Below are 68084 nucleotides of genomic sequence, written 5' to 3'. Positions count from 1 at the left end.
AAGGTGCAGGTCTCTGGCACCTGCCTGGAGGGTAAGAGGGGACATGGCAGGTGGCAACCACAACAGACTGGACCCTTTCCTTGCCTTCAGCCCCCTGGCCTGACAGATGGGACACGGCCTGGGGGTGGCATCTGAGCCCAGGCAGTGAGCTCACAGGGGCCTCATTGCCAAAGCACCTCTCCACACACTCCAGGGGAATGGCATCAGAAACAGCTGAATCAGTTCCTCCGCCTCTGCTGGTGGCGTCTCACATTCAGGGCTCCAGTGTGGTGACCCATGGTCCATGGTAGCAGTGGTTGCCATCTTGCCTGCTGGACCACCCTCCCCCAGAATCCCATGGCATCCACACCAGCACCTTACATCCACACCTTACACCTTACATGGCCCATCTCTCAACAGCTGTCAGAAATGCTAACAGTTCTTGAGAAGGGAGGACCAGCTGGCCACAGCTGGCCATGGCTGGCCATGACTCACGGCTGGCTATGGCTAACCATGGCTGGGCCTGGCTGGCCACGGCTCACGGCTGACCACAGCTCATGGCTGGCCACGGCTCACGGCTGACCACAGCTCATGGCTGGCCACGGCTCACGGCTGGCTATGGCTAACCACGGCTGGCCCTGGCTGGCCACAGCTCACGGCTGGCCATGGCTCACGGCTGGCCCTGGCTGGCCACGGCTGGCCACAGCTCGCCCTTTTCTACTTCAGAACGGACAGCCTTGGCCTCCCAGCATGCCATGCTCCTTCTGTCTCGAATCCCTGATGAATGACACTGTGCAGCCCTAGACGGCTCTGCCTTTCTTCTATGTGTCTCCAGCAGCTTTCTCACACAAGGACTTTCTGAAACTTTGAACAATTGATGTGAATCAGGTGGCTCTCGGCTCCGTCACTCGAAGGGGCTTTCTCTCCGAGGGGGGCCTGTGGGTGCTGGGCAAATGCTGGAGCCACGCTGAGGTCACTGGTACAGTCTGGATGTGCACAGGGCTTCGTTCCAGAGTGGACTCTGTCCTCTCCAGTGGGAGGCCGGGTGGAACTGAAGGGTTTTCCAAGTTCAAGACACCCATGGCGTTCCTTGCCAGGGTGAACTGTCCAGCGCTCCACAAGGCTCGCCCCACAGCTGCCCACACCTGTGGGAGTTCGTCCCTGAGCAGCAGGGCAGGAGTCACGCACGCAGGCCAGGCCGCACTTTCTGCTCCGGAATGGCTTTTCCCTGTGCACCCTCTGGTGCTACGTGAGGGCAGACCTCTGGCTGAAGGCCCTGCCACAGTCGGCACAGTGGTAGGGCTTCTCTCCAGTGTGGGTGCGCTGGTGCAGGGTGAACTGCGAGCTCTGGCTGAAGGCCTTGCCGCACTGCCTGCATCTGTGGGGCCTCTCCCCCGTGTGGACCCTCTGGTGCCGTGTCAACTGGGGACTCTGGCTGAAGCCCCTTCCATGCTCGCCACACTTGTAAGGCTTCTCTCCCGTGTGGATGACTCGGTGCTGAATGAGAGAGGAGCTCCGACTGAAGGCCTTCCACACTCGTCACACCAAAAAGGCCTTTCTCCAGTGTGAATTCTCCGATGGAGCAGGAGGTGACACTGGAGCCAAAATTCTTCCCACACTCACCGCATTTGAAGGGCTTATGCCCCATGTGCACGTCCGGTGCAGAGCAAGGCCGGAGCCGTGCCTGAAGCCTCGGCCGCACTGAGCGCACGTGTAAGGCTTCTCCCCCGAGTGCCGCCGCTCATGCTTCCTCAGCTTGGAATTATACTTGAAGGTTTTGCTGCAAGTGTCACATTTAAAGACTCTCTCTCCTCTTTTATTTCTTTGAAGTCTAACAATTTTTATTTAAATTCAAGTTCTTATCAACTGCGCCACCCTCCTGGGTCCTCTCTGCTGGAGATCTCCCCCTGCAAGTCACAGACTTTTCTCTAAAAACTCCTTTGTGAACAGGGAGTTTCCTCAAACTCTCCCCAGTGCAATCGCCCACGCGTGTTGCCAGTGCGGCCCCGTGGGCCCCAGGCTCCTGAAGCTGACCGCTGCACCAGTCAGTCCTTGAGAAGCCTATGGATACGCATTCTGGGGGTTTTAATTCTTCAGATGGTCTCTGGTTTACAACTGACAGCTTCTTCTTGGTCCCAATTTCAGAGTCTGTTACATAAAAACATGAATGAATTAAAAACAAAACCAGGATAATTCGGCAATGTGTTAAAGTTCCCATGGGGCCTGGCACAGTGGCTAACTCCTCACACACATGCCCTGGAATCCCATATGGATGCCAGTTCATGTCCTGGCAGCTCTACTTCCCATCCAGCTCCCTGCTTGTGGCCTGGGAAAGCAGTTGAGGACGGCCCAAAGCCTTGGGACCCTGAACCCACGTGGGAGACCCAGAGGAGGCTCCTGATTCCTGGCTTCGGATCAGCTCAGCTCTAGCCATTGTGGCCATTTGGGGAGTTAACCAGGGCACAGATCTTTCTCTCTGTTTCTACTTCTCTCTGTAAATTTGTCTATCCAATAAAATAATAACTAAATTTTAAAAAAAGTTCCCATTGGGCACAGTGTGATGGTTCAGCATGAGGGTTATGTCTGAATCCCATAGGATTAGGCCTGTATCCCATGTAAGGGGTTATGTCCATTTCTCTCTCTTTTTAAAAGATTTATTTATTTTTATTACAGATAGGAGGAGAGACAGGGAGGAAGATCTTCCGTCTGATGATTCACTCCCCAAGTGGCCACCACGGCTGGTGCTGCGCCGATCTGAAGCCGGGAGCCAGGAGCCAGGAGCCAGGAACCTCCTCCAGGTCTCCCACACAGGTGCAGGATCCCAGGACTTTGGGCCGTCCTTGACTGCTTTCCCAGGCCACAAGCAGAGAGCTGGGTGGGAAGTGGGGCCACCGGGATTAGAACAGACACCCATACGGGATCCTGGCACATGCAAGATGAGGACTTTTGCTGCTCGGCTACCGCACCGGGCCCCAGCTGCTTTACTTCTAATTCAACTTCCTGCTAATAGACTATGGGAAGCAGGAGAATACAGATGAAGTGCTTAGGGAATGAACCAGCAAATGGAAGGTTTTTCTCTCTGCCTTTCAAGAAAATGCCAATGGGGCCCGGCACGATGGCGCAGTGGTTAATGTCCTCGCCTTGCACGCCCGGGATCCTATATGGGCGCCGGTTCTAATCCCGGCAGCCCCGCTTCTCTTCCAGCTCCCTGCCTGTGGCCCGGGAAAGCAGTCGAGGACGACCCAAAGCTTTGGGAGCCTGCACCCGTGTGGGAGACCCGGAAGAGGCTCCTGGCTTCGGATCGGCATAGCACCGGCCGTTGCGCTCACTTGGGGAGTGAATCATCGGACGGAAGATCTTCCTCTCTGTCTCTCCTCTCTGTATATCCGCCTTTCCAATAAAAAAATAAAATAAATCTAAAAAAAATAAAGGTAATGCCAATCAACGTTAGACACATTCAAGATTATCAGGTATCAAAACTGGAAATTAAAAGCAACTGCTGGTTTTTTTTCCCACTTACCAAACTGGCAAATGAATCCATACAATATTTAGTGTCAGGCAGAGTCTAGAGAAGACCATGGCAGTCTCCAAGTTCATCTTGTATTTAGGAAGACAGAGAGTAAATTAAGAAATAAGTGAATACACAGATTACACTAACGAAAGCTGGAAATGGTCTGAAAACGCATCCTGGTCTCCAGGGAGAAGCCTGCAGTGGCTGGAAACAGGAGGAAAGACCAGCACTGGCAGGTATGCAGGGCTGGACGTGAGCTCCAACAGAACCCAGCTGGGGGCCCACCATCTCCGTGGCAGAAGTTTAAGTGGGGAGAGCCAGGCAGCAGACGGGGCAGTGGATAGAGCAGACAGAACTAGATTTCATGCTCAACAGAAAGAACAGGAAACCGCAGCAATAAAAACGGAAGGAGAAGTCACTAGCATGCGCCACAGGAGGCCCCCGGCACGGTGCGCAGGGAAAAGTGGTGCTGTGTACCAAAGAATGAGTGTGTCACACGCTCCTCGCCCCCAAAAGTGCCCCCAGAGCCACAGACCGACCCTGTGAAGCCACTGGGAGCTCTGTTAGCTGTGGGGAAGCAAGAGTCCAAACATTCAAAACACAGAAACCGTTGAAACCCATCAGAGCAGCACCTTTCCGCCAGCGCAGCTATAAAAGTAGAGGGGGTATGAGCCAGGGAAAGCCTAAGCTACATGCTGAAAAACCAGGTTCCAAAATTAGATGTATATCATTAAACCAGCTTTTACTAAAAAAAAAAAAAATTTAAGATAGAGACTATTTTCTTCCTAAATGTTTGGTTTAAGTTGATGAAACCATCTGGGCTCAGCATTCTCCTAAAAAAAAAAGATGATTAAATTACCAAGTGTGTTTTTCTGATGCTCAAAGGACAAAGCTATTCTCACGTCATCTTTGGTGAACCATGTTTTCTATCTTCATGTTCGCAATCTTTGCATAAATATGTTCCAATATCTATCCATTAGTCTAGAGTGCTTGTGTTGATATCTGCTTTTGTTCCTTCTCTCTTTTATCCCTTGTTAAAGATTCATTTTCATTTATTATTTGGAAGGCAAAGTGATCAAGAAAGGGAGGGAGATGGATCTTCCATCCTCTGGTTCAACAGACAGGGCTGAACTTGGCTGAAGCCAAGGGACGGCAGTCACCCAAGCCCTTGGGCCGTCTTCTGCCACCGTGCAGCTGGAGCACGGCCATGCAACGGTTAGGGCACGGGCGCTCCCGGCAGCTTCACCAACGCCTGCCACTTTGTTAACTGAAGATAAACGATGCTTGGAGCCAGTGTTGGGGCACAGCAAGTTGAGTCACCTGCATCTAGGGCTGCAGCCCCCTTCAAGTGCTGGCTGCTCTGCTCCCAGAGCAGCTCATGCTGACACTCCCAGAAGGCAGTGGGAGACAGTCCAAGTGCCAGGGCCTCTGCACTCGGGAGACCCGGATGGAGTTCTGGGGTCCTGCTTTGTTCTGGCTCAGCCTGGCTGTGCTGCCATCCGGGGAGTGAACCAGATGGCACCCTCTCTCCATCACACTGCCTTTCAGATAAATTTTTAAAAATAAAAACATGAGTGTCCTTTGAGCATTGAGAATTGGTAAATAAAGCAATACCCAAAGGAGCCACATCAGGGCAGGTGAACACCCAAACTCCTCGAGTCGCAAAAGCAGCAAACAAAAGAAACCAATAAGATTCTCTCAAAGCAAACACCTTCAAGACAAAACCACAAAATGGGAGGAAATATCAGCAAGTTATAATGAAACAAGGAATTAACAGTCGGAACATAAAAGGGACTCAAAACTTTCAAGCAAAAAAAAAAAAAAAATCCTAAATAATGTAACTGTAAAATGGTCAGTAGGCCTAAACTGTTATTTCTCAAAGACATACACGTGGCCAACACACATGTCAAAAAATGGTCAAGGGCCTGGCACAGTAGCCTAACAGCTAAAGTCCTCACCTTGCATGCGTCAGGATCACATATGGGCACCAGTCCTAATCCCGGTGGCCCCGCTTCCCGTCCAGCTCCCTGCTTGTGACCTGGAAAAGCAGTCAAGGACGGCCCAAAGCCTTGGGACCCTGCACCTGTGTGGGAGACCAGGAAGAGGTTCCTGGATCCTGGCTTTGGATTGGCTCAGCACTGGCCATGGTGGCCACTTGAGGAGTGAATCATCAGATGGAAGATCCTCCTCCTCTCTGTATATCTGACTTTCCAATAAAAATAAATAAATCATTTTTAAAATGGTCAAAATCACTAAACATCAGGAAAAATCAAACCAAAGCAAATTGAACCACAAAGAAACGGCAGCTCAGAAAGTGAGAGAGCTGGAGGTGTGTTGTGAGGCAGCCCTTGCACACTGCTGGTATGACTGCCACACACAGCAAGCGGAATGACAGCGTGACCCTGCCTTCCAAGTGGGAGCCCACAGAGGGGAAACACCTGTGTGCCCACACTACCAACAGCTAAGCAATGGGAACAGGTAGAGAAAACGCGGCACAGCAAACACATAATGGGATACTATCCAGCCGTAAAACAGTCGAAATTTTGTCATCTGTAGTAACATGGATGGAACTGGGAGTCGTCGTGTTAAGTGTAATAAACCAAGCAGAGATGGGCGTGGTAAGACGTCACTCATTAGAAACCTTCAAAAGCTGACCTTGTTTCTTTGGAGATCCCTCCAACCGAACTGCTGACCTCAGAACCCCAACCACGAACAGACTATGTCAGCCAGTGGCTTCTGAAGAGATTGGCAGCAATTCAGAACTGCGGAACTAACAAAACTGCATGAGCAGGACCCTCAGAGCACGCCCCAAGCTGGGGAACTGGGGTGGGTGGGAGGCTGGGTGGGGCTTCTCCCTTTATCTCTTCGCTTATCCTGGACACAGAAAAAAATATATATACTGATGTGGAAGCAATGGTCTTACCCACTTTCCTGTAGCCCTTGACCCTTTGTGCCATAATCAACTATGTAAGGGTTACCAAAATAAGAGAATTAAAAAACAAGACAAAACTGAGCTTGACCAGATGGAAGCTGACAATGTTAGGTTGTCACGAGAGGCGGGGAGGGCAGGGCAGCACACACAGGCTAACAGTACAGGTTACAGTTAGGAGACAGAAGCTGTGCTGGGCTAGGTCATTGAGTTACTACAGATTACATATAGATACATAATAAAATATAGAACTTCACCACAAGGAAATGCTACGTTTGAACATTTACCCTGATTAGACATTATGCAGTGTATAATAAATATAATACAATAAATATAATATACAGAAACAAAGTATCCATTTATATGCCTTTTTTTTTAAGATTCGTTTATTTTTATTGGAAAGTCAGATATACAGAGAGGCAGAGAGACAGGGTAAGATCTTCCATCCGACGATTCACTCCCCAAGTGTCTGCAACGGCCAGTGCTGCGCCAATCTGAAGCCAGGAGCCCAGAGCCTCTTCCAGGTCTCCCACATGGGTGCAGGGTCCCAAGGCTTTGGGCCGTCCTCGACTGCTTTTCCAGACCACAAGCAGGGAGCTGGATGGGAAGTGGAGCTGCCGGGATTAGAACCGGTGCCCATATGGGATCCCAGTGTGTTCAAGGCGAGGACTTTAGCTGCTAGGCCACCTTGTTGGGCCCATATATGCCTTTTTTATATATTAAAAATTTCAAATGGAAGAAAATGCAAACAACAGAGCTGCTAATCAGTCTACTGGCTGAACATCAGACCTAAAGAGCTAGAGTAGGCAGCAGGAGAAAGATCAGTTACAGAGGGTCCAGCATGGTGGCCTAGCAGCGAGTATCCTCCTCTTGAATGCCCCGGGATCCCATATAGGCACTGGTTCTCATCCTGGCTGCTCCACTTCCCCTCCAGCTCCCTGCTTGTGGCCTGGGAAAGCAGTCAAGGATGGCCCAAAGCCTTGGGACCCTGCACCTGTGTGGGAGACCCGGAAAAAGCTCCTGACTCCTGGTTTAGGATTGGCGCAGCACCAGCTGTTGCGCTCACTTAGGGAGTGAATCATCAGACAGAAGATCTTCCTCTCTATCTCTCATCCTCTCTGTATATCTGACTTTCTAAAAATAAATATATAAATACATTTTAAGAAAAAAAAAGATGTGATATTAACACCTAATGAATATTAACACCATTGCTTTCATTACTAATCTTAAAAAATAATCAGTTACAGAAAAACTGATTCAGCCAACTCCTCGTCAAAACCAGGGGCCCTGGAAGAGTGAAGCCACGTGCAGAATAAAAGCAATTTCAAGCCACTGGGGGCAAGTGTGGCAGCCTCCCAGATCAAGCCACTGCGTGCAATCCCAGCTTCCCACAGAGACACTGGCTTGAGTCCCGGCTGTTCCACTTCCGATCCAGCTGCCTGCTAATGTGCCTGGGGAGCAGCAGACACTGGCCCAGGTCCTCGGCCCCTACACCCATGTGGGAAATCTGAACGGAGTTCGCACTGCTGGCTTGGGCTGGCTCAGCCCTGGCTGTTGCAGCCTTTTGGGCAGTGAACCAGTGAGTGGAAGATCTGTTTGTCCATAACCGTGATTTTAACAAAATAGATCATTTTTTTTTTTAATGAAAGAAGTAAAACCAGAGAACTGACATAGTGGAGATCACAGGGATGCTACAGTTTTTTGGGTTGGAGGAAGTTATCAGGATACAGTGAATGCAGCCAGGGGTGGACACTTTCCACAGCAGTGGAGATGCTAGCAGGAGGGCAACGCCGGCAGCAGAGCCTGGGTTTTAGTCCTGCCAGGACGCCAGGTGCCAGGTCAAGTCGGCTTCATCTTTCAAAGCTGTTCTGGACCCACGTGGTTTTGTACAGACAGCAGGTGCATAGCCTCTCCCAGGACTTGATTCTCCCCTGCAGTGGCCCATGCCACACAGACATGGCTGCATGGCCATTCCTACCTGTGCCTACAGTCACGGTTCACGCATGGCTATGTGCATCCCTGGGCTTGACCAGAGCCCAGACAGAGAGCCCCTCCGGGATCACCCGCAGCAGTTCCCCGCCCGGGGCCTCTCCTCTGCCAGCCCATCTCCACATTCTGCCTTTTCCGGGGTCCGACATTTTAGTTTCTTCTTAGCAATGTGCTCTTGGTCTTTGCCTGTCCCTTTGACCTCACGCCTCATTTGTTCCAGCCATGGACAGCATCCCACTGTCTGGGCTGCCAGTTTTACTCACCCACTCATCCGAAGGACAAGGCAGTTGCTTCCAAGTTTGGAGAAGTATGAAAACATCTGATAAACATCTGCCTGCAGGCTTTGTGGACAATGTTAATTCACGTTGGTAAATACTAGCGTACAATCAGTGAGTGAGTCAGTCAAGGCTTGTCTGCTAAGCTTTCCGGCAGCTGCTCACACCCTTCCCTCCACGGGGGCTTCAATGGATTGGCCAGTCTAAAGGTGTGCAGCTCACTGCTTTTTAAACTCATTTGTAATTTGAAAAGTAGATTTACAAAGAGGACAGACACCATCTGCTGGCTCACTTTCCAAATGGAGGTGACAATCGGAATGGAGACAGTGATTCCAGGAGCTCCGTCTGCGTCACCCACACAGGTGCTGGGTGCAAAGGCCTGAGCCCTCCCCCACTGCTCGCCCAGGCCACACAGGGAGCAGGACTCAAGCTGTAGCAGTCAGGATTGGAACCAGTGCCCACGAGACGCACCTGCTACAATGTGGAGGATTAGCCTGTTGGCCAGCGGTGACCTGGCTCACTGTTCCTTGATTCTGTAATTTCTTACTGGCACACCATGTCAACTTCCACTCGCCCACTTGTCATCCATGTGTCTTCTCCACTCGGGTGTTCGTTTAGGCCTTTTCTTACTTTTTAATCAGACTGTTCATTTTCTTATGATTGAATTTAAGATCCTATATATATGTGTGTACCTATGTATGTGTGCATATGTATATATATATGTGTGTGTGTGTAAAGGTATGTGTTTATATGTATATATGGATATGTGTGTACATATGGATATCTATCTACATATATGAAGGAATTTATCAGGTGTGTTCTTTGAATTTTCTCCCATCAGGCTGTCATTCTGCTTTCTTGATATTGCCTTCTTTTGCCCCCTAGTTGACCAAAATAGCCAGGTCTGACCCAAGGTTAAGTCCTGGTCTCCCACATGGGAAGCAGAGGTCCAAATCCATCTGCGGGCTCCCCAGGCACAAACTGGAACCTCCACGTCCGAGTCTGGCCTCAGTGCCCTAACCCAATGCAGCAAACGCCGACACTGGCTGTTGTTTTGGAATAGATTTCAGTTTATCTGTTTCTTACTTGAGTTTTTTACGGGCTGTGTCTTTCAAGAGATTGGTCCATTTCATCTAAGTGTGGACACAGTTTTTCCCTATATTGCTGTGTTTGCAAGAAATCTCTGTAGTTCATTTCTGTAGTTCAAATCTCTCTCATTCATTTCTGTTACTAATATGATGTCCTTACTATTTTTGGCTTAGCATGGTTAGAGGCGAGTAAGTTTTATTGTTTTTTTTTTTTAATCTAGTTTCTTCACTAATTTGTTTTCAATTTCATTGGTTTCTACTCTAATTGTTATGTTTTTTTAACATATATTTTTTATTGGAAAGTCAGCTATACAGAGAGGATGAGAGACAGAGGAATCCGATGATTCACTCCCCAGGCAGCCACAATGGCTGGAGCTCAGCTGGTCCAAAGCCAGGAGCTTCATCCAGGTCTCCCACACGGGTGCACGATCCCAAGGATTTAGGCCGTCCTCAACTGCTTTCCCAGGCCACAGGCAGTGAGCTGGATGGGAAGTGGAGCCGCCAGGATTAGAACCAGTGCCCACATGGGATCCGAGCACGCTCAAAGTGAGGGCTCTAGCTGCTAAGCTACTGCACCAGGCCCCCAAATTGTTTACTATTTCTTTGCTTTTACTTACCTCAGACTTAATTTGCTCTTCTTTTCCCAACACTCAAGCTTAGAATATTTCTAGCTCTCCTAATCGCCTATCTAATGCTGCAAGTTTCTCAGAGCACTGCCCTCCCAGCATTTCACACAGCTGAGTGCTTGTATTTTCATTAAGTTCTAAATACTTGAAATGTTCCCTTCAGACTCCTCTGATCCACGCATTAATAATATGTTGATTATCCTCCAAGTATTCGGGAGGATCTTCCAGACATTTTTCTGTTCCTAATTTCTATTTCAATGTCATTATAGTCTGAGAGCAGATACAGTACACTTGCTATTCTTTCAGACGTTACAGTGTTTCATAGTTCAGAACAGATGTATCACACACGCACTGAACAAAGTATCCCTTGTTGTCCAGAAGCAGAGAGACACAGTCACTGGGGCTGGCACCGAGTCCAACTACATCCTCCCTGCTGTCATTGCTGTTCCTTTCTGACGCAGAGGTGACAGGGTCTCCACTTAATAAGAATCCACTTGTCCTTACAGTTCTCACATGTCTGTCTCTTTAGGCACACACGCACCTCAAGGACTGCGACCCTGCCCTGAGCTGCAGATCCTTCTACGAGCCCTTGATGGCCGATAACCTTCCCTGAAGTCAGCTGACAGCGAAGTGACCCTTCGCAGTCTGTCCTCACTTTGAACCTGTGTTGTGAGTTGAGCTTTGTGACTGGAGTCACTCTGACAGTGTCATTCAGTGTGCACCCAAGTGTTCGGACCATGGGCACGAGACGCTGTTGGATTAAATCACAGTTCTGCATTGTTTACCTACTTACCACCCTCCTTTTCTTTGTATTTCTCTTCCATACTTTTCTTGCCTTTGAAATTTCAGTTGAGCAATATGTATGATTCCATTTACTTCCTTTCCTAGTGCATAAGTCAGACTTAGATTTTCAGCCTTTACTGCTTACAACCCAGTGTACAACTAATCCAGGTCCACTTTTAAATAACGCTATCTCTAGCCCTTGTCCAGGGCACCAAAGTGCTCCCGAAGCTGTTTCTCATTTCTACCGTATTTCTTGTTATCTGTAGCATTTCATTATGTTTGTTTACATGATAAACAAATTAATCAGTTTTTAATCCCTGGTCTGATAAATCTAACCCTAATACTCCTACCATATCTAACTGGTTCTGATGTTTGTTCAGTTTCTTCAAATTTGATTTTTTGCTCCATATTTATGTCTCATAATTTTTTCTCTCAAAAGGCAATGCTCCTTCAGTTCTTGACACCGTGTTCAGATGCAGGGGTGGGGTCTCAGTTTCTCCCAGGTCTGTGCCTGGAGTGTGAACGCCACACCTTGAGGTGCGACGCAGCAGCTCTCGGGCAGCTCAGGGAAACTGCGCAAACCGCGCAGGTTAGGTGCCAACAAGAGAGTGACTCCAGAGGGAGACCCTGGCAACAAACACAGTGCTCCGCCTTCCTGCAGGATTATTCCCGTGCCCTTCCCCTGCCACAGGAAGGAGGCATTCTTTGAGAATCACTTAGCGGTCGTGGTAGAATCCTTGGAAGTCAAACTCACACAGCTGTAGACCATCAGACAGCCCCCGGAGCTTACAGCTCAGTGCTGTCCACACTGGGCAACGTGTCACCTCAGGCTTTCCTGCCGATCCCCAGCGAGCTCCCTGCGTGGGTTCTGTTCACAGGCCCACGCCCCAGCGAGCTCCCTGCAAGGGTTCTGCTCGCAGGCGCAGATGCTCTACACACACGCCCTTCTGTATGCAGCGGTTGCCCCAGGAACTTAATTCTGTGAAAGGTCAGCACTGTTGATTTTTCAGTTGGTTCAACTTTTACGTTGTAGTCAGGACACAATGGCAACCTCTAAGCTCCTTACATGCAGAAAAAACTTTTGGCTCTTTATTCTTTTAATTGTTTTAAATTATATTCAGACGGTATTCAACTTACCCCGGCTGACAATGGTGCAGGAGTGGTACACATCAACAGAAACCATACTTCAGGTTTGGATTCTGGTCTCTTCCAGCTTCCAAAGTGATGCACCCTCCTGATGACAACAGCAGCAAGCCCAGATCCAGGGAACAACCAACACTCCCTGTTCAGTGGCACAATGTGTTCAACACGCTTTCAACTTGTGATGGAATTATCAGGATGTAGCCCACTGTAACTTGAGGAGCACATATAACTGTAAAATTAAACTATCCTTTTGTGTGTGTGGTTTAAAGATGTATTCACAGACCCAGTGTGATGGCTCAGTGTCTAAACCTCACCTTGTATTTGCTGGGACCTATATGGGCACAGGTTTGTGTTATGGCAGCCCCACTTCCCATCCAGCTCCCCGCTTGTGGCCTGGGAAAGCTGTCAAGGATGGCCCAAAGCCTTGGGACCCTGTGTCTGCATGGGAACCTGGAAGAGGCTCTGGGCTCTGGATCAGCTCAGCTCTGGCCATTGCAGCCACATGGGGAGAGAACCAGTGGGCAGAAGATCTTTCTTTGTCTCTTTCCTTCTCTGTAAATCTGCCTTTCCAATGAAAATAAATCGTAAAACACACACACATGCTGGGGTCCGCGCGGTAGGTGTGGATGGCACGAAGGTGTGAAGAGAATAGCTCCCCTGCTTGGCAGGGCCCAGGGGAGCTTCCAGCTGTTTGGCAGGGCCCGGTATATTTCTCTCTGACCACACTGACGCTGTTTCACCCCCTGGCTGCATGGACACGCAAGCACCCCACTAAGAATTCTGTAATCTATTGAGGCATTGTTTGCCACTGATGTGAGCTTGAAAGTTAATGTCACTGATAATGTCTTGGTGAGTGGGCCTTTGACAATTTACACACAGGAGCACAATTAAGCCCATGTCATTTTTGGACACCTTATTGTGTGCTAACTATTGCCTCAGAACCTGGCCCAGACATACAGCACACCCTCTGGGAAGGGGCTTGATATATGTCTTAAATATTAATGCAAGTGATGGGAGTAAGAGCTGAAACTGCTATGGCAATAAATATAGTTATTGTTATCTCAAAGGTTAGTTTGTCTTTGCAATTTTTTGGAGCCTAGAGAATGTAATTGTTTTAGCTGCTTTTATAATTTTTAGCTAGAGGAATTAACGATGTTTTATTAACAAAAAATGCTTTTGATTATTGCTTTATTGTTTATGGGGTTGTAGGAGTCTATAGTTGTAGGGAGATTTCACATTTGAAGTTTCTGTTTTAGATTTTAGGTTTTTTCCCTTGTAACTTATTTGCCCATTAAATGATGGGTAAATTGTAGAAATAGAAATGTGGTGGGCAGGTACTACTGATTAGCAGGTAATCGCATGTGCCTTGGCCTTGGAGTCCTGGCTGTCGCTCCATGGCTGCTGTTGTAGAATAAACAATAGCTTGCTTTGAAGAATATGAATACAGTATTTTGCAAAATTATCTTTAGGGGCACCTGCTTAGCCTTGAAGTGCAGACAGAGTGACCAAATATCTGTACATGCCCCTTAATTTTGAAAAGAAAAAATAAAATAGTTGCTTGTGCAGAAGCTTGTGAGGTGTTTCAAATAAATAAAAAGGACAGTTTTTTCTTGAGCTGTTGTGAGAACGCACCAAGTGTCTGTGTCTGTGTCTTTCTTCATCGCCGACTCCACGCACCCTTCCCGAGCTCCGAACTCAGCTGGAGCTGGACTCCGGCGCACACACACACACACACACACACACACACACACACACACACACTCTTGGAGTATACACAAAATTGGAGGGTAGAACACCCTCAGCCAACCATGTGGTAACTTACTGCAGAAGTTAGATGATACACAGATGACGTGAAAAGTTAGGGTACCTACTGCTGCTGGCTCCAGCAGTTGGCAGTCAAATGAAGGCATGCCCTGAAATGGAACCCTACAAGGCTGAGACAGGAGGAAAGAAGAGCTGGAGAACAAGGCCAGAGAGCAGCTGCTGTCAAAAGGCACGAGTGTTGGGCCCGGCGTGGTAACCTAGTGGCTGAAGTCCTTGCATTGCATGCACCAGGATCACATATAACCAGGGTGCCAGTTCTAATCCCACAGCCCCTCTTCCCATCCAGCTTCCTATTTGTGGCCTGACAAAGCAGTGCAGGATGATCCAAAGCCTTGGGACTCTGCACCCATGTGGGACCAGGAAGAAGCTCCTGGCTCCCATCTGACCCAGACCCAGCTATTTCAACCATTTGGGGAGTAGGGGTTGTGGGAAAAAACCTGTCTCCCCCTTTGTAACTCTGCTTTCCAAATAAAAATAAATCTTGTTTTAAAAGGCCAATACATACATTCTACTTAAAAAACTGGTGCCTGGCGCAATAGCCTAGCAACCAAAGTTCTCGCCTTGAACACACTGGGATCCCATATGCACACCAGTTCTAATCCTGGAGGCCCCTCTGCCCAACCAGCTCCCTGTTCGTGCCTTGGAAAAGCAGTCGAGGATGGCCCAAAGCCTTGGGACCCTGCACCCATGTGGGAGACGCAGAAGAGGCTCCTGGCTCCTGATCAGCACAGCTCCGGTCGTTGTGGTCACTTGGGGAGGGAATCAACAGATGGAAGATCTTCCTCTCTTGTCTCTCCTCCTCATTGTGTATCTGACTTCCCAATAAAAATTACAAAAATCTTAAAAAAAAAAAACTTGAAAGGATATGACCAGGAAAACCACTCCAGTGTCAGGCTGTTCTAGAAGAAGCCACGGATCCCTGTCCCTCGGATTCCTGTCCCTCAGATCCCTGTCCCTGGATCCCTATCCCTGGATCCCTGACCCTGGATCCCTGTCCCTCTTGCAGCCGAGCCAGGCCTGGGAGCCTCTGGGGGGGTTCTCCACCCACGCTCACCCGTTCAGCAGCTTCCAAAGACCTCTGGTTCCTCAGCTCTCATGCGATCTGGGAACCACAGTTCCTCCCCTTGCTCCAGCTGGGAGATCAGCTCAGGCTTTGGCACTGGGAATCCTGTGGAAGGTAAGAGCCTCGAGTGAGCTAGGACTGCAAGCTGCCCCAGCTGGACTTCCACGCCAAATGAGAAGTGCCCTATATCCATGTACCGGTATCATCAGGGGCTGAGAGCCCCTACCCTGGAGACACCCATGGGGCTACAGCAACAGAGAATGAAGTCCTCAGATGGGGGACACAGGGAGTCTCCAGGGAATGCACAAAGCCCAGGCTGGCCTCTGGGAACAAGGAGCATTCTAAGAACCACAGCAGCCCCCCAATCTGAGAGCTCCCCGCAAAGCGTCACCTAGAGAGGCCACGTTCCGTAATTTTCCAGCATCACGTGTCTGTTGTTGGGGGCCGAGCTGCTACTGCTCTGCCGGAGAGAAATACACAGCCACATCCTGGAAGGTCAGGGGCATCTCCGGGTGCACCTCCTTCGCGGCGACGCCTCTCCGGGAGCGCCTCCTCCCGGAGGTACAGCGCTGCCCAGGGCCGCTCCAAACTGCGGGGAGTGAAAGGAAGGAGAAGCAGCAAGTTTAGACCACGGGGTGCTGGTTACTGCGGCTGCAAGGCTTCGTGAGTGGATCCCGCTCAGTCAAGGCAGAGAATGTCTTGGCCCGGAGCGGCCCCTTAACTCAGTAACCCAGGGCAAGCGCCAGCCGAGCGCAGCCCTTGCCACTCAGTTCCTTGTGAAACCCCCGGCCTGGTTCCTCCTGCGCCCCGCTCCGCCCCGGGGAGCCCCTCTCCAAGGGTCCACTGCCCCGGGCGCACCTCCCGCCGTCCCGCCTGGTTCCTCCTGCGCCCCGCTGCGCCCTGGGGAGCCCCTCTCCAAGGGTCCACTGCCCCGGGCGCACCTCCCGCCGTCCCGCCTGGTTCCTCCTGCGCCCCGCTCCGCCCCGGGGAGCCCCTCTCCAAGGGTCCACTGCCCCGGGCGCACCTCCTACCGTCCGGCCTGGTTCCTCCTGCGCCCCGCTGCGCCCTGGGGAGCCCCTCTCCAAGGGTCCACTGCCCCGGGCGCACCTCCCGCCATCCCGCCTGGTTCCTCCTGCGCCCCGCTCCGCCCCGGGGAGCCCCTCTCCAAGGGTCCACTGCCCCGGGCGCACCTCCTACCGTCCGGCCTGGTTCCTCCTGCGCCCCGCTGCGCCCCGGGGAGCCCCTCTCCAAGGGTCCACTGCCCCGGGCGCACCTCCCAATCGGCCGGAGCGCGGGGGGCGGAGCAGCGGAAGGGCATCCGCGTGGCCGGCAGTGGACCTGTGGCTCCGCCCTCGCATTTCCGGGGTGCTCCCAGGCTCAAGGAAGGGCCGCGCTGGCGGGCGGAGCCACGGAGACCCCACTTTCCGTCCTTAGGCCCGCCCTCCACCCCCGGCCTTCCTGTGCACGAAGTCGCGGGTGAGCGGGAAGAGGGGGTGGACACGTCGGCCTGAGGTCCCTGGGGTGGACGCGCTGAGCCCAGGGCCTGCACCGAGAGGAGCCGTTTCCAGACCCTTGCTTCCACAGCGCATGCCGGCGCGCAGGAGCCAGGTGGTGCAGGGAACCCGTCTTTATGACTGCAGGTTTTTTCTGCACTTGCATGCCTGAGTGATAGCAGTATTGGCCCAAGGAATGGATCCTTGCCGGCTTATGGGAGAACTGAACTGGGCTCTGTTAGATTCGCTGACCGCCAGGGAAAGAAAAGTAGATAAAAAGAATCTAGATGGCCTTTATTCCACAGTCATCGGCTTCCCTTCCCCGCGCAGCAGAGAGAGGTGAAGGAGTGGGCAAAGAAGAAGAGCTAGGAAAAGCCGTGCGAGGGCTTTGTTAACAGGGCTTGCTTCGCCCTCCATTGGCGGAGCGATCATTGCACTGCCTCAGGCGAGCAGGCTGAAGGCCTCTGGGAGCAATTTCATCCTCCTCTGGTTAGCAGGGCAACTGTCAGGCTCCTTCTCCCTTGAGCCCAGCGCAGGACCAGGGCTGGAAGACAAAATCATTGGGGCACAGACCATCAGATTAGGGCTAGGTGTGTGGCTGTCTGTGCCTCATAAAAAATCATAAAATGTGAAATATTTTTGCACAAAAGTTTTAAGCCAATGTGTTTTTTTTTTTTTAAGATGCATTTTTTTTTAATTGGAAAGGCAGATATACAGAGAGAAAGGGATACAAAGAGAAAGATCCATCCACTGGTTCACTCCCCAAATGGCTGCAACAGCCGAAGCTGAACTAATCCGAAGCCAGGAGCCAGGAACCTCTTCCAGGTCTCCCACGCAGGTGCAGGAACCCAAGGCTTTGGGCTGTCCTCGACTGCTTTCCCAGGACACAAGCAGGGAGCTGGAAGGCAAGTGGGGCTGCCGGGATTAGAACTGGTGTGCATATGGGATCCCAGTGTGTGCAAGACAAGGACTTTAGTTGCTAGGCTACTTTGGCAGATGAAATATCTTTTCATAATATGCATTTTCTTTTTAAAAATCATATAAATTTTATTTTTTATAATTTACATATTTGATTAGGGTGCGAAGGGTCAAGGGCAAGAGGAAGAGAGGGTGAGACCATTGTTTTTTTTTTTTTTTAAGATTTATTTATTTATTGGAAAGTCAAATATACAAAGAGGAGGGACAGAGAGGAAGATCTTCCGTCCAATGATTCATTCCCCAAGTGAGCACAACGGCCAATGCTATGCCGATCCGAAGCCAGGAACCTCTTCCAGGTCTCCCACATGGGTGCAGGGTCCCAAGGCTTTGGGCCGTTCTCGACTGCTTTCCCAGGACACAGGCAGGGAGCTGGATGGGAAGTGGAGCTGCTGGGATTAGAACCGGCGCCCATATGGGATCCCCGGGGCATTCAAGGCGAGGACTTTAGCCGCTAGGCCACGCTGCCGGGCCTGAGACCACTGTTTTCACATTCTGTTTTTTCTTTCCTGTATCTGGGGGGAGGGGAGAGATAAGGGGAGAAGCCATACCCAGCCTCCCAACCAACCCAGGATCCCCGATATGGGCCAGGCTCTGAGGGTACTGCTCAAGTGGTTTTGGTAGCTCAACAATTCTGTATTGTTGCTGATCTTGCCACTCCAATCATGATGAAATCTCTCCAGAATTCACTGGGCTAACGTAGTCTGACATTGCCCAGGTATCCACCATCTATGCTTGGCTGGGATAGTTGATTGATCTTTTCTGTCCTCCGTCCTATGTTATGGTACCAGGTGTCCTCTGCAGGTCCAGTGTGCTGCCATGTCCTCCACGTGCACCTGGATATGCTGTCCTCTCTCCATCTACGCCACCGAGGAGGCCCAGCTCTGACATGTCCTACACAGTCAGACATGGAACTTGCAATTCTCTCTGTGGTTGGAATTCTGAGTCCAGTGGTTGGTTCAGTTGGGGGAACCCCATAGAAACTTCATCTAAGCTGATCCCAGACCTGACCCCTTTGTGCATGCAAATATGGGGTCCAGCACAGTCCATTGCCCAAATTGGCCCATGTTAGTTGCAATTACTAGTCAGTTGTCTCCAGCCCTGTCTTCTACGCAAACTAATGGGTGTTGCAGTCCAGCCTGATCTTGCCCACCACACACCCTCAGCCCCCATGCAAACCAGTGGGACCTGCAGCCTAGACAGAGCCACCCTCAATAACCCCACCATGCCCACACCTTGCCTGATTCCCATGCTTGCCAGTATGTACAGCAGACTGATCCTGTCTGTCCCACATCCCATTCAGCTCTCACACATGTCTATGGGCATTGAAACCTAGTTCAACCCAACCAGCCCCACTATCCAGACCACACACCTGCCAGTGGGTGCCATTCTATCTAGCCACACCTGCCCCAGTCCTGGATTTCATGTTCACCAGCTGGAGTGGCAACCCAGGAGAGAAGTGCCACTGTTTCTCTACTGGGCCCACTCCCACTCCCGCATCTTGCACTGTCCAGGTGGTTCTGCAGTTTAGCTCGACAGAGTTTTCTCCCTTGCCAGCCTCTGCCAGCTGATGCTGTGGCAAAGCCTAGCCAACCTTCATCCACTCTGGCTTGGCATATACCAGTAGTTACAATGTGTCCAGCTTGTCTCCAATCCAGCTTACATGCAGGCCAACAGGTGTTGTATCCTGCCCCTACCCCCAGTCCCAGCTCTCAGGCTCACCAGCGGAAATGGTGGCCCAGCAGGGGAGCTCCCTACAGCTCTCCTACTGGGTTCACCCACTCTCCCCAGGTCTCATGTGTGCTGGTTGCGCGCTGTGGCCCAGTCTGGCATGGCCCACCTCACCTCAGCATTTGCCAGTGGGTGCTGTAGCCTGACCTGGCCTGACCCACCCCCAGTTCCAGCTCACACTGGTAGGGACTGCTTCATAGCCAGCTCAGCCAGTCCTTAGTCCTGGCCCTAATGTGAACTGGCTGGTATTACAGCCTGATCTGGCATGACCCACACACCATTCTGGCTCTCAGATTTGCCAGCAGGTGACATGAACTGGTCCAGCCTGGCTCACCCCTGACCTGAGCCAAAGGTAAGTCCATAGGTACCATAACCTGGCCTGGTCTGGTTTGCTCCCTTTCTTGGCTTTGTGCTCACCTGCAGGAACTGTGTCCTGACAGAGGAGCTCCCCACGCTCCTCCATCAGGATATCTCCCAATGCCAGATATCACGCACACAAGTGGGTCCATGGGCCAGCCCTCCTTAGTCCACCTCCTGTCCTATTAGGAACAGTAGCCTTTCCTGACTGGCCCTCATCCATTCCAGTTCTTTTAAAAAATTTTTATTTACTTTTATTGCAAACTCAGATATACAGAGAGGAGGAGAGACAGAGAGGAAGATCTTCCGTCTGATGATCCACTCCTAAAGTGACCGCAATGGCCGATACTGTACTGATCTGAAGCCAGGAGCCAGGAACCTCCTCCAGGTCTCCCACATGGATGCAGGAACCCAAGGCTTTGGGCCATCTTCGACTGCTTTCCCAGGCCACAAGCAGGGAGCTGGATGGGAAGTGGGACTACCGGGATTAGAACTGTCACTCATATGGGATCCCAGTGCGTTTGAGGTGAGGACTTTAACTGCCAGGCCTTCACATCGGCCCCCATTCCAGTTCTTATTGTTGGGTGCTACAGCCCAGCCAACCTTAGCCCACAGCCAGACACAGCTCATGCATAGCTCAGCATGGGCAGAGACCTAGCCCAGCCTGTTCTACACCCACTCTGGTTCTCATGAGCACCAGTGGGTGCTAAAGTTAAGCCTACTCTGGCACATTCCAGACCCTGTCCACACCCACGCCGAGGGAGATTGCATCCATGTCCAGACCAGACCACAGCCCCCACTCCGGCCCTTGGCTCACTGGTAGGGACCACCACCCAGCCAGGGTGATCCCAGCCACAGACCTCATGCTTGCCAGTGGTTGCTCTGACCTAGCTTGGCATAGTCCACCCCAAGTCCCAACTCTGGTTGAAGGATGCTGCAACCTGGCCCTGCTGTCTGCTTTCATCCCTGGCTTATGCAAACCAGTAGGTATGGCAGCCTATCCCGGCATGACCTGCACTACCATCCTGGTTTCTGTACTTGCCAGTGGACTGTGGTTTGCTTGGCCCCACCCGGTCCGCCCCCTTCCAAAACTAGCTCATGTAGTTGCCGACGGCTGGAACTACCCTGCCCGGCCTGTCCAACATCCAGGCCTGGACCACTTGCTTACCAGCAGGGGCTGTGACCCACTAGGGGAGTCTCCCAGGTACTCTTACTTGGGACACTCCCAGACCCAGATCTCACGCATGCCAGCGGGTGCTTGACCCTTACCCGGGATGGCCTGCCCCATCCGTCCTGGGCTTTGTATGAGTTGGTATGGCCAGCCTGCCCCACACTCTATTTTAGGGTGCTCATGTGGGTGCTGCAGCTTGGACCTGCCCAGCTTGTTCTCAGCCCTAGCACTGGTGAGCACTTGTGAGTTCCATGGTCATATCTAGCTCAGCCCATCACCATCCCAACCCTCAAGCTAACCAGCAAGACAAGTAGTTCCATAGGGTTGGGCCCACATATCCCGCACAGGATCCACCTCTGGACCTGGTTCTCCTGCGTGTTGGTTGGTGTCATGGCCTGGTCTAATGTGACCCATCCCCTGATCTGACACTCACTGTCAATTACTGGTATCCAGCCCTGCCAGACGGGCCTCCAGTCATAGCTTGTGTGGTAGGTGTGTGGTGGTCAGCAGTATTCCATGCTAACTAGCCATATCCAGGACTCCCATGGTGGCTGGTCTGCTAGTTCATTCCCAACTGCAGTGGGGAGTGGAGCAGCCAGGACTTGAACCAGTGCCCATATGGCATCTTGGTGGGTGCAAGGTGAGGATTTAGCCACTAGGCTACCGTGCCAGGCCTATATAAAGAGGCGAGGAGGATGGGGATTAGAACCACTGCTCACATGGAATCACAGTGTGTGCCAGATGAGGACTTTAGCCACTAGGCTACTGTGCCAGGCCCAATAAATAAATATTTATTCAAAAAAAAAAAAAAAGCTGTGACTGCTGTGTCCTGCAGACATTTCAGGTGTTCACATGAAAACCAAGAAAAGAACCACTGTGAATCCAAACAGCTGAGCTCTGCAGTTAGGCCAAGAGCACTGCGGTTAGGCCGGGGAGCTGTGCAATGTGGTGTTTCCTGGAATAGATCACATGGATTCCCATGAAAACATTCAGTGGTGTGACCAGTTCTGATTCGCTGTAAACTCACCTCTTCTGACCCAGCGATTTCATAAACACACCTGTACACTGATGACTGCAAGCTAGAGTTAGCACAATAGCTCAACTAGCTAATCCTTCACTTCCAAACACCAGGATCCCATGTGGTCACTGGTTCATGTCCCGGCAGCTCCACTTCCCATCCAGCTCCCTGCCTGTGGCCTGGGAAAGCAGTCGAGGACAGCCTTGGGACCCTGCACCTGTGTGGGAGACCTGGAAGAGGCTCCGGGCTTTGGATCAACTGTAGCCACTTGGGGAGTGACCCAGAGGGTGGAAGATTTTTCTGTTTGTCTCTCCTCTCTATAAATCTGATCTGCCTTTCCAATAAAGTAAATCTTTTAAAGATTTATTTATTTTTATTAAGGTTTATTTGTTTTTCTTGGAAAGGTAGAAACACAGAGAAGAAAAAGAGAAAAAGATCTTCCATCTTCTGGTTCACTATCCAAATGACCCTCACAGCTAGAACTGGGCCGATCTGAAGCCAGGCGCTCCTTGCACGCCCCCTATGTGGATGTAGGGTCCCAAGGCTTTGGGCTGTCCTCCACTGCTTTCCCAGGCCAGAGACAGGGAGCTGGATAGGAAGCGGGGTCGCCAGGATTAGAACTGGCGCCCATATGGGTTCCTGGCAGTTGCAAGACAAGAACTTTGTCTGCTAGGCTACTGCGCCAGGCCCTTCACTCACTGTTTTAATTACCTGTATCAAATGTGGTCACCTTCTGAGGTTGGTGGTCAGAACTGCAATGTATGCACTTTGGGGGAACTTGCTGGGTGTCTCAGTTTGTACGGCATTATCAACATCCATTCATGGTGTTATCTGTTGCTTACGATTGCCCCATTGAACAGAGACAGTACAGCTTTTACAAGACGGCTTGAGCAGCTGAGATTTTTGTTTCGAATTTCCTTGTAACTCCAGACAACTTGCTTGATGAGATGTGGAGTCATGCTTAGTCCTTGGAATCAGCTCCTTTATTTATCTGGGACAGTGAGGTAAGGATTAGAAACTTTTACCAAAAAAATAACTTTGGCATTTTTTTTTAAAGATTTATTTTTATTTTTTTTTTATTAGAAAGGCGGATATACAGAGAGGAGAGACAGAGAGGAAGATCTTCCGTCCGATGATTCACTCCCCAAGTGAGCGCAATGGCCGATGCTATGCCAGTCCGAAGCCAGGAGCCTCTTCCGGGTCTCCCACACGGGTGCAGGGTCCCAAAGCTTTGGGTCGTCCTCGACTGCTTTCCTGGGCCACAGGCAGGGAGCTGGAAGGGAAGCGGGGCTTCTGGGATAGAACCGGCGCCCATATGGGATCCCGGGCATGCAAGGCGAGGACCTTAACCACTTGCGCCACCACGCCGGGCCCAACTTTGGCGTATTTTTAAAGCTTAGGAGGATTCATGTTTTTTTCTTTTGTTTTGTTTTTTTAAGATTTATTTATTTATTGGAAAAGCAGATGTACAGAGAGGAGGAGAGACAGAGAGGAAGATTTTCTGTCTGATGATCCACTCCCCAATTGGCCGCAACGGCCAGAGTTAAGGCAATCCACCAGGAGCTAGGAGCTTCTTCCGGGTCTCCCACACAGGTGCAGGGTCCCAAGGTTTTGGACCGTCCTGCACTACTTTCCCAGACCACAGGCAGGGAGCTGGATTCGAATTCTGGCATGTTCAAGGTCAGGACTTTAGCTAGTAGGCCACAGCGCTGGGCCCGTGATGGTGTCTTCTTTGTGGGTGCGCAGGTGAGGTGGTGTGGCATTATAGGTCAAATGCTCCTGTTTAAGAGAATTCTCTATTGGGCCCAGCCCATCTACCCTGTCCTCCCCGTCCATCCATCCACCCCATCCACCTTGTCCACCTGTCCTCCCCATCCATCCGTCCACCCCATGCATCCACCCACCCTGTCTACCCTGTCCTCCCTCCCGGTCCACCCTATCCTCCAAGTCCACCCTGTCCACCGCATCCACCCCGTTCATGCCGTCTTCTCTGTCCACCCTGTCCTCTCCGTCCTCCCCATCCATCCTGTCCTCCCTGTCCATCCTGTCCTCCCCGTCCTCCCTGTCCTCTCCGTCCATCCTGTCCTCCCCCTGTCCTCTCCGTCCTCCCTGTCTTCTCCGTCCTTCCCGTCCTCCCCCCGTCCATCCTGTCCACGCCGTCCACTCTGTCCTCATACCTAAGCGAGGCGGCCGGCCGCTGGGGGCGGAGCTTGGCGCGAGGAGCACAGAGGCGCGGGTCCTCCGCGCTCCTAGAGCGGTCCGGAAGTGCATGAACTGGTTCGGCTTCCGGCGGCCGCCGCGCCCCGCGCTCCAAGGCCGAGCTTCCGTGTCACGTGCGGGAGATTCGAGCGGCTGAGGGGGAGTCGTTTCAGGTGCGGGAGGTTGGGGGCTGCGGGAGGTCGGGGGTTGCAGGGCCTGGGGTCTGCGGGAGGCCGGGGCTGCGGGAGGCCAGGGCTGCGGGGGCCGAGCTGCGCTCTGTGGCTGCGTTGTGCCCCCACCCACCCGCGTGCATCCTGACTCTGCTTTCCTCCCGCAGGCAGCCGCCGACCGCGGGGGAGATGTCCGCCCTGGGGGCTGCGGCCCCCTACCTGCACCCTGCCGGCCCGGTCAGCTTCCTGGGGCCGCAGCTGCCCCCCGAGGTAGCGGCCCTGGCCCGCCTGCTGGGCGACGTGGACAGGAGCACCTTCCGGAAACTCCTCAAGCTGGTGGTCAGCGGCCTGCACGGGGAGGACTGCCGCGAGGCCGTGCAGCATCTGGGCGCCGGGCTGCCGGAGGAGCGCCTGGGGGCCCTGCTGGCCGGCACGCACACGCTGCTGCGCCGGGCCCTGCGGCTGCCGCCCAGTAGCCTCAAGGCCGAGCCCTTCAGGGAGCAGCTGCAGGAGCTCGGCCTTCCCCAGGACCTGGCCGGGGATGTGGCCAGCGCCGTGTTCGGGAGCCAGCGGCCGCTCCTAGACGTGGTGGCCCGGCGGCAAGGTGCCGGGTTGCCCCGCCTGCAGGACTTCCGCTGGCGGGTGGACGTGGCCATCTCCACCAGCGCTCTGGCACGCTCGCTGCAGCCCAGCGTGCTGGTGCAGCTGAGGCTATCCGATGGGGCCACGCACCGGTTCGAGGTCCCCGTGGCCAAGTTCCAGGAGCTGCGGTACAGCGTGGCCCTGGTCCTGAAGGAGATGGCGGCGCTGGAGAAGAAATGCGAGCTCAAGTTGCAGGACTAAGCCTGGCCTGGTCAGTGAGAGCCGGCGCCTGCATGGAGACGGGCTCGCTGTTCGGACGGCTGGGTGCAGCAGGTGCCCATTGTTAGAAGTAAGGGCTTCCCAAGCTGCACCCCGGGGCGGTCAGCTCAAGGCCATTCCGGGCCAGGGCCCTTTGGACGACGTCCTGTCCTGGCCCATTTGCTTCGTGAATCTTCCAGCAATGTCTGGATTTGCATTCTGTCTTGGATCCTAGTCTGCATGGCGCTGACACCAGTGGGTTAATGGGAAGAGAATGCACAATAAAAGCAAAACTCCAAAACAGCTTTTGTAGCTTGTTGAGTAAAGGCAGGACGCAGGTGTCAGGCGACCTTCTAGAGGGAGGGAGAGGACAGGTGGCTGGGGAGTGACCAGTGGGAAGCAGGGCTGGGAGAGGAACAGGGAGAGCCTAGAGGCCTCTAGGAGGGCCTTGGCTCACACAGAATCAGAGGAGGAGGGACGTGGCCTGCTTGGGCCCCGGGAGAGCCAGCATTGGGCCTGTGGTGGCCGCCTTGCTGCTCTGTGCTCTGGTAGACTCCTCACAGAACTTGTTGGCCAGCAGACGGCTCACGAGTGTCAGGGTCAGCAGACCGGAACTGCTGGAACTTCCTCTTTAAAGACTTATTTTTTTCATTGGAAAGGCAGACCAGATTTTACAGAGGAGAAAGTTCATTCTCCAAGTGGCTGTAATGGCCAGAGCTGAGCCCACTAGGAGCCAGGGGTTCTTTCTGGGACTCCCACGCAGGTACAGGGTCCCAAGAATCTGGGCTATCCTTGGCTGCTTTCCCAGGCCACAAGCAGGGAGCTGGATGGGAAGTGGAGCAGCTGGGACATGAACTGGCACCCGCATGGGATACCTGCGCATGCAAGGCAAGGATTGAGACACTGAGCCACTGCACTGGGCCTCTGCTAAAGCTTCAGAAAGAAGCCAGTGAGCGTCCAGCTGCAGCTGCCCCCACCTGTCCCTCAGTGTAGGCCCTTACCTCTCACCAGGCAGAGAGGAGGCTGCCCTTCAGGGTAGGAGCTGCCCAGCAAGGCCACTGAGGACTGGGCCAGGAGTTCAGAGCCCAAGCAGGGGCTGGTATCCTGCCCACAGGGTGGAGTCCTTTAGCCCTGGTACTCTTCCTGTGCCCCTGGACAGTCCTGCAGAGAGGATGGAGCTGTCCGGTGCCCACCCAGCAGCCTTCTGCCTCAGCTATGGGACATGCTTAAGCGCTGTGCACTTGATGTGTCTGGAAAGGACCTAAAAGCAAAGCACTTGTTTTCTGATTTACCAGAAGATCTATTTCTGCAAGAAAAAAAGGTCATCACTTGTCAGTTGCTGTTTCCTGCTTGAAATTAAACATTTCAGGACTCTTGAGGTTGCCACAATGGCTAATTTTTTTTTCTTTTTTAAAGATTTATTTATCTTATTGGAAAGGCAGATGTACAGAGAGGAGGAGAGAGAGAGGAAGATTCCCCGTCCAATGATTCACTCCCCAAGTGACCACAACAGCTGGTGCTGCGCCGATCCAAAGCCAGGAGCTAGGTCTCCCACATGGGTGCAGGGTCCCAAGGCTTTGGGCTGTCCTCCACTGCTTTCCCAGGCCAGAAACAGGGAGCTGGATGGGAAGTGGAGCTGCTGGGATTAGAACCGGCGCCCATATGGGATCCCGGAACATTCAAGGTGAGGATCTTAACCATTACGCTATGGTGCTGGGGCCCAAAACTTAAAATTCTTTTAAAAATTTTTCTTATTGGAAATTCAGATTTACACGGAGGAGAAACAAAGATCTTCCTTCTGAGTGGAGGTGAAGACCAGCTAAGCACAGGACTGGCTGAGATCCTCTGCCACAGTCCTGACAGCTGAGTGGGGGGCTAGACAAGGGGTGGGACTGACAACTCTGAGTGGGGGGCTGGACAAGGGACAGGACAGCTGAGTGGGGGCTAGACAAGTGGCAGGACTGACAGCTGGGAAGGTGCCCTGATTTCACAGGGATGCCAACTGCTATAGGCTTTTTTGGGGGGGGGATAATATGTCCCATGTTTTTTAATTTATGCAAAAGTTTTTAAAAATATACTTTAAGAAAGCCTCCAGGCATTAGGACCTGTCTTTGGCTTCCACCTTCACCCCTTCCTCTTGCACTCCCCTCTCGCCAGCCCCCACCCTGCACTGGAGCTTGAGCACACTTGGATGCAGGGACAGCTCTGAAGCCACTGTTCACAGGAAACGCACAAGGCAGTACCCCTGCTTTGCTCCAGGAGGAGAGAGGACAAAGGAATTGATGGCTAAAAAGTGTCCCCCACAGAAAGTCAACAGGGAAATAAACAAAAAAATAGGGAGGGAAGAAAAATAAGACTCGAAGCCTTCAATAGGAGGGCAACAGATGGAGATGAGCATTTACCAGGGAAAGGATAGGCCCACCCTTCCTGCTGCCACTCCGGTGGGCAGGCCAGTTGCCCCCTCTTTGCAGGGACACAAGGTGACAATGGCACCTGGGGAAGCTGGCAGACAATCTCACCCGCCCTTGGTCTGGGGGGAAATGTGACGCTCACACTCCCACAGGCAGGATGGTGCGGGTTCTCTGTCCCTAGCCCGGAGAGCACCCGGGTACAGCTGAAGGATCCCAGTTCCCACACGCAGGCTGTGTAGACTCAGGCACACCCACCCAGAATCCCAGGGCTCTGCCTGCAGAGGTTGACCAGCTAATGCTGTTCACACACTTGCTCGTGGGGGAGGGATCGCAGAACTGCTCTCCATTAGGGTGGGCTTTCCTGGCTCAGGTCCTGGTGACCACTTTTCCCCTGCACTGCTCACAGCTGGACAGCAGGTACAGGGTGAGGGACCCCAGCCTGCAGAGCAGCTGACCCACCTTGGGAGCAGGAGGCCTTCAAGAGGGTTCAGCTCAGTTAAGAAAGCACTGGAGGATGGACAAGCGGGGTATTTATTCTCTGCCAGGTGCAGTGTGATGCACTCCTATATATTACCCTGAAACTGCATGTTTCCAGGTAAGCAATTAGGCCGCGATTCCTAGGTGTGACCCCAAAGACTCCAGGGCTATTTCCCTGGCTCCAGCAGCAGTGGGTGCACATTCTCCCCAGCCTGCTGCACCCCTGGGATGCTCCAATGGGTTAGGTGATAGGTACCCCCCTCCAGACGCTCTCCAGCCCTGGAGATGTGTTTCCCACTGTGGAAGCAGCCCGAGACTGGGCTTGCAGGGAAAAACGTCCTAGGAACTGTGGTCACTTGCTCAGTGGCAGGGCCTTCTCCTGCCTCCCCATCAACTGAAAGGACCTGGGGTCTCCTCTGTAAAGTCAGAACTACAGATGGCACCATGTCAGGACATGGCCTTTATTCAGTGGGTCAAACATTTTGGCAAATAAACACAGCCCAATTCTGAACTGTTCCAACATTTTAATTGTCAGGACAAATAATCCCATATAAAACAGCATGACAGTATAGTAGTCAAGGTCCTTGCCTTGAACACACCGAGATCCCATATGGGTGCCGGTTCTAATCCCGGCAGCTCCACTTCCCATCCAGCTCCCTGTTTCTGGCCTGGGAAAGCAGTCGAGGATGGCCCAAAGCCTTGGGACTCTGCACCTGCATGGGAGACCCGGAAAGAAGTTCCTGGCTCCTGGCTTTGGATTGGTTCAGCTCCAGTCGTTGCGGCTGTTTGGGGAGTAAATCGTTGGACGGATGATCTTCCTCTCTCCTTCTTTATACATCTGACTTTCCAATAAAATAAAATTTAAAAATTAATTGTTGGGCCCAGCGCGATAGGGTAGTGGCTAGTCTTCACCTTGCACATACCAGGATCCCATATGGACACCAGTTCTAATCTCGGTGGCTCTATCTCCCATCCAACTCCCTGCTTGTGGTCTGGGAAAGGAGTCGAGGACAGCTCAAACCTTTGGGATCCTATACCTGCATGGGAGACCGAAGACGCTCCGGGTCCTAGCTTCAGATCGACTTAGCTCTGGCTGTTGTGGCCACTTGGGGAATGAATCAGCAGATGTAAGATCTTTCTGTCTCTCCTCCTTTCTGTATAACTTTCCAATAATAACAACAAAAAAAAAATCTTAAAAGAAAAACCCGAAAAAAAAAAATAATAAAATAAAATAAAATGTTGACTGCATCCCATGAAAAAAAAAAAAGAAAGAAAAACCCGAGCAGGTTAAGGCTATGGATTTATTCACATTTACACAGGTCACTGGTCTATCACATGTGAATTTTTTGATGCTGAGTAAGCCTTGAGCTCCGGTTAAAAGCTTTGCCACAGTCACTACATTTATACGGCTTCTCCCCTGTGTGAATTCTCTGATGTATAATGAGGTGTGAGCGCCACCGGAATATCTTTCCACAGTCCGCACACTGATGCAGTTTCTTTACCGTGCTGACTTTTTTGCGGCTCATGAAGGTGGAACCCTCCAGGGTGCTCCCGTACTCACAGGACCACTGGGCTCGCGTATGGATTCTCTGGTGCTCAATGAGGTAAGAGCTCCGGCTGAAGGCCTTCCCACACTCACTGCATTCGTAGGGCTTCACTCCTGCATGAATGATCTGGTGTTGGAACAGGGTCGAGTTCTGACTGAAGGCCTTCCCACACTCGCTGCATTTGTAGGGTCTCTCCCCAGTGTGGACCCTCTGGTGTATGGTGAGCTGTGTGCTCATGCTGAAGGCTTTCCCACACTGGAGGCATTCATAGGGCTTCTCTCCTTTATGGATCCTCTGATGGTAAATGAGGCTGGAGCTCTGACTGAAAGCTTTGCCACAGTCATTACACACGTACGGCTTCTCCCCAGTGTGGATTCGCTGGTGCTGAATAAGGTGTGAGCCCTGGACAAAGCCTTTTCCACATACGTCACACTTAAACGGCTTCTCTCCGGTGTGAGTTCTCTGGTGGCGAATAAGCCGAGAGCTACAGCCAAACGCCTTTGTACACTTGTTGCATTTGTAAGGTTTCTCTCCAGTGTGGACCAACTGATGCTGACTGAGCCGAGAGACCCATCTGAAAGCTTTCCCACACTCGCCACATTTAAACGGCTTCTCCACAGAGGGAATTCTCGGGGGTGGACCTGAGTTTGGTCCATCAGAGGTCCTTGTGATTTGAGATTTCTCCCCAGCATGCATCCTCTGATGTTGAACCAGAGTAGAGCTCTGGCTGAAGGCCTTCCCGCACTCCTTGCACTGGTAGGGCCGCTCTCCTGTGTGCGTCCTCTGGTGTCTGACCAGCTGTGATTGCTGACTGAAGGCCTTCCCGCACTCCTTGCACTGGAAGGGCCTCTCTCCCGTGTGGGTCCTCTGGTGGTGGATGAGGCTTGAGCTCTGACCAAAGGCTTTTCCACATTCCTCACACCTGTAGGGCTTCTCACCCGTATGAATTCTTTGATGCTGAATAAGTTTTGAGCTCAGTCGGAATGCTTTTCCACACTCAATGCATTTAAACGGCTTCTCTCCAGTGTGGATTCTCTGGTGCTGAGTAAGCTGTGAACACAGCCTGAAGCCTTTGCCACACTCCTCACATGCATACGGCTTCTCACCGTGGCCGTCACTGTGAAGTGTGCCCGGCAGGCAGGCCTTCCGGCACTCCTGGCATCTGCCAGGCCTCCTGCGAAGGTGCATGGCCCAGGGTAGAGCAGCAGCCACGGTGCGCCGGAATCCCCCGCCACAGGTGTCACAGCTCTGCCATGGGCGCTCTGCCTCTGTGTTCTCACTGCAGCCAGGCTGACCCCGCTGGGCGGCGTCTGTGCTGAGGGGCTTGGGAGCCTCAGACCCTTTGCTCAAACAGCTTTTCTGGATGAGCGGGCTCCTCACTCCCAGCCCAAAGCTGCACGGATGGCTCTCTGACCAGACCTCAGTGTCTTTACAACCAAGACCTCGAGGAAAACCCTGTGGTTCTGCTGTGACCATCGTTGTGTGAGCTTCTGGTTTTAGAGAGACTGGGTCCCCAACGGCCTCTCCGTAGTCAGTCCTGCTCCCAGAATCTGAAAGGAACAGAAAATTCTAATGTTCCTCAGGTCCTAAGCTCAGAGTAACAGCCCACGACAGACTGCAGTGAGCACCATGACAGCCCGTGTGGGACACCTGTGACACTTCTCAGAGCCTAGAAAGCTGAGTTCACACATTCATGTGCCAACACTGAAGCACATGCTGTGGACTAGGCAGGGTGCCGAGAGCCACAGAGAGCTCCATCGTCCAGGGCCTGGGGAGGCAAAACAGACCAGACAGAGCAGCAGAGGGTGGGCCAGGACAAGGGAGTGAGCAGAGGCAGGAGTGAATGAGAGCAAGGACAGGAACGAGTGGGGGCAGGAGGAGAATGAGTGAGGGCAGGAGTGAGAGCAGGGGCAGGAGTGAGTGAGGGCAGGAGTGAGTGGGGGAAAAAGGGGTATGGGTGAGGGTAGAAGGGGTGTGAGTGAGAGAACGGGGCAAGAGTGAGTGAGGGGAGGAGTTGAGTAAGGGCTGAGTGAGTGACGGCAGGAGTTGAATAAGGGCTGAGTGAGGGCAGGAGTAAATGAGGGCAGGAGTTGAGTAAGGGCTGAGTGAGTGAGGGCAGAGATGACAAGGGGCTTATGGGGTAGCACAGGAGCTGCGTGCCCAGGCCAGTCCTAGGACCTTTGACCTTCAACTTCTGCCTCCTCAAGTCTCTGAGCCCCTCCTACCCACACAGACCCTGCTGGTTCCTGAACTTCAGTCTCTACACCCACTGACCCACATTTCCTGAGTAGTCCCCTCGCTCCCCAGGTCTTTCTGACTTTTGCTTCCTTTTGGAATCTCTAAACAATCCCAGGCTCTCTTCTGCTCTCAGACACCAAGAAGAGACTTACCCTTGCTAACCCTGTTTGGACCACAGTCATGCATACCTGACTGGATTCCATCCCACAGCCTGAGCTCAAGCTTCGCTTTCATGCTCAATGCTGGTGACCAACAGAGCAGCAGGAAGCAGCCTCCAAGGTGGACAAATGAGAATCGTTCCTCCATTACCCTTCTCCCATGGCCCCCATCCTAACCCTACACCTGCTACAGTGACTGAGCACCCCTGCCCTAACCCTACACACTGGAGTCGGGGGCTGCAGCTTGGCCATGAGAGGAAAGCAGCCGCTCAGGGCTGCCCCAGTGAGGGTCTCTCTACCCAGTGTGCCACAGGGATGCGCCAAGTCAGAGACACTAAGTCCCCAGGCCTGGTCCTTGCCCACACACTCATGACCACAGTGCACCTCTGCCAACAGGGCTTGCCCAGCCTCTCGAGGAAGCAGGACATGCAACCATGCAGCATGCCCTGCTCCCTGCTGCCCCTGCGGTAGACCCCTAAGAGAGCCAGACAGCACACAGCTGAAACAGATATTGCCCATGGAACAGGCCTGTGTGGTTCAGAACACACAAAGCAAGCAATGAGAATGTCACAAAGCACCCAGCTGTGACTGAGTTCCCAACTCCAGCCTCCCTACCTCTGGTGTGTGAAAAGCAACCTGAGGCCCAGATGGAGTTCTAGGCTCCTGGATTGTGCCTGGCTCAGCAGCAGCTGTCATAGCCTCTCTGGAGAATGAATCAATCTAACTCCAAACAAGGGGCAAGCAATTCTGTGTCTGGACAAGCCACATGGGCACTGGTGTGACTCCTGGCTGCTCCATGTCCAGTCCAGCTTCTGGCTAACGCACCTGGGAAAGCAACAGATAGCGTCCAAAGTGCTGCAGAAGGCGCGCAGAAAGCTCCGGGCTCCGGACTCCAGACTGACCCAGCTCCTGGCTCTGACTTGGCCTGGCTCCTGCTTTTTTTTTTTTAAAAAAAAGATTATTTTTATTAGAAAGGCAGATATACAGAGAGGAGACACAGAGAGGAAGAACTTCCATCCGATGATTCACTCCCCAAGTGACCACAACGATCAGAGCTGAGCTGATCCAAAGCCAGGAGCCTGGAGCTCTTCCAAGTTTCCTACACAGGTGCAGGGTCCCAAGGCTTTGGGCCGTCCTCGGCTGCTTTCCCAGGCCACAAGCAGGGAGCTGGATGGGAAGTGGGGCCGCCAGGATTAGAATTGGTGCCCATATGGGATTCCGGCCGTTCAAGGCGGCGACTTTAGCCACTAGGCCCTATTTAATTAATTTATTTACAAAGATTTATTTACTTTATTAAAAAAATCAGATTTTTAGAGAGAAGGAGAGACAGAGAGAAAGATCTTCCATCCATTGGTTCCCTCCCCAAGCGGCCACAATGGCCGGAGCTGAGTTGATCTGAAGCTAGAAGCCAGGAGCCTCTTCCTGGTCTATCACACGGATATAGGATCCGAAATCTTTGGACCGTTCTCTACTGCTTTCCCAGACCACAGGCAGGAAGCTGGAAGGGAGATGCAGCAGCTGGGATACAAACTGGCACCCACAAGGCAAGGACTTTAGTTGCTAGGCTACTGCACTGTGTCCATGGGGCTGCATCTTAACTGACACTCCCCCATCCAGCCCCCAGTAGCTTTTTTCCCACACAAGGGTCAGGAAGAATGCAAACTGGAAGGCCATGTAGGGAGGGTAAGTGTAGTGAATCCATGGAGGCTAGGGGTACGCCAAGAGCTCTTGACCACCCTCCTTACACCACAACGCACCCAGTAGGTCTGCATGATGTTTTAAACAAACTGTTCCCCCAAACTCATGCAAGAGTGGGAGCTCCAAGGACTGATGGTGGGAGCCACCATAAGGAAGACCTTAGGTCGCTGGGCCTGCTCAGGAATGATGGGCAGGCCTTGTGCCGCCCTGGAGCACGTCACCACCGTGACACCACCCACTGTGTGGTCCTTGTCAGAGGCCAAGCAAGTGGAGCCTGTAACCTTGGATTTACATGTCCCAGCCCAACAACCCTTTCCTCCCTAAAGTACCTGGTCGCTGGGGACTCGCGAGAACAATGCACGCGCACTGAAAAGGTCGTACCAGGCACCTGCTCATGGCAGGAGGATGTGTCCCGGGAGCAGCAGTCCTGCAGGTCCCACCAGCACTGCCATAGTGCTGTGAGGACACAAGGTGGAAGTGGGTAACCTTTACTCCTGGTACGGAGATACACGAACACCTGTGCTTCCCAGATGGGGCTACACAGCCAACAGCAGCTGAGAAGGAAACAGACCACATGGGCCGACATTGGACAAGCAGGGGTGGATGGGCCTAAAGAAGCACCTACTCTAACCCTACACACACTACAGTGAGTGAGCACCCTGACTACACACTACAGTGAGTGAGCACCCTGACCCTAATTCTTCACATGTTAATATCCAACTTATATTGAATCAGCTTGTTGCCCAGGCCCCCAGTTGACAAGGCCATAGGCTGACTCCTAGTTGTACACTGACAGAAGAGGGCTGCTGGGAACATGGGTAGTGACAGCACCCCAAGTCAGTCTGATGATTTCTGGAAACACAAGACAGTTTAAGTGGCATGAAAGGGTTCCTTCCACAAGCCTTCATGGAGAGCCCCTCCCTTGTACCCGACGGCTGCGTCTGTGCTCCACGGCCAGGAGACAGCAGGTGTCTCCTGCCCAAGCCACCTGGCTTGTGGCTAGGCTAGAATCCCCTCACAGGCAAGGGACACGTCTACCTGCTGAGAGCCAAGTTCAACGCTTCATCTACAACTTCAGGTTTGTTTGTTTAAGAAAGCATCAGTTTCACCAGAAGTGGAAGATGTAGAGTGAGTAATGTGTGCGTGCTTTACTGCCGTTGGTCTCTCCTCAGGCAGCCCCATCCCCACAGTGCCGTGGCACCTCCTGTCTGCAGGCAGCACAGGTGGCACCCGGCTTGGCCCTGGGGACACGACCAGCCTCCTTCTCAACCAAGGGCCCACAGCTCACCTGTCTTTGGGCTCCTTGGTGCCTCTGGCCTCTCCTCTCCCTTCAGGTCAAGCACCCATGGCTCCTGTCCCCGTTCCAGTCGGGAGATCAGCTCAGGCTTGAAGACCAGGAATCCTGCTGTGTGTGGCAGAGAGCGATGCTAGGAGCGCAGCTCAGAGACGGGGCAGGCCTCAGCCCCTTGGTCTCCAGGGGCAGGGGTCAGAGGGCTGGGCTCAGGCAGACGCTGCAGGCAGTGGGCAGACAGGATGCTCCCAGCACACTGCAGCCCTTCTGTGCAGTCTGGACTCCCACAACCTCCAGGGGTTATAATCAGTAAATTTCTGCATAAACAGGCCAGCTACATTCCAGCACTTCACTCAGCAGAACAGAGACATTCAAGAGGTAGGGGTGGTGAATAAAAAAAAGAAACAACAGAAACGGGCAAAGACGACTCTGAGTCAGTGTCCTTCCAATCCGGAATCCCTGTCCACAGAACCCCTTCCTCAACGTGTGCAAGGTGGGAGGACTGTGCACACCCACCTGGCCGTCTACCTTCACTGCCTGTCAGGAATGTCGGCCTGGCTCTGGGGAGGCTCCCGTGGATCTGCAGTCTCCACGCTCAAGCCCCTGGGTGCAGGCAGGACCACTCAAAAGCACAGCACATGAGGGCAGAGAAACATCTGTGTCCAACTGTGACGGGGTCACAGCAGTGCAAAGACCACCAACATAGGACCCAAACACACCTGGTGTGAAACTGACCACTTAGGGTCAGTGCTTCAGGGTGGCCCTCTAATCTTCCCCATGTGTGCTGGTTTGATTCCCGGCTGCTCCATTTCCCATCCAGCCTCTGTTTATGTTGCGGGAGAGCAGTGTAGCTCATGCACTTTCCTTGCACCCATGTGGGAGACCCAGAAAGGATCCTGGCTCTGGATCACCCAGCTGCAGTCACTGCAGGCACATGGGGGATGAACCAGTGGGCAGATCTCTGTCAATCTGCCTTGCAAGTAGAAAGAAAGAAATCTAAAAAAAAGAAAGAAAGGGAGGGAAGGAAGGAAGGAAGGAAGGAAGGAAGGAAGGAAGGAAGGAAGGAAGGAAGGAAAGAAGGAAATTACACAAAGGTATCTTGGAAAAGGAATGCTTACTGTGGGGCAGCTGCGTTTATCATGGGGCAAACTCCATAGAATGCAACAGAAGTAATATGTGAAGGTAACACCTTATATTCTTGAATAGATTTACTAGAAACAGACCATAAAACATCAACAAGGTTAACTATTCAACTCAAAAGCTGTTAACAAAACAATAGAACCCAAATAAAAGGAACAAGACAATAAATTGTGAGGACTCAACAAAATATAATAGACATATTATATGTCTATATGTAGACATATATAGTCATATATAATAGACATACAATAACAATACCATCCCTCCACTACAAAAAAAAAAAAGAATTAGCAAAGTTGGGCTTAGCAAAATCCTTAGCAAAGGATTAACCAGTTTGTAGAGGCCTGGCGTGGCAGCCTGGCAGCTAAAGTCCTTGTCTTGCATGCACTGGGATCCCATACGGGTGCTGGTTCTAATACTGGCAGTCCTACTTCCCATCCAGCTCCTTGCTTGTGGCCTGGGAAAGCAGTTGAGGACAGCCCAAAGCCTTGGGACCTGCACCCATGTGGGAGACCTAGAAGAGGCTCCTGGCTTCAGATTGGCTCAGCTCTAGCTGTTGTGGCCGCCTAGGGAATGAATCGGGATGGAGGATTTCCACCCCCCACCCACCTCCTCTCTGTATATCTGACTTTCCAATAAAAGTAAATCTTTAAAAAAATGTTGTATGGATTTGTGGCAAAAACCAATCAAGGTTAACTCAGTGATCTTGTCTCCCTGAATCCTTCAGAACTGGAGAGAGACAGCAGAAGCTGCCCAGCTTGCTTCAGCTTGCTTCATGAACCCTGCAGGCCAATGCCACTTGCCAAAAATGTCAAAATTATACAAGGAAAATTTAAAAAAAGAAAACAAAACTCTAAGTCATTTTTGCTAATGAATAGGGATACAAAAATCCAAAATGAAATATTGACCAACTGAGTCCAAATTTACTTTGTAAATACCATGGTTAAGGCAGGTTTTATTCTGGGAATAGGAAAAAACTCATCAATTGTAATTTCACTATCCCAGTTTTAAGAACTGTGTGATTCTGTGGACCAGTTCCCCACAGGATTGATACAGCTGGGAGATTGGTACAGCTGCACCATGCCCGATCCAGTGTCTTAGTAACGCATCTGCAGGCACAGTGGAAGACGGCTCACAGGCTAGGGAGGCACTCATGTAGGAGATCAGGAAAGGCTCCTGGCTCCTAGCTCCAGCCTGGCCCAGTCCTGACCACTGTGGTCATTGGGGAGTGAACCAGAGAATGGAAGACCTCTCCCTCTCTCACTTTGTCCTCTCCTCTGTCTCTGTCTCTCTCTCTCTGACACCCAAATTACTAAAATAAATTAAGAGCGCAATAAGCCTCAGGGGCCCAGCTGACCATCACACTGGCCTTGGCCAAGGTGGCTGGGAGGGCACCAAGCTCTCAGTCACTGAACCTCCTAATGCAGATACAGCCAGTGAAGAGGCCCAGCTGACCATCACACTGGCCAAGGTGGGCTCCACCAGCCCTCGGAAGCCGGCAGCAATGTTGTACAATGACAGCAACCAGCTAACCCTCTACCAACAAGAGCCAGAGTTTCCATCTGCACGGGAGATCACTACTTCAAGGGGCGGATCAAGACCCACCCTCCACATAACCACAAATTTAGTGCCTCTTAGAGTCCCACTGGGACTTCAGGGGTACCCAGTGGAGCTGGCCCAGCAGAGCTGACCCAGAGGACTGGCTATGAGGGGCGGACAACTGTATCAATGAGCAGTGGGCAAGGAAAAAATTTCAAATATAAGTTCAAATGCCCAACTCAAAAGGTAAACCTTAGACATCTCAGTATTGTTAAAATCTGACCAGAGCACAGGGAAAGCTATTTACAAAACCCTACACAGCATGACCACATCTGGAGGCTCCCAGCCACACACATCCTGACACACTTCCCCATCTGACCCTACACAGCATGACCACATCTGGAGGATCCAGCCACACACGTCCTGACACACTTCCCCATCTGACCCAGACATGGACACAGCATGAACTTGTGTCATTAGCAAGTACCATGGCCTGTGTGCAGACACACTCCACTACTGCACAAATGAACTCAGCTGCAGGCAGTCCCAACTACCTGTTACAAGAGCTACACAACCTGAACACACATGTACAAGGTTACATGAGCTGCCACATCCTATACATGTGGACTCAGCCTGACATACTCAGGTCTTTATTCTGCAGCTGCCATCAGCTCCTCCCACGAAACATTCTACGCTGTTCTTTGTCTCAATCATATTGTCCTAAAAGCTGGCACTGAAGCAAGGAGCTGCTATAGGAGCAGAACTATGAAAAATGCTGCAGCTGAGGTTGAAGAAGCAGTCGCAGGTGGCAGGGATGCAGCAGCCCATGTGTCACACACGCACTCACTCCCTCCCAAGGCTGAACCCCACAGAGCACTTCTCAGGAGACTGCAGCGGTGACGTCTGCAGAGGCAGAATGGGAGTCCATTGAGGCAGGACAAGCAGGGCAAGGGCACAGCATCTGCGCAACCCTTAGAGACCTTCGCGGTCACTCCTTGCTCCTCTAGTTGACAATCATTTCATGTTTGGATTATATTCCCAATAGCCTCGGGATTTATAAAAAAAAAAAAAAAAGGCTTTTTTATTAGCTCTGGAACTCTGCCTACCCCTGGAGCTCAATGCTGGCACATACAAAGCTTGGAGCCTGTCTGCCCTCATAGGCCCAAGGCCCACTCAGCCTCTACACCCACAACCACTGTCAGGGGCCTGTCCAGGCAAGTCCCAAGGGGAAGCCTCACCTAGTCCAGCCACACTGCTGTGGTTCTCCAGCATCACCTCCCTGTACAGGGCCCTCTGGCCAGGGTCTAGACACTGCCACTCCTCACGGGAGAAGTGCACAGCCACGTCGCCAAACGTCACCGCCTCCTGCAATGACACAATCCATGCCATGGGATCCCTGAGGGCCGGTTCCCTTGGCACTACTTCAGGGTCCCTGGGTGCCAGCCACCTTTGGGCACCACCTCAGGGCAGGCCCTAAACATCTACAAAGACAGCGACAGGTTCTTCAGGCTGTAGAATCCCGAGGCAGCTACTGTCTGGGAGAAAGGGGCCCCAGCTATGGTAGCATTACGCCCTCCCCTTAACACCCCAGGTGATTCTGGTCTGTGCGGTCCACCTTCCACCCAGGGAAAGAAGCAAAGGGTGCGGGGCCGAGCCTGGCAAGGGCCATGGGGAGTCAGCATCCCTACCATGAGCGGGGTGGGTGGATATCCACATGTCCTGTACAACCTGTGGAAGAGGAGGAGAGGGTCAGAGGCTGGGGTGCCAAGGTCCTGACTTTCAGGCTCCTTCCGTGGCACAATGACAGGGTTCTGAGCCAGACAGGAGAGTGTGCCAAGCAGCCACCACTCCGTGGAATAATCTGACCCCACGTGATGGAAGCACCACTCACTCCATCACCATGGAGCGGCTGTGCCAGGCCAGCCCCTTGGCAACAAGGGTGCAACAAAAGGCCAAACCATGCCTTCACTCCTAGTGGGGGAAGGTGCTGACACACGCAGGTGCACCTGGAGGGGAAACGTGCTGACACACGCAGGTGCACCTGGGGGGGAGGTGCTGGCACACGCAGGTGCACCTGGAGGGAGAGGCGCTGACACACGCAGGTGCACCTGGGGGGAGGTGCTGACACACGCAGGTGCACCTGGAGGGGAACATGCTGACACACACGCAGGTGCACCTGGAGGGGAAATGTGCTGACACACACACAGGTGCACCTGAAGGGGGAACATGCTGACACACACGCAGGTGCACCTGGAGGGGAAACGTACTGACAGTCATGCACAAGGACGCTGAAGCACAGAGCACGAATGCATCGAGCTTCACTTAGGTCACTTTCTCGGGAACTAGGCCAGCATGTGCAGCGCTGCAGATGGGCTCAGACGACAGGGTGGTCAGAGGAGGGACACGAGCGGGCTCGGGTCACAGTTCCCTGTCCCCCAGGTGCTCCCGGGAGGCGGGCGCGCTGCGTGCGGAAGCCCCAGGTCGCCAGCACGGAACGTGGCACGAGCCTCGCGCTGCAGAAGGCTGCACCGGGAGCACCTCGCCCGCCCGGCTCTCCGCGGCCCCTCAGCAGGGCGAAGGACGCAGCGTCGACTCACCCGGCCAGAGCGGCAGCCCGCAGACAGCCCGCGCCGCCGGAAACCAGCCTCGCACACGCCCGCCCCGCCGACTTCCGGCCCTTCTGGGCCGCTCGGAGGCCCGCACGGCTCGGCGGCTTCCGGTTCCGTCTCCAGGATTCCCAGTAAGAGGCGTGGCTGATCACAGGAAGGGCGGGGCTCGGCCCACGGGAGGGACGGGGCCTGGATGGGGCGGAGCTTCCAGGGTGCCGGGCAGTGGCGCCCGCAGGTCCGGGTGAGGGTTCGAGTCCCGGTCAGGGTCTGTGCCGTCCGCCCTGGTCCCGTGCACCGTGTGGGATGCAGGAGCAGCGCGGTGGCGACAGGCCCGGCCCCCCTGTCCCCATTAACCGGGGAACAGCGTCCTTCAGCGCCCTGGCCCGCCGGGAGTGCCGCTGTCCGTGAGTCTAGTCCTGCAGGGCTGGAGTTGATTCAGCACCCCAGGCTCGCTATGCCGGCTCCCCTCACCAAGGTGCTGACCCACCGTGGACCCTGCTGCCCCAGCACCCTGTACCCACCGTGGACCGACCCCTCTGCCCCAGCGCCCTGTGCCCCCGGCTGCAGCCTGAGACCCTTCCTGCTGTCAGCCTTCGCCCTGGTTCTCTGGCCAGGGCCTTGCGGTCACTCCACTCTCCTGTCTACTGAGCACGGGCAGTGTGAGGCTCAAGATGGGCCTGCTGACATGTGGCCAAGGGCAGTAAGGCATGGGGGTAAAAGGGAACAGCAGGATTCCCAGGCACCAGCAGCGGGGGTGGGACCCAGATCCCTGGATGGGGTGGAAAAGTGGGAATGGGACCCATGCCATGCAAGGACTGCTGGATCATCCAGCCAGCCATGACCACACTGTGAGGAGAAGCCCGCCAAGTGCTAAAAAGACAATGATTTATTTTATCGAAAGACAGAATTACAAAAAGAGAGAGAAACTGGTGGTTCAGTCCTCAAATGGCTGCATTGGCCAGAGCCGGGCCCATTTGAAGCCAAGGACCAGGAGGAGCTACACTGGGGTCTCGCAGGTGCAGGCGGTGGCCAAAGCACTTGGGCCATCCTCCACTGTTTGCCCAGGCTGGCAGGGAGCTGGATCCGCGTCCGTGTGGGCTGCTGGCATCAAGGGTGCCACCCACAGTGCCAATTTGCGTCCCACCTGTCAAGCAGCACAAACCTGGCTGTGGGCGAGTCCCATGTACCGAGCACGTGGCCTAACTGTTCCCAGAAGACCCAGGGCTTCAGGTCAGCAGTGAGGCTGGAGCTGAGCGCAGCAAGAAGGGGGTCCCCTCCTGAGGCTGGAGCTGAGCTCAGGATGCACCTGAGTGCAGCAAGAAGAGGGTCCCGGGCCCGGCACGGTGGCACAAGTGGTTAAGGTCCTCACCTTGCACGCCCGGGATCCCATATGGGCTCCGGTTCTATCCCGGCTGCCCCGCTTCCCTTCCAGCTCCCTGCCTGTGGCCTGGGAAAGCAGTCGAGGACGGCCCAAAGCCTTGGGACCCTGCACCTGCGTGGGAGACCCGGAAGAGGCTCCTGGCTTCGGATTGGCATAGCATCGGCCATTGCAGTCACTTGGGGAGTGAATCACCGGACAGAAGATCTTCCTCTCTGTCTCTCCTCTCTGTATATCCGCCTTTCCAATAAAAAATTTTAAAAATAAATCTTAAAAAAAAAACCCTGCTCCTGCTAGGACAGGAGGTGAACTGAGTGGTGCTGGCCCATGGACCCACTGGTATGCGCGAAACCTGGCATCAGGAGAGGCTCTGATGGAGGAACCTGAGCAGCTCCTCTGACAGGACACAGACCCTACAAATAAGCGCAGGAAGCATGGAAGGAAACAGCCCAGAAAAAGTTACGGAAAGTGTCACACTGGCATACATTTGGCATGGGTTGGAGGCGGACCAGGCTGAGTCAGTTCAAATCATCCACTGGCAAATCCGAACGCCGGAGCAGAGTGTGGATCGGGCCAGGTTCAGGTGCCACAAAAGCAGTACACAACACAGAATGCCAAGGCTGCCTGTGCTAGATGAGACCGCAGCACCCAAACAGCACGTGTGAGAATCAGGAAGGTAGGGGCAGAGCCGACAGGGGAATAAAGAATGGTTCCCTTGCTGGATGGCTACTGCCACTGGAGAGCATGAGCTGGGATGGGGGCAGACCAGACTAGGCAGGGCTACAACACCTGTGCACCTCATGTGGACCTGGTCAGGGAAGAGCCAGGACGGGCGAACTATTCCTACTGGTGGCAACAAAATTAGAGTGTGTGAGAGCTGTTGGGGATTACCCTTAGCAGCAGCGGGCACTAGGGACTAATACTGTCAAGTCTAACCCCAGAGCCACCTGGAGAGAGCATAATCCGGGAGTGAGAGAGACCTGGAAGGGAAATAGTGGGCTCCTCCCTCTTGGGTTACCACTCCCATGGAAGGGCACAAAACAACTAGGACAGGGGCCCAGTGGCATGGCCTAGCGGCTAAAGTCCTCACCTTGAACGCCCAGGGATCCCGTATGGGTGCTGGTTCTGGTCCTGGCAGCTCCACTTCCCATCCACCTCCCTGCTTGTGGCCTGGGAAAGCAGTTGAGGACAGCCCAAAGCCTTGGGACCCTGCGCCCACGTGGGAGACCTGGAAGAGGTTCCTGGTTTCCTGGCTTTGGATCGGCGCAGAACGTGCCATTGCAGTCACTTGGGGAGTGAATCATTGGATGGAAGATCTTCCTCTCTGTCTCTCCTTCTCTCTGTATATCTGACTTTGAAATAAAAATAAAATAAATCTTAAAAAAAATACACAACTAGGACAGGGGCTGGGGTGGCTAGACAGAGAGGCACTCAACAACATCTGTGAGGGCTGGATAGCTGAGCTGGTTAGATGGAACTAAGCCCTTCGACATTTATGAGAGCCAGATGGGATATGGGGCAGACTGGACTAGTCTGCCTCACATACTGGCAAACTAGGGTAGGGGACGGGCCTGGTGGGGTTATTGTGGGTCGCTCTGACTGGGCTGTGGCTCCTGCTGGTTTATGTGAGGGCCGAGTAACACCCATTGGTTTATGTGAGGGACTGTAACACCCATTGGTTACAGTGGAAGTCGGGGCTGGAAACAGAACCAACCCAGCGGTTGCAACCACCAGCTGATCAGGGTGATGGACTGTGCTGGGCCCTGTACTTGCTAGTACTTATAAGAATCTGGTCTTGGAACACCTCAAAATTTCTTTGGGGATCCCCTCAATCGAAATGGCAGACTTAGAACATTAACCAAGAAAAGATGGAAGATGAAGCAGGTCAATCAACCACCTCAGCTATATGTTGTCAGTGAAATACTGGACAAGGGTAGACTCTGTGATGGAATATGTGAATCAGTGGATTCTTCAACAGCCTCATCATACCTGGAGTGTTGAGATTGGCAATGATTCATAACTGGTTTATCGGAACCACTTGAGCAAGGATCTCGGGGTGTGCCCTACATCTGGGACCTGGGGTGGGTGGGAGACTGGGTGGGGCTTCTCCCTCAATATTCCCTTTACCTTGGTGGTCTTACCCACTTTCCCATAGCCCTTGTACCTTTTTACCCTAATTAACAATGTAAAGATTGCCAAATATAATAATAATAATAAAAAAGATGAGGCAGAGCTTCACAGGCAATCAGACACTTGGAGTCCTTTGCAATTTGTCAGGTAGTGTACAGGGGTCTTGGATAAATCCAATAAAATATGGGAGAGGATTTTCTTTTTGTCTTACTGTCTTTGCCTTTTTTTCTGTTTAAATTAAAAAATATTTTCAAAAAAAAAGAAAAAAAAAAGAAGGGGGTCCCCTCCCAAGGCCCACTCACCCCAGTAGGTGGCATGATGGCCAGGCCAGTCTTGTCTCTGTGACACTGCTTTCTCATTTATTTGAGGGGAGGGCATCGTGGCACAGCAAGTCAGCTGTCTCCTGGTGCCCCACAGCCCACTGTAGAGTATCTGGCAGAGTCCACTGTCCCGCGAGGCTGCCAGCAGGGCCTGGCAGGAGCCTCATGGTGGTGTGCAGTCTAGGGTCAGCAGGCTGGGTGCTGGCTGCAGCAGCTACAGCCGGACAAGTCTCATTCCAGGTGTGCAGGGCCCACCAAGGGCCCCTCGGGGGCTGTGCCCAGCGAGCATCGTTCCTCAGGCCCATGTAGCTCCCTCTGCCCTGTTCTGCAGACCCAGGACCCTCTCAGCCAACCTGGAAGACAGGGTCCCTGGCTGCCTCCCCTCCCGCAGGGCCTAGGCAGAATGGAGGTGCCACGACAGGGAACCTAGGTAGAATGGGGGTGCCACGATAGGTAACCTAGGAGCAAGGTCCACGCTAAGTGGGCGGGCGGCCGTGGAGCTCTCGGTTCTGCACGGAACTGAGGTGGACGCTGCGATGCTGATGAAGGTGGGGTCCTCTCCACGCGACCCAGCGGTGAGATGTTGGGGTTTAGTATGGGAAGGCCTCGGGATTTCCTGTCAGAACCGAGCTCCTGTCTGTCGCCGACCCACCCACGGTGACGCCGGGCAGCTGCCCACACCGCGCATTGGCCTCAAGACGCTCCAGTGCGCCTGCGCAGACCCCTTCTAGGCCGGGAGGGCCGTGCAGTCCCGAGGGACTTCAAGTCCCAGCGTGCACCGCGGCCGGAAAGGCGCCGCTGTCTCATCCCCGCCCCGGAAGATAAGGCGGCTGGCCGGGGCGAGCTTCCTCTTTCTACCCGGCTTGTGAGTAGGTAGGTTGTTGGCGGCGGCCGCCGTCCCTCGGGCCCATCGGCGTGCATCCGCGTCCCGGGGCGTCCATCCTCGTCCACACTCCTCCCGGCGCCCATCCTCGTCCATCCGCGCCCACCCTCCTCCCGGGGCCCCCGGCGCTCACTCCCAGCCTCCCGCAGGCGCAGCGCCATGGGCCGAGTCATCCGCGGGCAGCGCAAGGGCGCGGGCTCCGTGTTCCGCGCGCACGTGAAGCACCGCAAGGGCGCCGCCCGCCTGCGCGCCGTGGACTTCGCCGAGCGGCACGGCTACATCAAGGGCATCGTGAAGGTGGGACGGCGGCCGGGGAGCGAGGGGAGCCGGGGGAAGGCGGCCGGGGGAGGGCAGCATGGCCAGGGAGCACAGGGGAGCGTGAGGCGGCAGGGGGCACTGACAGGCCAGGGGAGGCCAGCGCGGCCGGAGAGGGCAGTGGGGTAGCTGGGCGACAGCAGGGGACGGTGGGCAGGGGTCAGGGTGGACAGGGGTCAGGGTTAGGGGACGCCGCCCTCACCCCCGCCGCCCGCAGGACATCATCCACGACCCGGGCCGCGGCGCGCCGCTCGCCAAGGTGGTGTTCCGGGACCCGTACCGCTTCAAGAAGCGCACGGAGCTGTTCATCGCCGCCGAGGGCATCCACACGGGCCAGTTCGTGTACTGCGGCAAGAAGGGTGCGTGTGCGGGCGGGCGGCGGGCTCCCGGGCCGCGCTGACCACTGCCCGCTGACCGGCCCGCCCGCCCACAGCCCAGCTCAACATCGGCAACGTGCTCCCGGTGGGCACCATGCCCGAGGGCACCATCGTGTGCTGCCTGGAGGAGAAGCCCGGGGACCGCGGCAAGTTGGCCCGCGCGTCCGGCAACTACGCCACGGTCATCTCGCACAACCCCGAGACCAAGAAGACGCGTGTGAAGCTGCCCTCGGGCTCCAAGAAGGTCATCTCGTCGGCCAACAGGGCGGTGGTCGGTGCGTGCGGGGCCGGGGTGGGGGGACAGCGACAGCCTGAGCTCTGCTGGAGTGTGGGGCAGCGTGATCCCTTCTTGGGGTGGGGGACAGTGAACCCTACCTGTGTGGGGCAGCAACAGCCTGAGCTCTGCTATGGTGGCGAGACAGTGTGAGTCCTGCCGGGTGGACCTGGCCCTCCCGCTGACAGTGGCTCCCTCCCCGCCCGCAGGGGTGGTGGCCGGTGGCGGCCGCATCGACAAGCCCATCCTCAAGGCCGGCCGTGCTTACCACAAGTACAAGGCGAAGCGGAACTGCTGGCCGCGTGTGCGCGGAGTGGCCATGAACGTGAGTGAGCTGGGGGGCCTCGGGTGCACTGACCTTGTAACGCACACTTACCCTGTAGCCCATGCTCACCGTATAGCCCATGCTGACTCTATAGCCCTAACCTGGCCCTGTAGCCCACGCTGGCTGTATAGCCTTAGCCTCACCCTGTAGCCCACACTCTCCCTATAGCCCTAACCTGGCCCTGTAGCCCACACTCATCCTGACCCTCTGCCCGCAGCCCGTGGAGCACCCCTTCGGAGGTGGCAACCACCAGCACATCGGGAAGCCGTCCACCATCCGCAGGGATGCCCCGGCTGGCCGCAAGGTGGGCCTCATCGCCGCCCGGCGCACAGGGCGGCTCCGGGGCACCAAGACGGTGCAAGAGAAGGAGAACTAGTGGGAATAAAGTGCTTCCTGCCAGCGCTGCGCCCGAGTCATTGCTGAAGGGGGGTGTGTGAATGTGATAGGGGAACTAGTGTGTGTGAGACACTGTCGGTGCAGTGTCCAGGTCACTGCTGGGGTGTGAGAGAAATTGGGAATGTGACAGTGTGACTGAGAGAAACTGCAAGAGTGTGAAAGATTGTCAGCATGACTTTGTGGGAATCAGGTGCTTCCTGTTAGGGCTGCACCAGAGTCACTGCTGGGGTGTGAGTGTGTGTCTGTGCCTCGCAACGCTGCAGGGAGTGTGACTGTGCACCCAGGGCTGGGGAGCCTCACAGGATGGAGGAGCACACTGGTGGTGTGTTTCCGTGTCCGTCCTGGGAGCGTGAGGTGCAGGATGTGTGTCCTGCGGGTCTTGATGTCACTGCTGCCGCTCGCCTGATGAAGCCTTGTGAGCGCAGTCTGACGTCGGCTCCAGTGTCGGGTGGACTTGGTTGGTGTGACGCCACGTCTGGCTGTTCTTGGCCTGGGTTCCTGTCATCCCCGCACGGTCCCCAATCCCACATCCCCGGGCCCTACTGGACTCCTGGCCTGAGGCCACTCCGCCCTCTTGCCTGTGCCTTGGATGCTGGCTTGGGTATGTCTTTCTAAGGCCCTGGCATGGTGGCCTGCCTTATAGTCATCTGGAACGTGCTGGGATCCCAAATGGGTACCAGTTCTAATCCCGGCAGCCCCTCTTCCCATCCAGCTCCCTTCCTGAGGATGACCCAAAGCCTTGGGGATCTACCCACCTGCAGGAAGTTCCTGGCTTTGGGTTGGCTAAGCTCCAGCTGTTGCTCTCACTTGGGGAGTGAATCATTGGGCCGAAGATCTTCCTGTCTCTCCTCTCAGTACACCTGCCTTTTCATTAAAATTTTTTAAAAAACAAGGTCGGAAAGTGAATAAGTGACAGTGACTGGGATTTTACGTGGTCATTTCAGATTTGTTTTCCAAGCAATAAAATGTGTGGTGAGGTTGTTCAGCTCCATCCTGCCGACCAGCGTGCTTGGGCCTAGTTTTGTTGGCCTGCACACCTCCTGACACCTTATTGGTGAACGCCTACCCTCACCCTAGGCTGTAACTTTGTGCTCCAACTCTTCCTGGTTTTTCCAAAGATTTGTCTGCTGGTTCATTCCCTACATGGCCCCAGAAACCTAGGACACAAGGAGCTGGGTAGAAATGGAGCATTTGGGACTTGAACCCTAACCCTAGTCAGTACCCACATGGGATGGCGGTGCTTCCAGGTAGAGAATTTGCTAGTTGAGCAATTGCATGGCCCTCATTCCTTTTGACCTCTCTTGCATAGTCCTCTAGTGAGTGTTGAGGCTTTTAGAGAATTTTGAAAGGCTGAATGGCGAGGGAGAGAGACTGTCCATTTGCTGGTTCACTGCACATGCTTGCAGTGGCCAATCCTGGACCAGGCCATAGCCAGAAGGTGGGAATTCCATCTGCATCGCTCATGGTGATGGGAACCCTGGGATCCTGCTCTGTGCTCTTGCCTTCAGACACGGGAAGTGGGAGCAGACATGTGGGTCAGAGCCAGCAGCAGGGACTCAGCCACTGCTCAGCTCTGCCGTGCTAGTGTCAGTCGCTGACTCACACCATCGGACCCAGGGCCTCCGTCTTGGGCAGAGTGAGGCTTGTGGTAGCGTTGGCTTTCACATGTTCCTGACAGGTCTAAGGGTTCAGCTCCACCAGGTGCCACCGACACTTCCTGAGTGACTACCGTGTCTTCTCATGTTCCTAAGTTATTCCTATTTCCTCGTGTTCTCCACCAGTGGGCATCCTGTTTCCTGGTCTTCTACACATGTTAGGGTTAGGGTCGTGTTCTCAATACGGCCTACTTGCATGTACTTCATGTTTCTTTCAAATGCTTGATTCCTTTATCTGATTTCCTAAAACAGCTTGTATTCTTTATTTTTCGTGTCTTTTTTAAAGAGTTTGTGTATATTCTGCATGTCTTTGTTACAGGTGTCTGCAAAATCTGTTACTGCATCCCTTTTAACTTTGGTGTCTTGGAGAGACTTTGGAAGGAGGGGCGTCTCCTGCGTTCTGTTAGACGTTTAGCTAGTTTGCTTTCCTGGTTGCCTTTGCTGCTGACTCTGGTTCGTCCGTGGTCAGCTCTTCCTGCATGTTCACGTCACTTGTCATCACCACAGTCCTGAGAGGTCTTTAACAGATAGGACCTCTCCTGCCTTTCTCTTTAGCATTGCCTTGTTAATCTTGAATAATTATTTAAAAAATTTATTTGTATTTGAAAAGCAGATTTACAGAGAGAGAGGTACATAGAGAGATCTTCCATCTACCAGTTCACTCCAAATGATCCAATGGCTAGGCCTGAGCTGATCCAAAGCCAGGAACCAGGAGTGTTTTCCGGGTCTCCCACACGGGTGCAGGGTCCCAATGCTTTGGGCCGTCCTCAACTGCTTTCCCATGACAAGCAGGGAGCTGCATGGGCAGTGGAGCAGCTAGGACAGGAACCAGTGCCCATGTGGCCATCTGACGTGTCCAAGGAGAGGATTTAGCCACTGAGTCGTCACTCTGGGCCCACTCTGTTGGGAGAGGAAGGCCTTTTGTGTGTGTCTGCTCAGGGCTGTGTGCAGCATGTGGTTAGCTTAGCTCGTCTCTTACTGTTCTAGGAGTTTCTGTTTGTTTATGTTGTGATGTTGTCTGTGCCCCAGGACCTCTACTGTTCGCCCCCCCACACACACGAAAGATGAACAGACGGATATTTCCCCATTCACTTGTTCACTCCTCAGGTGTCTACAGCAGCTAGGTGTAGCTTGGACTGACGCCAGAAGACCACCACTTAATCTGAGTCTCCCAGGTGAATGGCAGGGGGTTCAAACACTACAGCTGCTGCCTGCCAGGGCGTGTGTTAGCGGGTTATCGGACTGGAGCCTGGTCCCTCCTGCCAAGGCCTGCGTTAGTGGGGGGCCAGACTGGAGCCTGGGCCCTCCTGCCAGGGCGTGCGTTAGCAGGGCGCCAGACTGGAGCCTGGGCCCTCCTGCCAGGGCGTGCGTTAGCAGGGCGCCAGGCTGGAGCCTGGGCCCTCCTGCCAGGGCGTGCGTTAGCAGGGCGCCAGGCTGGAGCCTGGGCCCTCCTGCCAGGGCGTGCGTTAGCAGGGCGCCAGGCTGGAGCCTGGGCCCTCCTGCCAGGGCCTGCGTTAGCGGGGCGCCAGACAAGCCTGGGCCCCCCTGCCAGGGCGTGCGTTAGCGGGGCGCCAGGCTGGAGCCTGGGCCCTCCTGCCAGGGCGTGCGTTAGCAGGGCGCCAGGCTGGAGCCTGGGCCCTCCTGCCAGGGCGTGCGTTAGCAGGGCGCCAGGCTGGAGCCTGGGCCTTCTGCGGTAGGTGCACATTCACAAGCAGCAGCTTAGCTGTTGTCAGATACCTGTCCCTGATGTGTGTGTGTGTGTTTAAAAGGACTATTTGAAAGGAAGAGGAAGACACACACACACATGAATATCTTGCATCTACTGGCACCCATATTGTACGTAGTTGTCACAGATAGTGGCTTAACCTGATGTTCTGCAGCAATAGTCCTGACAGGGCATCTTTTGACAAATGTTGTTAGCATGTGGGTAGATCCCGCTGGGTCTGTTTCCGTGTTCTGCCATGTGTGTTAATACGTGGGTAGATCCCGATGAGTCTGTTTCCATGTTTCGCCATATGTGTTGTTAGCATGAGGATGGATCCCGCTGGGTCTGTTTGTTTCCATGTTCTGTCATGACAGTGGTGCAGTTCTTTGTTGTTTCTTTGGGGACACGTGCTTGCCTTCAGCGTGAACTGCTGCTGGTGTCCTCTTGTATCTGCCACTCACAGCCGGCCTCCTGGCGGGGCGTCCTGCCTGCCATATCACTTGGTCAGCTGTAGACCACGTCTTCCCAGGCTGCAGCTCAAGCATCCCTATGCCACGACATGTCCTGGCAGATGCTGGTGCTTAGTTAGCACCTGGCCATGGGCAGGCCAGGCAGCAGGCAGAATGGTGGCCGGAGGCAGGATGGGCCTGGGCATCACTGTGGTGGGTGCCTGGTGGTTCATCCAGTGGATGGTTCTTGATGTATGCCACTGTGGAGGCTGGCATGGCCCATGTTTCAGATGGGAAAGCCCTGGCTCAGAGAGGTGGGGCCCCTGCCTCAGCGGGCAGGTGGGGAACGGCTGACTGACCTAGTGTGGCTGCTGGCAGAGTCTCTGAGGGACCATGTGTGGGCAGGACCCCAATAGTTGCTGTCAGTGCCCACTTTGGGGAAATGGCTCACCATAGGAAGGAAGGCTTCGTATGTTAACTTTTTTAAAAAAGATTTATTTTATTTTTTTTATTGCAAAGTCAGATATACAGAGAGGAAGAGAGACAGAGAGGAAGAACTTCCATCTGAAGATTCACTCCCCAAGGGAGTGCAATGGCTGGTGCTGCGCCAATCTGAAACCTGGAGCCCGGAGCGTCTTCCAGGTCTCCCACACGGGTGCAGGGTCCCAAGGCTCTGGGTCGTCCTCGACTGTTTTCCCAGGCCACAGGCAGGGAGCTGGATAGGAAGTGGGGCTGCCAGGATTAGAACCGGTGCCCATATGGGATCCAAGCATGCTCAAAGTGAGGACTTTAGCTGCTAGGCTACCATGCCGGACCCCATATGTCAACATTTGATGGGTGTGATGGCATGTGAGGGGAGCCAGGGCGGGCATGTGCCCAGCCTTACCCTGCTAGGAACACAGCTGGGTTTCTAGGCATGGCTTTATCAGAAGTCTCCTGAGTCTGTGGGGTCTTCTGGTTTCTGTGTGCTGGGAAGTCTGGCACAGTGAGGATGGCAGGCGGGTGACCTGGCCAGGGCTAAGGGCCTTCTTCTGAGGATAACCGCGTCAGCTCTCTGGCGGTCCGCGGCCAGTGACCTGCAGCTGCTATTTGCTGTTTCTGCACCTGAGGCCAAGGCTCTGAGTGAGTTGGCTGCAGGAGAAACCTGTAACGGAGGAGAGCTGGGTCAGCTCTGTGGCTGCCAAGGGTCTGAGCCAGGAAGACAACGGGGCCCAGACAGGCTGCCGGCCAGTCACACTGACCGGCAAGGAGAATGACCAGGGAGCTGGAGAGGGGCTCACCTTACACAGAAGCTATGTCCCCAACCTAAGGCCCCCGAAGTGTGATGTCTGTGAGTGGAGTTTTAACCTTAGTAACCACATGCGTATATAGAGATTGAAGAAGCCGAACATTGGACATGACATGGCTGTGGTCAGTGTGAACTTGGCTGTGACAGGCAATCAGCAAGTGCCCTGGGGAAGGAAGCCGCATTCCTGCAGCTCCTGTGGGAAGGCCTTCTGGTACAGTGCTAACCTTGTCAAGCACCAGCGGCTGCACAGTGAAGAGAAGCCCTACAAGTGCAGGGAGTGTGGGCACGCCTTCAGGAAGAGCTGTGAATTCATCACCACCGCAGCTGCACGTGGGGACGCCTCTGCTGGTGCGAAGAGTGTGGCAGTCAACCAGAGGCCCAGCCTCATGAAGCACCAGCGGACCCGCACTGGGGAGAAGCCCTCCAGGTGCCGGGTGTGTGCGAAGCACTACTCCTCCCTTATCTACCGTCAGAGGACCCACACTGGAGAGAAACCCTGCAAGTGTAGCGACTGCAGGGAAGCCTCCAGCGATGGTTCCATTCTTAGCCGGCATCATTGGACTCATACTGGAGAGAAGCCATTTGAGTGTAAAGAGTGGTAAAGGGTTCATTCGGAGCTCGAACCAGGTGCAGCACTGAGGGTCCACACAGGGAGAAGCCCTAGAGTGCAGTGAGTGTGCGAAGAGCTTCCGGCACAGCTCCAACATGTGTCAGCACCAGCGGGTCCACCTCAGGAAAGACGCCTCCATGTGACGCAGCGGAGAGCTAGGCAGTGCCCAGCCCTTGCCCCTCCCCACCCTCCCCTTCAAGCTGCTCCTCTGTACTCCTCCCCTTCCTGGCCTGCATGGAAGGCTCAGGCTTTCTTCATGTAGTGAAAGGGGATTTTGTCTAATTAAAGAAAGCTCGTGGGCCCGGCATAATAGCGTAACGGTTAAGGTCTTCGCCTTGAATGCGCCGGGAATCCATATGGGCGCCAGTTCTAATCCCGGCAGCTCCACTTCCCATCCAGCTCCGTTTGTGGCCTGGGAAAGCAGTCGAGGATGGCCCAAAGCCTTGGGATCCTGCACCTGTGTGGGAGACCTGGAAGAGGCTCCTGGTTTCTGGCTTCGGATCAGCTGAGCTCCGGCTGTTGTGGCCACTTGGGGAGTGAGTCATCAGATGGAAAATTTTCTGTCTCTCTTCCTCTCTGTATATCTGACTTTGCAACGAAAATAAATAAATCTTTAAAAAAAATTAAAAGGACTCCTGACATTGTAAAAAAAAAGAAAGCAAGCAAGCTCATATACTGGATGCAGTGCATGTTCATTTTAGAGAAATTGTGAGGAAAGGGAGCAGAAAGACTCAGTCTCCACGTAGAAATCTTATGGGGCTGCCTGAACGCGCTTAATCTTGTCTGATCTCGAAATCTTATGGGGCTGGGACTGGTACTGGTATGTAGCAGGCTAAGCTGCCACACGCAGCATAGACGTGTCAGTATAAGCGTAGGTTCAAGTCCTGGCTGCTCCACTTCCAGTACAGAGAATGGAAGATCTGTCTCTCCTGCTCTTGGTAACTGTGGCTTTCAAATACATAAGTAAATATTTTTTTAAAAAATCAGATCTATAAAAAAATATTCTTTGCTGCAGAGTTAGAATGGTTTTTTTTTGAAAAGATCTATTTACTTGAAATGTAGAGTGACAGAGCTAGAGAGAGCAAATCTCCCACCTGCTGGCTCACTCTCTGAATGGCTGCAGCAGCTGGGGCTGGGCTGGCCTAATGCCCGGAGCCCGGGGCCCTATCCAGGCCTCCTACGTAGGTGATAGGACCTTGCAAGCGGATCCCACCATCAGCTTCTCAGGAGCACCAGCAGGGAGCTGTATCGGAAGTAGAGTAGCTGGGACTCAAACTAACCCTCGGGTGTGGGTGTGGGCACCCCAAGTGGTGGTTTATCCTGCCTTGTGCCCTGGTGCCTGCCCTACACTAAGGGCTTCATCTCTGCCACTTCCTCAGTGTAAGAAATGTTATGCTACAGAGAACTCTGTATTGGCACATTTCTACATTTTTTAGGCCAAAATGGACACTACATCATCAAATGTAGTCACTGCAGCTGAAACCGCCTTTTCTGGGGAAGATCTGAGTAACAGTGTTTGCTATTGTAGCATATTTGGGTGACAGCTCAGTGCACAAAGCCCTCCCCAGTGTTATGTAGGCCTCAGCTTGTCTGTTTCCCCAGAGGGAAGCTCTGTGCCTGCCGATGAGTGGCTCCGTCCTGCTGCAGGACACCCGCTTCTGTTCTGAATGCCTTTGCAAAGAGCCTGCAGCGCGTGGAGCCGTGTGTCTGGCTTCGTTCACGTGGACGTACATCCTGTCTGTCAGGGTGGGACCACGCTCCTCTTCACTGGTGGGCTCTTGGGTGCCCCCACCTTTTGGCTACTGTGAATAGGTCAGCATGGAGACCAGTTTACAAGCACACTATTATTAATCTTCCCAGTGAGTTGCCTTCATTCCATGTGACACAGAATCCCTAGCGCAGAGGCCTAAGGGCAGCCTTTGGGGAGATTCTATTTTACATTCACAGCTAAGAATGGCTGGATGAAAACAGCTCAGGAGACAGAGAGCCACTGTATGGTGGTGTTTTTTCCCTTGTTTTTACAGTTTATTTGTAAATGCACGACAGTCTCCCAGCTAGTACTTCATTCTAACTGTGGGAGACAAAAGACACTCCAGCTGGGAATCCAGATGTTTAGACGGGCGTGGGTTGAGGACAACATCAGTCAGCAAAAGGAGCGGAGTATGTTTTGCTAGATTTCTTTTTTAAAGGTTTATTTGTTTTTATTGGAGAGTCAGCTTTACAGAGAGAAAGATTTTCCATCCATTGGTTTTCTGCCCAAGTGGCTGCAATGGCTGGAGCTAAGCTGATCTGAAGCCAGGAGCTTCTTCTGGGTCTCCCATGTGGGTGGAGGGTTCCAAGTCTCTGAGCTGTCCTTGACTGTTTTCCCAGGCCTCAAGCAGGGAGCTCGATGGGATGTGGAGTAGCTGGGACACAAGTTGCCATTCAAATGGGATGCTGGTACCACAGGGCAGAGGAACAGCCCATTGAGCCATGGTGCTGGCCCAACCTGAGGACTCGTAAACACAGACCTGAATGCTGCCCACATTCCCCCACAGGGGCCAGACAGAATCATTCCCTAACCCCTGCATCATGTCCTTACAGCTGCTCTCCAAGGACAAGTCCAGCCCCAAGACCCACCCTGACCTCTGTCTCTGTCCGGTGATCAAGAGAGTCAGCTCGCTTAGCTCTTCCGGGAAGCCTTTCTCCCCCCAGGGTTGCTGGCCCCCACCAAGTCCTGGTGGAGATGGGTCTGTTGGCGGCCATCTCCTTCCACCTGACAGCCTGGCTGGTGGTCAACAGAAGACTTGTGCAGCCTTAGGTTTGTTTAGTCAGCTTGTTGGGGGCGGATTCTGATGCTTGATAATGTCATCCATGACAAACAGAAGCAGCTTCCCACACTCACAGGCCCATTTGTGCTGACTGGGCAGTGCACTCATGCCTCTAGGGGCAGGCTTGAGCCTCTTCCAGGATTCATGGCTGTATTTTTTCATTATTCAGGGTTGCCTGATTATATCCTCTGGTCAGTGATTTGTAGGTCTTTCTGTCCACTTTCCTTAACTCAAGTACTTGTTAATTTTTGCTTAATGGCAAGTGCCAGGTTATACATACAGTATGTGGTCCATGTGCACTGAAATGTTTCCCCAGCATAGAAGATTTGATGAAAACAAAGTATCAAATCTTTAGTAGCCAGTAGCAGAAATAATATGTTTAAATAAAATGTAAAAGCCTCATAGAAGTTGAAAATTCAAAATAAATGTGGTTGCAGCCAAACTGGGGGCAGAGTATGATGGTGGAAAAGGTATTATAAGGGCCTGGTACAATAACCTAGTGGCTGAAATCCTTACCTTGCATGCATCAGGATCTCAAGTAGGCACAGGTTTGTGTCCTGGCTGCTCCACTTCCCATCCAGCTCCCTGCCTGTGGCCTGGGAAAACAGTCAAGGACGGCCCAAAGCCTTGGGACCCTGCACCTGTGTGAGAGACCTGGAAAGAAGTTCCTGGCTCCTGGCTTCGGATCGGCGCAGCACCAGCCGTTGTGGCCACTTAGGGAGTAAATCATCGGATGGAAAATCTTCCTCTCTGTCTCTCCTCCTCTCTGTCCATCTGCGTTTTCAATAAAATAAATAAATCTTAAAACAACAACAACAAAACCTCCCAGCCTAGGGATCTCTCCCAGAGAGGGGTCCCAGGCCTGCAAGCTTGCTGTCCAGTCACGTCCCAACCTAGGGGTCTGTTCCAGAGAGGGGTCCCAGGCCTGCAAGCTTGCTGTCTGGCCAGTGTAGTCCTGTAAGAACACATGGAATGTTGTGTAAAGCAAGAAAGCAAACTACATTTTGAAAAGGTTTCCCAGAGAACAGACTATCAGGATGGAACAGCCTGGAAGTTGTACCAGGGACATCTAATGATGCAGAGTTTCAAACATTTGTCTACACTGACTCTCACTGAACTTTTCTCCTGTGGTGGCAACACGCACTTTGTCTCGCACAAGATTAAACTAGTGAAACCAGCATTGTGGCATAGCAAGCTCAGCCACTGCTTGCAACATAGGCGTCACACATTGCAGTCCCGGCTGCACCACTTCTGACTTGGCTCCCTGTGATACACCTGGGAAAGGGGCGGGTGGTGGCCCAACACCCACACAGCATGTCCAGACCAAGTTGTGGGTTCCTGGCTTCAGCGTGGCCCAGATTCAGCTTTGGGGCTGAGTTGTGGTGTGATCTAAGCAGCAGCCAGTCATGCCAACTCCAGAGCAGAAAAGGGTTGGATAACTCACCTATAACACCCCGGTGACCACTCCTCCCCAAGCCCTGCTCATGCGAGACCCTCTCTGAAGAATCATGTGTTCCACTTTGGAAGCCGCATCAGTGAGACCTGGATGCAGCAGCTCCTGTAAGGGTGACACTGGTGACCTGGCCAGGCAGGGCAGCCCCAGGTCCCCGTCCTTGGCAGGCGTCATGAGGTTGGAGTTCAGCTTGGAAGACAGACTCTGCTGACCCCTGCTTCTACAGCTTCACTTTCATTTCTTCAGCTCGAGTGACCCCAGGTGCCCTGGAGTCGACCTCTGGTCCAAACTGCTAATGCTAGCTCTTCTCTCTGTAAATCTGACTTTCCAATAAAAATAAATCCTTTTTAAAAAGCTTTATTTTTTTTTTATCGCAAAGTCAGATATACAGAGAGGAAGATCTTCCATCCGATGATTTACTCCCCAAGTGGCCACAACGGCCAGTGCTGCACCGATCTGAAACCAGGAACCAGGAACCTCTTCTTGGTCTCCCACACGGGTGCAGGGTCCCAAGGCTTTGGGCCACCCTTGACTGCTTTCCCAGGCCACAAGGCAGGGAGCTGGATGGGAAGCGGGGCCGCTGGGATTAGAACCAGCATTCGTATGGGATCCTGGTGCATTCCAGGTGAGGACTTTAGCTGCTAGGCCCCGGCGCTGGGCACAAAATAAAGAAATACAAAACGAGAGAAAACAAAAGTTCCAGGACTGGCATGGTAGCCTAGTGGCTATACTATAGTTCTTGCCTTGCACAAGCCAGGATCCACATGGAGGAAGCTCCTGGCTCCTGGTTTCGGATTGGCTGAGCGCCAGCCATTGCAGCCACTTATGAAATGAATCAGCAGACAGAAGCTTTTCCTCTCTGCCTCTCCTCACTGTATATCTGACTTGCCAATAGAAATAAATATATCTTGGGCCTGGTGCGGTGGCCTAGTGGCTCAAGTCCTTGCGGGAATCCCATATGGGCGCTGGTTCTAATCCTGGCGGCCCTACTTCCCATCCAGTTCCCTGCTTGTGGCCTGAGAAAGTAGTGGAGGATGGTCCAAAGCCTTGGGACCCTGCTCCCACGTGGGAGACCTGGAAGAAGCTCCGGGGCTCCTGGCTTCGGATTGGCACAACACCAGCCATTGCGGCCACTGTGGAAATGAATCATCGGACAGATCTTTCTCTCTTCCTCTTGTGTATCTGACTTTGCAATAAAAATAAATCTTCAAAAAAAAAAAAAACCTTAAAAAACAACTCCATCAAATAAAGGGATAGAAACTAGCAATAAAAGAATTGTCTTAATTTGAAAACTATTTAAAATACACATGAGGGCCTGGCACGGTGGTGCAAGTAGTTAAAGGTCCTCGCCTTGCACGCCTGGGATCCCATATGGGCGCCGGTTCTAATCCCGGCAGCCCCGCTTCCCTTCCAGCTCCCTGCCTGTGGCCTGGGAAAGCAGTCGAGGACGACCCAAAGCTTTGGGACCCTGCACCCGCGTGGGAGACCAGGAAGAGGCTCCTGGCTTCAGATCGGCATAGCATCGGCCATTGTGCTCACTTGGGGAGTGAATCATCGGACAGAAGATCTTCCTCTCTGTATATCCGCCTTTCCAATAAAAAAATAATAAAAATAATCTTTAAAAAAATACACATGAAAGATCTGTATTTTTTGCAGTTTTGAACACCTTAAGGTATAGGAGTACCCTCTATTCTGGCAGCTGAGTTCTACACTCACGCATGATAGGTTAGATGCCCAGGGTTTCCAGGGCAGTCCTGTGGTCACTACAATGGATTATGTGTTAGGAACGAATTTCCAGTTTGGAATTTTACCAGAGAGCCAGCACATCTCTTCTGATCTTGCAGAAAATTAAAGGACTAGATAAACAAGCTTTCTCAGTTAGGATCTCCAACCATTTTGCATGACATTATTTGATGGCAATTTTTCTGTCACTTTATCCACATGTTTCTTTAGCCTGGGAAAGCAGTGGAGGACGGTCCAAGCCTTGGGACCATGCACCCGTGTGGGAGACCTGGAAGAAGCTCCTGGTCAGCTCATCTCTGGCCATTGCAGTCACTTGGGGAGTGAATCATTGGACGGAAGATTTTCCTCCTCTGTCTCTCCTCCTCTCTGTGTATCTGACTTTCCAATAAAAATAAATAAATCCTTAAAAAAAAAAAGGCCCAATTAGATTCAGGAAAGACATGAAATGACTTAAGAAAAAAACAAAAACAACAACTTTATTTCGGGCCCGGCACGGTGGCGCAGTGGTTAAGGTCCTCGCCTTGCACGCCCCTGGATCCCATAGGGGCGCCGGCTCTATCCCGGCAGCCCCGCTTCTCTTCCAGCTCCCTGCCTGTGGCCCGGGAAAGCAGTCGAGGACGACCCAAAGCTTTGGGATCCTGCACCCATGTGGGAGACCCGGAAGAGGCTCCTGGCTTCGGATCGGCATAGCATCGGCCATTGCGCTTACTTGGGGAGTGAATCATCGGACGGAAGATCTTCCTCTCTGTCTCTCCTCTCTGTATATCCACCTTTCCAATAAAAAAAATAATAATAAAAATAAATCTTTAAAAAAAAAAAACTTTATTTGGAATGTGTATTGGGACAGTGATTCTGACACCTTCATGTGCCCTACTCCCTTCAAACGTACTGTTATGGCATCTTTACCAGTTCCTCACAGCTGTGATTGTTGGGGTGAGGACAGCATGTCCAGTGTGCCCTCAGGAGCTCACCCATAGACAGGGATCCCCCGAACCGCTTGGGGTGAAAGCTGCCTGCTGTGGGTCAGAGCTTCCTGTGGACCTTCTGGTGCTGGATGAGGTGCCCGTGCTGGTTGAAGGCGCGTCCGCACTCCGCACACTCATAGGGCTTCTCGCCCGTGTGGATGCGCTGGTGCTGGATGAGCACCGAGTACTGGCTGAAGGCCTTGCCGCAGCGGTTGCACTCGTAGGGCTTCTCGCCCGTGTGGGTCCTCAGGTGCACAATCAGAGTCGCCTTCAAGCTGAAGGCCTTGCCGCACTCCGTGCACTGGAAAGGCTTCTCGCCTGTGTGGATCCTCTCGTGCTGCACCAGGGAGCGGCGTGCGCTGAAGGCATGGCCACACTCCCCACACACGTAAGGCTTCTCCCCAGTGTGCACCCGTTGGTGCTGGATGAGATGCGAGTGCTGCACAAAGGCCTTCCCACACTCGTAGCATGCGTATGGCTTCTCCTCTGTGTGGATCCGCTCATGGTTCATCAAGGTGGAGCGGTGGCTGAAGGCCTTGCCGCACTCGCTGCACTCGTAGGGCTTCTCCCCGGTGTGTACGTTGTGGTGCTGGATGAGCACCGAGCGGTCACTGAAGGCCTTGCCACACTCGCTGCACGTGTAGGGCTTCTCCCCGGTGTGGGTCCTCTGGTGCTGCAGCAAGGTCCGCTTCACACTGAAGGTTTTCCCACACTCACTGCACCTGTGGGGCTTCTCTCCGGTGTGCACGCGCTGGTGGCTGCGCAGCACGGTGCTGTGGTTGAAGGCCTTCCCACACAGTGGACACACATATGGCCGCTCGCCCGTGTGGATCCGCTGGTGCTGGATGAGATGTGAGAGCTGAGTGAAGGCCTTCCCACACTCGAGGCATTCATGAGGCTTCTCCCCCGTGTGTATCTTGTGATGCTGAGCAAGATCCGAGCTCACCCGGAAGGCTTTTCCACACTCGTTACACTCATAGGGCTTCTCGCCCGTGTGGATCCTTCTGTGCTTACTGAGGACAGAGCTCTGACTAAAGGCCTTCCCACACACCCCACACACATAGGGTTTCTCACCAGTGTGGATTCGCTGATGCTGAAGGAGGTGGGAGCTCCGGCTGAAGCACTTCCCACACTCGATGCATATGTACGGTTTTTCTCCGCTCGGAGCTGCTGGGTGCTGAGTGAATGCCTCGCTTTGCTTCGACAGCTGGCCATCACGGTGGCCATCAGAGTTTGGGCAGACTGTCTTATTAGGTCCTTGATTGGTTCCCACCAGAGTCAGATTCAACTCTGTATTTTGCTTCTCCTCTTTAGTCTCACATTCTGAAACAAATCCAGAGTGAAAATGTTAACACTGCCCAAAACTGCTCAATGGCGCCAGTATGGTGGTGCATCAGATCACAACCTCTTACAACTCCTCCTCTTCTTTTTTTTTTTTTTAAAGATTTATTTATTTATTGAAAAGGCAGATGTACAGAGGAGAGACAGAGAGGAAGATCTTCTGTCTGATGAGTCACTCCCCAAGTGAGCACAACGGCCGATGCTATGCCAATCCGAAGCCAGGATCCAGGAACTTCTTCCGGGTATCCCACATGGGTGCAGGGTCCCAAGGCTCTGGGCCGTCCTCAACTGCTTTCCCAGGCCACAAGCAGGAAGCTGGATAGGAAGTGGAGCTGCTGGGATTAGAACCAGCATCCATATGGGATCCCGGGGCGTTCAAGGTGAGGACTTTAGCTGCTAGGCCATGCTGCCGGGCCCAACTCCTCCTCTTCTAGTCCAGCTCTCGGCCAAAAGGCATCGACTACTTGAGCCCCTACCTCCTGAGTGGGAGACTTGGATGAAGCTCGTGGCTCCTGGCTTCAGGTCTGGCAGTTAAGGCCATTTAAGGAGCAAACCAGTGATGGAAGGACTCTTTGCCTTTCAAGTATTCTTTAAAAACCCGCAGAGTGCACCCCTGACACTGGCTTTGCTGATAAAGACACAGCATACATGTGTTTGGATATAAACAGGACAATCGCAATCACTGGAGTCAGAAGACAATGTCTCCAAACAGGAGCCAGCAGGGCTGGCAGGCACGTTACACAGAAACCTGCAATCCCATCTGAAGCCATTCTCAGGCAGAGTATGTGGGGCACACAACAGCAGGACGTGCCCAGCACCACAAGCAGCAAATTCTGTGCCCACGGTGGGGTGCAGAACTTCAGCCTCTTTTGATTCCTTCTCTTCTTATTCCCCACATTAGCATCCAAGTCCTTCACATAGTTAAGTCTCTGTCCCTCTTGTTTCTTACTCTTTCTTGATCAATGTTTGTGTTACTGGTTCATTCCCCCAGTGCCTGTGGCCTGGCCAGGCAGAAGCCAGGAGCTGATAACTCAATCCAGGTCTCCCAGTGCTTGAGCCATCACTACTGCTATCCTGGGTTCCATTGCAAGAAGCTGGAGTCAGGACTTGGGCCAAGCACCGCATTCTGGGACGTGGGGATCCCCGTGTCCTGACTGCTCTACCAGACCGTTGCCCCTTCCCTGCCCCACTTTCTAACTTTATATCATGATTGTTTTTATAGTTTCAACTGGTCCCACTATTTCTTCAGGTATGATATATACTGCACATATGGTATAAAACACAATACTGTGCTTCTGTTTCTCCCTTCCCTGTTATTTCTCTCATATATCTGACTTCAATATAATCTCGCAGCTAGAGCGAGGGGGTGGCCCGTGGGTCCTGGACGTGTGGAGCTCCATGGGGCAGAAGCACCCGAGAGCCAGCTGCTTAGTATGTGAGTGGAGCTGCTTCCCCTGGGTGCTGAAACAGACCTGGCACAGGAGGCCAGTCACTCCTCTGGTCCCCTCACTGCAGAGTTGAGCACAATCTTGCAGGATGGTGGGGGCAGTGCTGCAGAGCACACAGCCAATTCAGAGATGGGAGGGATGCAAACCGCAGCCTGAGGGGAGAGCCTTGGGCCTATGGGACCCTTGGGAGCTCTGCCCTAGAGAGAGTCCAACAGTGCTAAGCGGGTGGAGGCCAGGGCTGGGTTAAGGTTGACCCACGAACCTGGAATTTAATTCAGGCGTCTCATGAAGGTGGCAGAGACCCAAGTATAAACTCCCTTCTGTGCTTCTTTCCTTCTTTCTCTTGGATCTACTTGTTTGAGGGAGATTCTACAGCTGCTAACTCCCAAATAGCTGCAATGGCTAGGGAGGATCAAGCTGAACCCTTACCCTCACCCCTAACCCTAACCCCTCACCCTCACTCCTAACCCTAACCTCTCACCCTCACCCCTAACCCTAACCCCTCACCCTCACCCCTAACCCTAACCCCTCACCCTCACCCCTAACCCCTCACCCTCACCCCTAACCCTAACTGTAACCCTCACTCTCACCCCTCACCCTCACCCCTAACCCTCGAATGCCTTTGGGGTCTGTCACGTGGGTAGCAGAGGCCCAAGCACTTGGATCACCACCCATTGCTTTTCCAAGCATATCAGCAGTGAGCTGTATTTTAAGTGGGCAGCCAAGACTTGAACTGGCACTCTGATGTGCAAGCAGCAGCTCAGTTTGCTGCCCTGCAGTACCAGCCCCTGCTTTACGCCTTTCTAAGTCAATCAGGTAATTCTCAAAACCCACACATTCCATCCTCACAAGACCTGCCGTATGCCCGTCTTGTTCCCACCTGGCCCGCATGCCTGCCTTTCATCCTTTGCACTGAGCTCCACCTGCCTTGCTTCCTTGGATGCCTTCCACAGGTGAGGGCTGATGGGTCGCAGCATGTGGAGGCAGTTCTGTCAGCAGCCCACAGCTCCGCCCATGACCCATCTGGTCTTCAGTGAAGGAGGGCAGCTATGCTCACCTGAATGGTCACTTCCTGGGTGTGTGCTCTTCTCTGCCTCATTTCCATCCAGGACCCAGGGGTCTTCCCCTCGTTCCAGCTGGGAGATCACAGTGGGCTTGGATCCTGGAATTCCTGTTTATGGGGAAGGAAGTCCCTGTTTACACAATTCACCAGGGCACTTTGACATTAAGATTGACTGGATCGACATCCTGCCAGAGCTGAGCTCCAAGGAGGCAACTACTGGGTCACCTCCAGGACCAGCCTGCCTGAGGTCTTCATCCCCCACACAGACGAGGCCTGCTCAGGGTCTTACCCAGTGAAACCACGTTCCCGTAGGTCTCCATCATCACATTCCGGTAGAGGCCTCTCTCCGCTGGGCCCAGCTGGTTCCATTCCTCCTGAGAGAGCAGCACGGCTACGTCATCGAAGGTCACCTGGGCCTGCAAGGACAGGAGCTGTTGACAGCCAAGACGGAGTCTCAATCTTGTGATAGAAGCAGCTGTTTGTGGCAGGGTGGCTGGGGAGTTGGCACACCCTGTGACTCACCGGGGTGATGGGAAAGGGCCATGGAATTCAAGAGGTACAGCAACTCCCAGGTTGCCATCAGGGCTCTGGATACAGGAAGACATACAGGAGCTTCGGTGAGGGGCCCTGCTCACCTGAAGTCCTGATGGGGGTAGGAGCTGGGTGGCTGCCATGATTCAGTCTTCTGGGGGCTGAAATTGGAGGAGCCTGTGGATTGAGAGAGGAAGGGCACATGAGGGGTCCAGTGTTACTTACCACAGACCCCAATTTTCTAGGAGTCCATGGGGTTCCTGGTCCTCTGTGCAGGTCAGCGAAAGGGGCTGAAGTACAAGGGGGTGCAGGCTGCAGTGCCAAGAAGTCTGAGCAGGCCCAGCATGATGGCTCAGTGGCTGAATCCTGGCCTTGCATGTGCCAGGATCCCATATGGGCACCAGTTCATGTCCCGGCTGTTCCACTTCCCATCTAGCTCTGCTTGTGATCTGGGAAAGCAGAGCCTTGGGACCCTGTACCTGCGTAGGAAACCCAGAAGTTCCCAGGTCTCCTGGCTTTGGATTGGCTCAGCTCTGGCCATTGCAGCCACTTGGGGAGTAAGCCAGCAGACGGAAGATCTTTCTATCTCTCCTTCCCTCTCTTAATCTGATCTGCCTTTCCAATAAAAATAAAAATAAAAAATAAAAATAAATAATAAAAAATAAAAATTAAAAAATCTTAAAAAAAAGAGAGAAAGAAATCTGAGCAACAGGTAGAGACAGGGTTCACCCAGAGCTTCTAGGGTTGCGGGGTGCAGTCAGTGAGGGTCTGCTTACCTGGGCCCATGTCCTGCCTGTAAACAAGGACAGCTGTTGTCCAGGGACCTGTGTGAAGCTGTCACTGACACTGGGCCAAGGAGATGGGGCCTGGCAACCAGGGTGGGACTTGGTGGTTCTGTTCAAGGTCCATACTCCTATGGAATTTCAATGCCCAGGCTGAGCATATTCAGGTAGTCCTGGGGTGTAACAGAGTCCACGTGACCCGGGGATTTGGTCATCTGGGGCTGACAAGTGCTGGCTCTTCACCAGGACAAGGTAGGCTGGGTGTCTGACACCCAGATGGCCAGGCAAGGCAGGGGTGCTGAGAACTGTCCTAGAAGTTTGTTCTATAGAAAGTGGGTTCACAGTCTCCTGGAGCGTTGAGATCTCCAGGCAACAGGGAAACAGGAAACCAGCCAGCGAGCAAGGGCTTGAGTCACTCATGGGGAAATGCAGAATACAGCAGGCTCAGTGGGCGCCATGACCAGGAAGGGCCGTGTCAGGATGCTGGAGGGCTCAGCGGGCACCGTGTCAGGAGTGGGCAGTGTCAGGATGCTGGAGGGCTCAGTGGGCACCGTGACTGGGGTGGGCAGTGTTGGGATGCTGGAGGGCTCAGCAGGCACCGTGACCAAGGAGGGTCATATCGGGATGCTGGAGGAAAGGACCTGGGGGCACAATGTAGGAGCCATCACAAACCTGTCCTCTTTACATTTCAGACAGCTCTCAGAACATTCCCAATAAACCAACAGCTGCTTCTCAGGAAAAGGACAGAGGAGTTGAGTGGTGGCAAGAGGCCGTTCAGCCTCTATTCTGTCCCCTAGATGCATGTGCACACCGTGGAAGAGAAATACAATTCTAACCAGAGCTCCAAAGGGGGCGGGTTAAAGGAGAGAGTCAAATCCGTAATTCCTATGAATCTGAATGCTGGAAAACAGGAAAGGCTGGAAGCTGAAGGCTGGCGGCGGAGCCTCCCAGCCCAGTTACCAGGGGCTACTGTCATCAAACCAGCCAGCTGCTGCTGACACAGGGACATATGGAGCCAGACGCAGATACTGAGAAATTGTGCTTTTGTTAGAGTATTGGTATAATGTTACTATGTTAAAATGTTAAGAATATTAGTGTTAGGTGATATTAGGCCCTTTTGGGTGAGAAGCCACTACTTCGCTAGGTCAGAAGGCACCTGAACTGTGGGAAAGCTCTACTTTAGTGATAAATCTGTCTCCCTTGTTTCTTTATCTACCATCTAACCCAGGTACAGAAAGGCATGGGCACAGTTCCCCCGGCCCCAGGGACGGGAGGAGCCATAAAAGACTGGAGGAGCCATAAAGACAAGGGTGTCAGGATGGGATGAGCCGTAAATAATAAGTGTGGGAATGTAAACAATAAGTGTGGGAACGTAAATAATGAGTGTGAGAATGGAACAGATTGCTTGCACCTAAATTTGTTACTTTTGAGTTGACTTTGATATATGTTACAGCCAAGACGGGGTATATAATCTCCAGCCTTATGTTAAGTCGGGGTCCGATCCACTTGGCTGGCCTGTGTGCCCCAAGCACGATCTGACCCCAGCATGCTGGCACAATAAACTCTGTTTGCTTTTTGCATTACCAGCAAGACTCTTTGTCGTTTTCTGGGGGTTGACTAGCTCGCACCCTAATGTCCGGGCGGGGAGCTCTGGCCCGGACTCTAACTTTCAGTTCAGTGGGAACTCAATAAGGGAGGCCAAACAATCCTTTTTGATTTAGTGTGACAGCAACAAAGCCTAGTGGCTCTGCTCTTGCCCTGACACTTGCCCACTTCCTCTCCCAATACACTGACCCTTCCTGTGAGTCTCTCAACGTCCATTCTCCCAGGAACCACATCGTGTCCAGCAGACGCTCCTTTTATAGTACCCCTTCCACAGGCAACACTGTTTCCTACCCTTGCAGCATCTTGCAAGACACAGCCATGCCAATCCTGTCACCATCACTCCACTGCTGGCAGGGAGGACGGCTTCCCAGGCCTTCCTTATCCCCTCCCTATCTTGTCTAGCTTGCCATGTGTGCCTCCTGTCCTTGTCTGAATGTGAATTTGACCTCTGAGACCCTGGAAACCTGGCAGAGGTGGTGGTTACTCACACCGTGCGCTAACTACATCTGCATTGGAACCCAACGATGAATATTCACAGAAGTGTGCTTTGTAGCCAGTTCAGCTGACAGGGCTGGACTGGCCAACTTCTGCTCCTGTCTGTGTGCCCCCCCGCCCCCCATGCATGTGCATCCTCTGTGGATAGCTGCAGGATGGTGCAGACCAAGCCTGGTCGTCCAGAGTACAATGTTGAGCTGACTCCAGAAGAGTCCTTTCTGAGGCTGTGGAGCTGCTGTTGCACCTTCCTCTGACTCAACATCTTCACTTCAAGGTTTTATAGCATTTCAGCCCCTCACCATCCCACCCCTCAACTTCCCCCTTAGGTACCTGTCCCCAGCTTGGTTTGGGAAATCACAAAACCCTCCTCTCCTCCCTCTTCACTCATCTCTCACTTCTCTAAGTATTTTCCAAGTACACCTAGAACCTGTCACAGTCCAACCCTTATCCTTGCTTGCTGTCCCCACCCTCAGAGCTGGCCCCAGGTGTCATGTCCCCCATGCTTCCCATGGGAGCAGCAACTGTCTTCAGGACCCAGCACTCTGAGAGCCCTCCAGCTTCTTTAGACCCTGCAGTCCCTTTCCTCTGCCCAACAGCCTCAACTGGCTCTCACATCATTGCTTCCTGCTGTGCCGGCAGCCCAGAAGTGGGCCCAGCAGTGGAGACCACAGTTGAACACTTACCAAGTAAATGAACAAATCAGGAAAATGATGCGGTCATCGCTTACATCTTCAGCAGAGCACCAAGATCAGAGCACCTGCTGTTCACAAGGCAGTGTGGGACCGCTGCTCACTGTCAGCAAGGCCGCGGGGGCCTTGGGGCCCATCAGTAGATTCCTTACACAGACGCAATGATGGTGACACAAGCAGACACCAACACAGTTTTACACACAGCACGTGTTGTGGGCTGCTGGATGGCGTGTCAAAGTCCAGGCTAAAGACAGCTTGTAGATGGTAAGCGATGACTCCAAACCCTAGAACAGCATGTGTGTCACAGGGTCCTGGGGATGAGCCCTGCCTTACCCTGTAAATCTGGGAGATGAAATATTCTGTAGGGCCCATGAAGTCACCATGGCTAGCGAGAGGACAGTGCTCAGAGCCGACACTGCTGGCCAAGGCTGCTGGCAGCTCCGCAGCCTGTTGCCAGCGGCATCTGTATGTACTGGCCACATGCCGTACCCAAAATGGCGCCGGCCGGAAAAGCCACACCTTGGTTCCTGGTGGAGAGTTCCTGCGCAGTAAGCTGAGGCGTGGCCGGCGCATGAACACTGGGACTGACGAATCCAGTCGCCCAGGACCCTGCGTAATCATGACGCCGACCTATCATCGGCGGAGGCGGGGCTAGTCAGCACATAAGAGCAGACAGCCTGCCGGGGGTCGGGCCTTTCCCTCCTCATCTTGGTGCGCGCAATAAAGATTACCGCAGAAGACTTCACTCGCGTCTGCCTCTTATCGCCGGACGATAAGAAACG

General features: G+C 53.3%; 4 protein-coding genes and 2 long non-coding RNA genes across 10 annotated transcripts; 2 read left to right on the top strand and 4 right to left on the bottom strand.

The window, feature by feature from the left end:
- Positions 1-14999: 14999 nt before the first annotated feature.
- Positions 15000-16276, bottom strand: LOC121163842. Its single transcript, XR_005884983.1, has 3 exons — positions 16235-16276; positions 15602-15799; positions 15000-15315 (listed from the first exon to the last, which is right to left on the bottom strand). It is a non-coding gene; the product is annotated as an uncharacterized LOC121163842 (long non-coding RNA).
- A 7997-nt stretch (positions 16277-24273) lies between these two features.
- On the top strand, positions 24274-25855 carry COMMD5 (COMM domain containing 5). Of its 2 annotated transcripts, none has more exons than XM_040991559.1 (2): positions 24274-24288; positions 24492-25855. In XM_040991559.1, the coding sequence occupies exon 2, from the start codon at positions 24514-24516 to the stop codon at positions 25165-25167; it is 654 nt and encodes a 217-aa protein (XP_040847493.1). In that variant the 5' UTR covers positions 24274-24288; positions 24492-24513; the 3' UTR covers positions 25168-25855. The 2 variants fall into 2 exon arrangements, with proteins under 2 accessions (XP_040847493.1, XP_040847492.1); XM_040991558.1 differs by having other exon boundaries at positions 24278-24327.
- Positions 25856-29341: 3486 nt separating this feature from the next.
- Positions 29342-40369, bottom strand: ZNF7 (zinc finger protein 7). Of its 2 annotated transcripts, XM_040991605.1 has the most exons (5): positions 40261-40369; positions 39352-39391; positions 38902-39028; positions 34982-35098; positions 29342-31149 (listed from the first exon to the last, which is right to left on the bottom strand). In XM_040991605.1, the coding sequence occupies exons 2-5, from the start codon at positions 39352-39354 to the stop codon at positions 29384-29386; spliced, it is 2013 nt and encodes a 670-aa protein (XP_040847539.1). In that variant the 5' UTR covers positions 39355-39391; positions 40261-40369; the 3' UTR covers positions 29342-29383. The 2 variants fall into 2 exon arrangements, with proteins under 2 accessions (XP_040847539.1, XP_040847540.1); XM_040991606.1 differs by lacking the exons at positions 34982-35098; positions 38902-39028; positions 39352-39391; positions 40261-40369 and adding an exon at positions 32821-32900.
- LOC121163883 lies at positions 31600-34970 on the bottom strand. The gene is made up of 3 exons (XR_005884985.1): positions 34330-34970; positions 33595-33599; positions 31600-32201 (listed from the first exon to the last, which is right to left on the bottom strand). It is a non-coding gene; the product is annotated as an uncharacterized LOC121163883 (long non-coding RNA).
- Positions 40370-44899: 4530 nt separating the features above from the next.
- On the top strand, positions 44900-46673 carry RPL8 (ribosomal protein L8). The gene is made up of 6 exons (XM_040991607.1): positions 44900-44973; positions 45133-45280; positions 45516-45657; positions 45732-45950; positions 46159-46274; positions 46492-46673. The coding sequence occupies exons 2-6, from the start codon at positions 45143-45145 to the stop codon at positions 46648-46650; spliced, it is 774 nt and encodes a 257-aa protein (XP_040847541.1). The 5' UTR covers positions 44900-44973; positions 45133-45142; the 3' UTR covers positions 46651-46673.
- A 12524-nt stretch (positions 46674-59197) lies between these two features.
- Positions 59198-64131, bottom strand: LOC121163879 (zinc finger protein 250-like). 3 transcript variants are annotated; one of them, XM_040991602.1, is made up of 4 exons: positions 63836-64131; positions 63490-63631; positions 63195-63308; positions 59198-60671 (listed from the first exon to the last, which is right to left on the bottom strand). In XM_040991602.1, the coding sequence occupies exons 1-4, from the start codon at positions 63872-63874 to the stop codon at positions 59407-59409; spliced, it is 1560 nt and encodes a 519-aa protein (XP_040847536.1). In that variant the 5' UTR covers positions 63875-64131; the 3' UTR covers positions 59198-59406. The 3 variants fall into 3 exon arrangements, with proteins under 3 accessions (XP_040847536.1, XP_040847537.1, XP_040847538.1); XM_040991603.1 differs by having other exon boundaries at positions 63490-63616; XM_040991604.1 differs by lacking the exons at positions 63195-63308; positions 63490-63631; positions 63836-64131 and adding an exon at positions 63061-63188.
- Positions 64132-68084: the final 3953 nt, after the last annotated feature.

The sequence above is a fragment of the Ochotona curzoniae genome, unplaced genomic scaffold (genome assembly GCF_017591425.1).
Source record: "Ochotona curzoniae isolate NIBS_2020 unplaced genomic scaffold, NIBS_Ocur_1.0 contig_65, whole genome shotgun sequence".
In the NCBI taxonomy this organism is placed as follows: Eukaryota; Metazoa; Chordata; class Mammalia; order Lagomorpha; family Ochotonidae; genus Ochotona; species Ochotona curzoniae.
The sequence above is the reverse complement of the archived record's forward strand: the minus strand, read 5'-3'. Positions and strand labels throughout refer to the sequence as shown.

Coding starts and splice junctions, on each gene's coding strand:
- COMMD5 (XM_040991559.1), top strand. CDS start 24,514: ATGTCCGCCCTGGGGGCTGCGGCCCCCTACCTGCACCCTGCCGGCCCG.
- ZNF7 (XM_040991605.1), bottom strand. Junction 35,099..38,901: donor CAGCAGTGTGGCTGGACTAG/GTGAGGCTTCCC, acceptor TGCCACACACAG/CAGGATTCCTGGTCTTCAAG. Junction 31,150..34,981: donor ACCAAGGAGCCCAAAGACAG/GTGAGCTGTGGG, acceptor TGTTCCTTTCAG/ATTCTGGGAGCAGGACTGAC.
- RPL8 (XM_040991607.1), top strand. CDS start 45,143: ATGGGCCGAGTCATCCGCGGGCAGCGCAAGGGCGCGGGCTCCGTGTTC. Junction 45,658..45,731: donor CGTGTACTGCGGCAAGAAGG/GTGCGTGTGCGG, acceptor GCCCGCCCACAG/CCCAGCTCAACATCGGCAAC. Junction 46,275..46,491: donor TGCGCGGAGTGGCCATGAAC/GTGAGTGAGCTG, acceptor CTCTGCCCGCAG/CCCGTGGAGCACCCCTTCGG.
- LOC121163879 (XM_040991602.1), bottom strand. CDS start 63,874: ATGGCAGCCACCCAGCTCCTACCCCCATCAGGACTTCAG. Junction 63,632..63,835: donor TACCCCCATCAGGACTTCAG/GTGAGCAGGGCC, acceptor GGCTGTCAACAG/CTCCTGTCCTTGCAGGCCCA. Junction 63,309..63,489: donor CGGGAACGTGGTTTCACTGG/GTAAGACCCTGA, acceptor CCCCATAAACAG/GAATTCCAGGATCCAAGCCC.